A 72,089-nucleotide genomic window follows, 5' to 3' on the forward strand; every position below is an offset into this window, starting at 1 on the left:
ATGAAAAAGATATTTGCTATCTGTTTTTCTTTCTTCTTTTTTCAGGAAAACACAGACGCTTGGGGGTTTGAAAGAAAATTGAACAGGCATATGTTTCCAATACACTTTAAAGTTCTTTAAAATGGACACTTCTTTCCTTTAATTGTATTTCGGTTCAACTTGGAGATTCTCCTCCCTCTAAATGAGGGAAGGACCTCCGGCTTTCCCCAGCACAGGGAGGGGGCGGAGCATCCTCTAGAAGCTTGGAAGAGTGAGCCGGCCCTGGCCAGTCTTGGGGGAGGAGCGGCATTACATACAGACTTCGGAGGCCTCGCAGAAGAGAGAAGAGAAGCTTGGAGGTAATGGCTGTCGTGAAAAGATAGTTATTTTCGGAGATTTCTGGAGACTTGGCAGTAAAGGTGAGAAGAAGGGACTGCTGCTTTGGAGTCGTGGGAAAGGAGCGTTGTTTTGTGAGAGTCGCAGTTCCTTTGAGGGAATTCTGTCTAAATTTTGTATTCCTTCCAGATATTTTAAAACTCCACACTTTAAGAGTGGGGGAGGTGATCAGATTACACCTGCGGAAAAAATACTTCAGGAGGTTGCAAAAGCTGACTTTCGAGTAGGGCATTTTATGTTTCAGTCAAAAAGCAGTAGTAACGGAGATAAATGATGAAACAAAACTTGAAAAATTAATCTTCCTTAGTTTAAAAAAAAGAGAGATTATGTTGTGATAACGCCCAATGAGAAACGAAGTTATTAGTTGGAAGTGTTGGGTTTTTATATTACTTTGGTTGTTGATTGTATTTCCAACAAATCTTGCTGTTTTGGTGGAGTTTGTGTAGTAATAGTCTGAAATAGTGTATAACTGCGAATTTAAGTTCTGAAGACATTAATAAGTTTAGTTTATTGTCAGGGAATACTCAGTGTCTTAAAAGGATCACTTTTTTTTTTTTATGGATGTGTAAAGAACGATCATTGTCTATGTCCCTACCTAGCTATCAAAAGCATGATATATTCCAATTTATACTGTAATGTGAAAAATATCTGTAAGTTCATGAGCTGAAGAATAATAGGCTTATACTGATATAATAAAACACAACAATATATATAGTAATAAATGATGTCTAAGAAAAAAAAAGGAAATTTCCACTACTTTGCCCAGAGTATGCTATGAGAGAGCATGAGTAGCTATGTCAGCATAAAAATATTGAGATGAGAATTTAAAAACATGGGGGGAAAAGCTACCTGCCAAAAAAAAATGAGTAAATAAGGAAACATGGAAAGGTGTTCAAATGTATTAGTGGAGAAATATAATTTAAAGTAGTGTATTCTAATATGTAGAATGAGGAAAGGACATATATATATATGTATATATATATATATATATATACACACACATATGAATACATTATTTAAATTACATTTGTACACAGACAAACACATATGATGAGGGAAAAATCAATGGGATTTTGCTCAAATATAAGCAGTAAACCAATTCAGGGGTTAGAGTAAGAATGATGTGTATTTTCTTCTTTAGACTTTTATGTACCTTTAGTTTAGTTTTGTTTTGTTTTTGGAAGCACATAATGGAGCTTAAAGAGAAAAATCCATTTTGTTACAGACATTTAAATACTCAAACACACTCCATTGTCTTTAGCTAAAGGTGGATTTTTCTCTGGGTCTGAGAAGGCTGGTTATCTGGTTGCTTGTGCTTTGCTTGCAGTTCAAATATTTAGACTATTGTCCAGACTTTGGTTCAAGCAGAAGATATGTATTTGTATTTTTATGTACTTTTGAGAAAGATTTCAAAAAATGTTCAAAGCATATTGTGGAATAGTCATGTAGGATAGTTCACCATAATTTTGAATACTATGCAGCTGTAAAAAAAATAAGCTAATGTAGTGAGCTAAGTGCAAAAATAAGAAAAGATATAGAAGGTATATTCTAAAAATAAGCATGTTGCAGAATGACCTGTAATAATATTGGTACATTATATGCAAGAAAATTTTGGAAATATGCATGTACTTTATTAATTGGAGATATATGAGTGTAATTGGAAACAGAACATTTCGACTCTTTATATATTACATTTCTCCATTTAAAAAATCTTATTCTGAAACTAGCAAGCTTGAATCAGATTCATTATGAGAAAATGAGATAAAATTTGAGAAATGTAGGATTATCATGTGAAAGTTATTCACAAAAAGATGAAGTGGTGGTGGTGGTGGTTTAGTCACTAAGTCATGTCCGACTCTTTGTGACCCCGTGGACTGTAGGCCACCAGGCTCCTCTGTCCATGAGATTCTCCAGGCAAGAATACTGGAGTGGGTTGCCATTTCCTTCTCCAGGGGATCTTCCTGATCCAGGAATCGAACCCAGGTCTCCTGCATTGCAGACATATTCTTTCCCAACTGAGCTATAAGGGAAGCCCAAAAGATGATGTAGAAAATATTTATTGATGTGAGAAGATGTTAAAATATGTTATTAGGAAGGATAAAGTCTGGTTTACAAAAATATACACATTAATATGTTTAAGAAAAATATATAGAGCAAGCCATTATATTTTGACCATTATTGTGAGAATTTGCTTTCTTTCTTGAAAAATCAAAAGATGAAGGAAGATACGCAATATGCATGAAGTATATAATAACAAACATTAAAATGAGGAAATGTAATCCCACTTTTATATGGCACCTACACAACTCTGAAGTTGAGAATGAACAAGTCTAGAAGCAAAAAAACAAAACAAAAAAACCCATCTAGAAGCCTGAGAAGGCTACAGTCTGGTTAATATAGTTCCCACCCTTCCTGACCAAAGACCTGAGTATCTGCAGTAGTTCTGGTTCTAGTCACAAGATGACACTTGCCAGATGTCCTAAATTTTCTTTCAGGCAACCATATTTATGAACTGGACAGATAAAGCAATGAGATATATTTTCTGTTATGAGACAATATGTAGAATGTGATTGCAGTTTGTTGAAAAATTGCACATGTATAAAATAAAAGCACACCAAGACTGATATGAGAATTCAAACAGAAAGCATTAAAAAAAAAATAGTTACACAGATTGGGCCTATACAGATGCACAAGGCAATTGTTATTTCCCTTTTTTCCTGTCCCCAAAGCATACTTTTCATGAGGGAGATGATTTTAGTATCAACCTAATAATATAACTATGTCACAGAGAACATTTCAAATATCAAGAACAAGAAGGAAAATAAATAAGGCCTCTGCATCACAGTTGAGATTTTTATCTCATTCCTGTGTTTCAGAAGAACATGCCTGCTAAAGTTTTGGTAGGGAAACTTTATACCTTTTCCATTTAATTGGTTTGCTTCCCTGTCTCCTTTTGGACAGCTTAGGTTAATGTCTGAGATGCACATTACCTGGGGAATCTGTGTGTGACACCAGTTGAGCCTCAGAAGGGCAGCACGACCACAAAACGGCCAAACAGGGAGAAGGCTCTGCTGGACAAACAGCTGGAGTGAGAGTAAAAACAACCGGATCACAGGAGCACACCCTGAATGATCCATGTGACACTGGGTAAGGTTCTTCCCATCTCATGAAATATCTCACATTAAAAACATGTTGAGAACTTGGGGTATAAGAGGTATAGTTTATTTTGTTTCCTGCTCTGTAACCATAACATTTTAAATTAAAAGACACATTTCATACTAAAATTATGTTAGGTTGGTAATTTGAGATACAATTCTTTTGCCCCTGTTCTGCAGCCCTAATGTTTTGTAATTAAAAGCCATCGCTTCTAGTTTTGGGGAAAATATCTCATGTGTTTAACCACTATGAAGAAATAATTGAATAGGCTATTCAGGTGTCTACCAGAGGTTGCAGCCAGGGACCTGACTACAATCCTTGACAGCTTTGCTCAGTTGTTGTCACCACATACTAGACAACATGTTGTTGTTTAGTTACTACGTTGTGTCTGACTCTTTATGACCCTGTAGACTGTAACCCACCAGGCTCCTCTGTCCATGGGATTTTCCAGGTAAGAATACTGGAGTGGGTTGCCATTTTTTTCTCCAAGGGCTTTTCCTGACCCAGGGATTGGACCCACGTCTCCTGCACTGGCAGACAGATTCTTTTCCACTGAGCCACCAGGGAAGTACTAGATAGCGTAGTTACAAGTATTTATTAAGACCTGCTTATGGTCTCACAGCCTTCCTCAAATAGACTTCTGTACACTCTCTTGAATAAGGCTATTGATGCCAAACCTCATTATCTGTGTCCATGAGATCTTTGCTTTGGACAGGCAAGGCAGCACTAGCAGCTTTGGAAACAGTAAAGCCCAGAATTCTGTTGTGATAACCCTGTGGGATTTAAAAGGCCTGAATTACCCAGGAACACAAATAATGTCCTGCCACTTCCAAAGTCCCTCCCACATGCATTCTTTTCTCACAGTACAACAGAAATAATAAAGAAGTGATATTGGGTTTGTGTTATCATAATTCTTCTTGTTTTTCTTCCCCTTCCCTCCAAAAGATGTCCATGTCTCTGATCTCCTTTCTCTGATATTATCCTTCTGATTTTTATCTTGTCTCCATCATCACTGTCCACGTTCTTTCTGCTTAGCAGGGTAAACTTATCTGATCCTTTTTTTTTTTTTTTTGCCATATTTTAATCTAATCCAGTTGGTGCCCATTGAAAACACTTTATTCCGGCTACTTTGTGGGTTTCAGAGGATAAGAAGAGGCTACAGCAGGTGAGAGCCATTTATTAGCCCTACTGCAGTAGAGTTAAGGGCCCTTCAAAAACTGCTTTTCTAGAAAACTAGGCAGCTAGAACTGGATCGGTGTCCTGAGGAATTTTCCAGGACACTGCATATCTATTGGTTGAGTTCCTATCTATATCCTGGTGCACTGAGTATATTGCAAATTCAGTTTCTCTGTGGTTAAATTAGGATTTCTTTTACCCGTTTCCATATCCTTCCTGTCTCATCTAGCTCTCACTACACACTTAGCTACTAAATTCTTTTTTTTTTAGTTATTGTACCATTAAATGTGGTTTCATATTTAGACAACCTAGGTTATTGTCAGAGACGCTTTTGAGTTATGCATGTTTCTTAACTGTGGGATCTAGTATGGAGACATGACAAGTCAGCATAGTTATCAAGGATTTGAAAATTTTCTCTCCATTCAGCTAGTAAAGGTCTCAAACCCACAACTGCCTGCTTCCCTGTCACAATGCCTCTGTGACAAACTTAAAGGCTAAACATTGGGTTCTGCTGAGAGAAATCTCTATCTCCTCACTAAAGAACCCTTGATGTCCTTTACTCAGATTGCTTAGTGGAATAATTTTGATCTAGCCTGACCCTCCTGTTATATGTCTGTGAAAGAAAGATGGCTTCTCTCTTTAGAGCCCCTGATGCACAGTTTTCTTTCTCTCTGTTTGTTAATCACAGGAAGAGCTGTGTCATACTGCAGCTCTGTTTCTCTAACCTGAATTAGTCAGAGGTGCTAAGAAACAGGGGTCGTGTTTACTTGTTCATTGTGATGATGGATGGGGTTGTGAGGGCTTCACCAACTTTACCTACACTTTATACACACACACACACACACACACACATATTGTTTTTGAATTAGCAAAACATTATCTTAAGAGAACTAACCCTCAGAATGATCCATTTAGCAGCATGTAGGTTTTGTCACTTCCTGGGAAATGACACCCCTAGGTTAAAGGCAATAAAAACCTAAATTTAACTCTTAATTTCTTGAATATTTTGTGAACAAAAATGCTCAATAAAGAGGATATCGAATCGCAAACAACTAAAGCACAAGAACAAGGAGTTGCCAATTGTAAATGAGGATTGGATGAAATGAGCATTTCTCTCCATAACCAATGATTATCAGTTGTTGTACTGCCAGGTCCCTGTGACACAGAAGAGATATGTTGTAACTAGTCTATGGTTGAGTGAAATTATAATGCAGATATGGTCAGTGTAAGAGCATAGTGCAGAAATATATTTTTTAATTTGTGTGAGAATGTGGATGTATGTGAAAGATAGGGAGTTCATAGGTAAGTGTGATAATTATTGAAAATTGTTGTGGTTCACCAGCATGTTCACCAAGAAGGACATATGTTAAGTAACACTTACTGGGGGTTTCAGTCATTAATTTCCCTACAATCAGAAAGTGAATGACATATCCTTTGTTCTACTCTAGAATCCTCAAAGAGGATTCTAAGTGCAGAAAGCGGTGAGTACTGATCAAGAGAACATATCTTTCTATGTGGAACTCAGGTAAAACTGGGTTTTGGGTGTCTTGTTTTGTTTTTTAAATTTACCATCTTAACCATCTTTTTAAAAGTCTCTATTGAATTTGTGACAGTACTCCTTCTGTTTTATGTTTTTGTTTCTTGGCCACGAGAGATGTGGTATTTTAGCTACCCAACCGGGGCTCAAACCTGTGCCTGTGCTTAGTCACTCAGTCGTGTCCAACTCTCTGTGACCCCATGGACTGTAGCCTACCAGATTCCTCTGTCCATGGGATTTCCCAGGCGAGAATACTGGAGTGGGTTGCCATTTCCTTCTCCAGGGTATCTTCCCAACCCAGGGATCGACCCAGGTCTCCTGCGCTGTGGATTCTTTACCGTCTGAGCCACTAGGGAAGCCCTCAAACCTGTATCCCCTGAATTGAAAGGTGACGTCTTAATCACTGACCACCAGGGAAGTCTCTAAGACTTTTGCCTTAATTTTGTTTTGCCCTCTTCCCAGCCTTGTGACCTTGCACATGAGCAAGAGTACCCATTTTCTCACTCTTGTCAACTCTCCATTGAATCATTTTTCCCCACTTCATTATAAGTAAAATCGAAATCTCATTGCTGTTTACATTTGCATTTCTTTATTAGGGAAGGTGAATATCTTTATGGATTGTTTAATTTTAATTTTTACTTTGGATATTTGAGTTTTGAGGAGCCCCATTGAACAGCATATCCCTTTCTCCACTGAACAAATTGAACAAACTGATATAAAACAAATGAAGTTGCAGATGGAAGCCTAAACATCAGGTTTTGTACAAGGTGAAAGTAAACTAAAGGGCATTGATTATTGAGTCAACTGGACTTTAAAACAGCAAATTTAAACAATTTTACCAAACAGCCTGGAGGTTTGCAACTATATGGGAAGGACAGAGGTCCCTGTAGTTGAACTGTGTGAGCTTGCTCACAGGAAAGTTAATATTGGGAGTGGGTAAGAATTTTTCCCTCAGAACATTGTGAATTGTCTATTTATGTCTCTTGCTCATTTTTTTTAACCTCACTCTCTTCCTTATTAATATGTAAGAGCTACTTTAAGGCTATTTTTTGAATAAGAACCAGTTTGTCAAATTTATTCTTGTGTTTTCAACTTGCTTTATAGTGTTTTTAAACCATAAATAGTTTTTTTTCAGTTTTAATATATCAGAGATATATTTCTTATATCTCTCTTCATTAAGGATTTTGGTACATGTTTGTGTTTAAAAAATTACTTGACTTGAAAAAAGCTGAAACTTTCTGAAGGATAAATGAGAGAAACTGAGTAACAGAAACATATCATGTCCCAGGGCCAGAAGAATTAACACTGTACAGTTTTAATTCTCCACAAAACAGTGTATCCATTCACTGTAATCACAAGCAAGGACTTAGCAGGTCTTTTTAGTGGACCATGACCAGTTGAGTCTTAAAATCTTTTGTAAAAATGTTAACAGAAAGGGCAAGAAAATATGTAAGAGATATTTTCAACTGGGTCTTTACTATATGATAAAGAGATTTGCTGTTTCTCTTCAGGAAGTTACCTACCCTTGTGGTATGAATGGAAATGAAAGAGACACAAGTTGCCATTTCTCTTTCAAGTCCTTTAGAAATGAACGTTTTTCTCCTTTAAGTGAATTTCAGTTAACTTGGCAATTCTCCTCCCTCTAATTGAGGGAAAGGCCCCCTCCTTTCCCCATCACAGGGAGGGGGCGGAGCATCCTCTGAGAAGCTTGGATGTGAGCTGTGCCTGGCCACTCTTGGGGGAGGGGCTGCATTTCACGAGGCTGCAGCTGACAAGAAGCTTCAAGGTAATGGCTGTCTTAAAGCTAGTTTTTTTTCTGGGGATTTCTTTGGGCTTCAGTGTTACGGTGGAAAAAAAACAGAGGCTGTTGCCTGGGAGAGGTGGGAATAGAATATATTTTGGGGGAAATTCCCGTTACTGTGACAGAATCAATCCCCTGAAAATTCAGTTTCTCCGATATTTTTTAAAGTCCACAGTGTGGGAATGGGTGATCAGATTACCGCATCTAAATTAAGACTTCAGTGAGGCATGCTGTTCATGTTAATTTTTTACATGGCATTCCATGTTTCTATCTTTGGTACAGATTTTATTGAAGCATTTATTATTCTACAAAAAATAACTGATAGGAAAAATGTAACCATAAAAAGTGCTTGACATGTAAAATATAAATGTACAAGGAACATGGAACGGATTCAGATATGCTGTTGATTGATCAACAATTTGTTTTTAAAAAACGTGTATTGGTAACTAGATTTCCATGTTAATAGCATATCGAGTATTCAGCTTACTGGGGATTTCAAAATATATTTTTAACCAGTTTCAGCATTTTTAGAACTGCTTTATTCCATGATCATTTTTATCATTGATAAATGATTTTTAAAAAAGTAGAGCAAAATGATACTGAAACAAATCTGTACCTTTTGGTTTTAGACACATGATCATTCATAAACACACAGACATGCAGCCATAACTAACCACCCCCCCCATCTTTTGCCGATAGCTGAAATTTTCCTGGACCTGATCAAGTGCGTAGCCTGGTTGCTGTGTTGACTACAGCCCTGTCTGTGTCCTCCTTGCAACTCATTCTTTCAGACAACAGGTATGACCATGGTCAGCAATAACCGTTTTTCTGTATCTCTAAAGTTTAATAGTGAAATAGGAAGAGGATTTGGATTGTTTCTACTAGCCATTTAAAAAATATGTGACATGGTACATCCATACAATTACAATTGAACGTTATATAGCTGACAAACAGAAGTATGAGCATGTAGTGATTTGAAAAGATGTCTAAGAAGTAGTATTAGGTGAAAATGAAAATTGCAGAATGGCAAACACCATATTATGTCATTTAAAGATAGAGGACTGTGTTAATACAATATGTGTAACATCAGGAAAAATAGAAGGGTACCTTCACTACATGGGATTATTTGTATAGTTTGACAGACAGTTACAGTCCTTACTCTCTCTATTAAAAAACATTTTTTAAACAATATCAGAGAAAGAGTTTCAGGTAAAATGTCATAAATTAGGGAGAAATTACATTTGAAGTGATTCAAACAAAATCACATTGAAAATATTTATAAGGAAAATTTTTCAAACTGTGTGCTTGAGCACAGTAAAAAGCTAGTTTTAAAGTAATATGTATTTATATATATATATAAAGATATTGAAAGATAATTAAGAAAACAATAATATTGATTGTTTTTACAGAATTATGCTTTCTTTTAAAAATCATATCTTTTCAGTTTTCAGTAAGCATGCATTTTTTTGTCAGACCATTGCAACTAAAGGCATTAGCATTCCATTTTTTGTGATGCATAACGAAACTCTAAATTTTAGTATGGTATATCCTAGAAGCCTGAGAAAACTGCTGGCTTGCCAGCATGTAAGTTCCCACCCTTTTGCTCTAAGGATCTAGTAGTAACTGGATGCAACTCTGGTAGTGCCCACAAGATGGCGCTTCTAGGATTTTCCAGATTTTCTCCAGGCAACTATTTTTTTGAAGTGAGCAAACAAAGCTGTGAAACGTATTTTATATTAGCAGACTACAAGACAGCTTGTAGAATGTGGTTTTAGTTCCACTGAAAAAATTGTACGTGTCTAGAAGACAAAGCCCCACATGAGGACTGATGTGAGAACTCAAACAAAGCAAAAAAAAAAAAAAAAAAAACAAAGAGATAGCTACACAGATTTGGCTTATAGAAAGGAATAATGCAATTGTTACTTTGCTTCTTTCCTGCCCCCAAAGCATACTTTTCATGAGGGAGATGATTTTAATATCAACCTAATAACATAACTGTGTCACAGAGAACATTTGAAATACCAAGAACAAGAAGGAAAATAAACAAGGGCTCTACATCACAGTTGAGATTTTATATCATCCTTGTGTTTCAGAAGAGCATGCCTGCTAAAGTTTTGGTAAGGAAACTTCTTTATGCCTTTTCCATTTAATTGGTTTGCTTCCCTGTCTCCTTTTGGACAGCTTAGGTTAATGTCTGAGATGCACATGACCTGGGGAATCTTCAGGAATCTGTGACACCAATTGAGCCCCAGAGGGGCAGCACAACCTCAGAAGTGCTGAACAGGGAGAAGGCCCTGCTGCGGACAAGCAGCTGGAGTGAGAATAAAAACAACGGGATCATAGGGGCAACTCTGCACGATCCATGTGACATTGGGTAAGGCTCTGCCCATCTCTTGTTAAAACATGGTTAAATTGAGAATATGGAGTGCAATTTGTTTTGATTCTGTTCAGTGACCATGTTTTAAATGAAAAACCACAAATTATATTCAGTAAAGAATTAGATGTATTAAACTCCTGTAAAGAAATTATACAAATGACACAGCCCCAGTCCAGGTCATACCACCCTTGTTTCCCCCAAGGCCTGTGATGGCCATCTGAGGAGAGCTGCTGGCCGAGATTGATACCAGGTAGGATATTTCTGTGCTTTGAAGTTAAAGTAGAAGTTATGCAAATGAGTATGATGATGTCTACTTACGGAAGACTTGCAGGTTTCATCCAGCTGTCTGACTCTCAATAAATCCTTGAAAACCACCTTATCCAGTAAATAGCCATGACAGTCATTCCAAATATCTGATTCCTAAGCTCATCCTCTTAATGAGATCATTGTGCTGTTGTCTGAATGCCAGAGACACAAACCTCAGGATCTGTGTCTGACTGCCTTGGGTAGATAGGGCAGTACGATATCTTTAAAAAATTAAAAGGTTACCTTAGAATAAACCTCAAGAGTCCCAAAATTTCAAAACACCCCATAAAAGCAATGGTGTCTCTGATGCATTTCATTGTTCAACACTCCCCTTCCTGAAGCTCCTGTCATCACACACTCATTCATTCTTTATATTTAATAGCTATAATATGCCTAAATACAGGGGTCATTATAGAGCTATTTCTCTTTTCTTATATTGTTAAGTATTTCCCAAACCACAGTATGTTTCTTTGGTGTCCGGTATTTATTCATCTTTTTGTCTGCTCTATTTTTATTTTCCACCTTCCTTCTCCTTTGACAGGGGAAACCCCTTTGCTTATTCTCTTCCCTTTTTCTTTAAGTGAATATCGCTCATTCAGAAGTGTTTGTTTAAGCTTCCTTGCAAGTTTTCAGGAGAATATGTATAAGCACAGAAGAAGGAAACTAGTTAGTAGCCCTAAGGCAATGTGTGTGCCTGTGTGTGCTCAGGCACTCAGTCGTGTCCGACTCTTTGTGACATATGGACTGTACCCCACCAGGCTCCTCTGTCCATGGAATTTTCCAGGCAAGAATAGTGGAGCAGGTTGCCTTTTCCTTCTCCAGGGGATCTTCCCCACCCAGGGATCTAACCCCTATCTTCTGCATCTCCTGCATTGGCTGGTGAGTTCTTTAGCACTGAGCCACCTGGGAAGCCCCAGACCTAAGCAATAGATACCTCTAAAATTACTGTTTTTGTGGTTAACCAGGCACACAGACCAATGACCTAAAGATTTTTCTAGATGATTCAGAGTTCACTGATTGATTTCCAGTTTATATCTAGATGTACCAATCAATCACATGCACATTCAGATCATTAGTGGCTCATTTTGAACAGCTTGTCCCCTTCCTCCTTATGTTCATATCTACTTCTTGCTATGCACTTAGACTGTTAACTGATCTTTTACAAATTATTTTAACCTTGTAATCTATTTTGATATATGTTAGTACCACTGGTTTCTTTAGTGAGCTATTAAAGTTAGAACTCAGTCCCAAACCCATGCCTGAATATCTGTTTGAGAACTTTTAACACATAACAACCTTGCCGTAACACTTGTCTGAGAAACTTAAGTTTAGAGAGTATATCTTTAACAGTCTATCATATCTCCTCACTAGAGAACTGATAAGTAACTTTATTCAGAGTGCTGACAGGAATAAATTTGGTCCAGCCTGGATCTTTGTTTTACTATGGGTGCTCAGAGGATGATGGGGGTGGGGATCACAGTAAGAAGGGAATTCCCTTTATCTTTAAATCCGCCAAGGCAGATCCAATGAAGTTCTTTCTCTTTGCTTGATAATCCTGTGAAGAGCACTGCAGCCTAGTTTATCTGCTTAAATACTTAGAGAGTAATAAAGTTTATCTGCTTTGTGCTGTGATTATTACATTGTGGGGTCCTTATCTACCTTTCTTTCATTTTATTTGTTTTAATGTTTTCCATCCCATCATCCTAATTTTTGAATTCCTACCAGCATCATCCATGGGCACTGTGTTAAGTTTTTGCATTACTCAGGAAATGCAAGATTCTCCGAATATGGCAAGTTTATATTCTTGTGATCTCTAGGTCACTGGTTGGTCTTTTTTTTCTTTTTTCCCTAACATGTTTACATACATTTGACCAGAAATTATCATGTCCCTTTGGCCCTGGCAGTGATTTTCTGTCTGGCTTGCCTTTTTCTTACCTGGAATGCTCACCCTTAATGAGTTTTCTTCTGATGTCCTTCCCCTTTAGGTGGACTGGCATTTGACCAGTGAACATTAATAATAATAACTTTGTTTACAAACAGTTTCAACTCTTTGTGCCTGCGCTTTAGCAGTCATTCAATATTTTGAATATCTATTTAGAATCTAAAATTTCTTGCTTTACCTATGCTCATGCCCCCCACCCCCCCATGGTATTTGGTAGTATTCCAAATGTACCATTTCTACTCTTTTACATGGACCTTATAAGCTAAAAAATATTGACATTTGTTTAGTCTATAACCATTCTGTCTCTCATATGTTATTTGGCTTCCACTTTCTCACTGGGGATGTATTCTTAACCAGACCTCTGTCTCCAAATTATAGCACTTTGGCTTCTGCTCCTTCCTTTCCTTCTACTCATATGGTTGAATGGCATGCCAGAATGTCAGTGGAGTTAAAGACTCTGCCAATAAGGATAAATTTCACAAGCTGTAGAGTGCTGATGTCCTCCAGATTCTTGACATTTGTCTTGTGTTAACTAACTTCAATGAAAGAGATCCTTAGTGGAGATTTGAATTTGTGCAGAGTTACAGAACTGCATCAAAAGTCAGGTACCTGCCAACATTTTTAAAGCAAATTCAAAAATAGAAGTTAATAAAAAATTAAGATATCCATTGACAGAGGGATGAATAAAGAAGATGCAGTCCCTATATACAATGGGTTATTGTATATTTCAGCCATTGAAAAGAATGCAATAATGCCATTTGCAACAACATGGATGAACCTAGAGATTATCGTACTAAATGAAGTAATTCAGACAAATATCATATAATATCACTTATATGTAAAATCTTTTAAAATGATACAAGTGAACATATCTACAAATCAGAAACAGACTCACAGACTTTGAATACAAACATATGGTAAACAAAGGGCAAGGGGGGGAGGGGTACCTTAGGAGTTTGGAATTTACATATACACACTACTGTATGTATTAATAAAATAGATAATCAACAAAGGACCTGCTGTATAGAATAGGAATCTCTACTCATTATTCTGCAATAACCTATATGGGAAGAGAATCTGAAAAAGAATGCATATATGTATATGTATAGCTGAATCACTTTGCTGTACCCCTGAAACTAACACAACATTGTAAATCAACTATGTGTGCTCAGTCGTGTCTGAGTCTTTGTGACCCCATGAACTGTAACCCTCCAGGCTCCTTTTTTTGTGGGATTTTCCAAGCAAGAATACTGGAGTAGGTCACCATTTCCTCCTCCAGGGGGTAAATCAGCTATACTTCAGTATAAAAATTAAAAAGATAAAGATGCTAGGCTAAGCATAACAAAAAAATTACTTAAAGAGGTTAAACAAATAGAATATTTAATATGTTCTTTATACACTATAGAGGATATTTTCACACATACCTGTGGTACTCACAACCTCTTTAGGTAATCACTGACCAAAGTACAAACAAAATTCCTATATATATTCCCATTATGCTCACTGTAAAACATCAATTTGTTATATAGGTTATATTCTGATTGGATGCCTTTTTAAGACTCAGATTTATTAAGGTATAGTTTACATAGAGTTAAATTCAGTCTTTTTGGTATGTAATTCGATGAGTTTTGACAAACATATACAGTCATGTAATAACCAGTACAGTCAGGCTATAGAATAGTTCCATAACTTCAAAATGTTCCTTACTGCCTCACTGTAGTGAACACTCTCTCGCTACCCCAGTTCCTAGCAGCTACTTGTCTGATTTCTGTCCCTATAGTTTTCATTTTCCAGAATATCATATAAATGGAATTATACAATATCTACCCTTTTGCATTATTTCTTTCACTTACCATAATGTTTCTGATAATTTACTCATGTTGGTACATGTATCAGAGGTTTATTTCTTAAATTAGCTTACAGGTATTCTGTTATTTTACAACTTATATATTCACTCACCAGTAGATTTATAGTTTTTGCTGATTATGATTAAAGTTGTATACATTCCAGAGGCCTTCCCCAGTGGCTCAGCAATAAGGAATCCGTCTGCGATGCAGGAGACATGGGTTTGATCCTTGGGTCAGGAAGATCCCCTGGAGGAGTGCATGGCAACCCACTCCAGTATTCTTGCCTGGAAAATTCCACCGACCGAGAAGCCTGGTGGGCTACAGTCCATGGGGTCCCAAAAGAATCAAACACAACTTAGCTACTAAACAACAGCAACATACATTCCAGAACAGATCTTTGTACATAAGTTTCATTTCTCTTAGTTGGTTTTGGTAAATGTATGTCTAAATATATTAGAAACTGCCAAACTGTTTTCTGAAGTAGCTGTGATATTTTGTATTTCCACCAGCATTGTATAAGTTCCAGTAGCTCTGCATCATTGCCAGCAATTGATACTGTCAGATATTTTTTTTTTAATATTAGCTATTTTTATAAAGGTGTTAGTGGTATCTCATTGTAGATTTATGTGCATATCCTTAATTGCTAATAGTGTTGAGCATCTTTTAATGTGTTCATTTGGTATTTATATATCTTCTTTGATGAGGATCTATTTAAATTGGGCCATTAATCTTATTGAATGATAAGAGTTTTTAATATATTCTATATACAAGTTTTTTTTTTAAATCTGATACTTGATCTGCAAGTATATTCTCCCACTCTGGATTTTCATTTTGTTTTTTGAAGAGCAGAGAACTTTTCAAGTCAAATTTATCAAAATCTTATGGTCCATGTTTTTTGTGGTCTGATAAATCTTTTGTCTAAATGAAGGTCTCAAAGATTTCATGCTTTGTTTTCTTCCATGAGTTTCTTAGTTTTTGCTTTTACATTAAAGTCAATCTGTCATTTTGAGCTAATTTTTGTGTATGGTCCTATCTAAGGGTTCAGGGTGATCATACTTGCATATAATATCCAATTTTTCCAGCATTATTTGTTGAAAAGACCATCACTTCTCCATTTAATTACCATTGTCATAAACCATATTTGCTGGTCTGTTTCTGTTTTCTTTATCTATATGTCTATCCTGTGCCAATAATATTCAATACACTGTTTTGCTTACTGTAGTCTTTAAATCAGGTAGTATGAGTCTTCCAACTTTGTGTTTTCTTCTGAAAATTACTCCGGTTTTTCTCCTAGTTCCTTTGCTTTTCCATATACATTTTAGCGATACCTTCTCAATTTTTACATAAAGCCTGCTGGGATTTTGATTGAGATTGCAATGATTCTATAGATATGTTTGGGGAGAAATTACAGCCTAGGAATAGTTCATCTTTTAGTCAATGAACTTGATATAGTTCTCCATTTATTCAGCTCTTCCTTAATTTCTCTCACCATTTTTAAAGTCTTCAGTGTGCAAATCATGCGCATATTTGTTAGATTTATTCTAACTTAGTATTTCCTTGGGTTTGATATTACAAATGGTACTTTGTCAAACTTCAACTTCTAATTTTTATTCTATAGAAATAAATTATGTTGGCCTTATAGCTGATGATATTGATAAACAGGTATTAGGTTTAGTAGCTTTTGTTTTCTTTTGTTAAATTCATTGGAATTTTCTGCATGGATCATCATGTTGTCTGCAATTAATAACAGCTTTATGTCTTCCTTTTCATTCTGCATGCCTTTATTTTTCAATTGCTATTTATTGGTTAAGATCTCTAATATAATGTAGAATAGAAGTGTTGAAAGCAGACATTCTTGTTCCTAATTTTAGGGGAACAACATTCCATATTTCACTATTAAGTAGGATTTTAACTTTAGGCTTTTTTATAGATGCCCTTGATCAAGTTGAGTGAGATCCCTTTAATTACTGGTATGCCAAACATATTTTTTATCATGAATGTCTGTGGAATTATGTCAAATGCTTTTCTGCATCAGTTGAGAGGACCTCTATTTTTCTTCTTTATTTAGTCTGTTGATATGGTGAGTTACATTGATTTATTGGCAAATGTATAACCATCCTTACGCTTCCAAGATAAACACCATTTAGTCATAATATTTTATCCTTTTTCTATAATCATTTTCTATGTAATTCTATATCATTTCTGTATCTGTATCATTGGATTTGTGTCTTTGTTTCTGAGGCACAATTGATCTGTAATTTTCTTTCCTTTTATGCTTTTTCTTCTAGTATGAGGTTAATACTGGTATCATAAAATAAGCTGGAGATTGTGTCCTTCTTTTCTCATTTCATTATCATCTGACTTGCATAACAAAGTTTTTGCTTAGAGTGCAGCCTGAGTGCCAGAGGTTTTTTCTCAGTGGTCTTTTTCAATTCTAAATTTTCAATAGTTCCTTTACATCTGCGCCACATGTTGGGGAGGGTGGTGTCTCTCTTCATGCCCTTGCCTGTTTCCCAGCAGTGAGCTGCTGTTATTGTTAGATGCTAGGTTCCTGGTGAGGCAGGGAGTGTCCTTTGTTTTTTTCATCCAGCCTCAGCTTTAGGGAGGCCCTATGTAGCTAGATCTTATGGTTGTACTTTCTCAGCATTCTTTCCTCTCCAAATGGCAGCTAACATCTGATTTATATCTAGTGTTAGTCGCTCAGTCGTGTCCGACTCTTTGTGACCCCATGGGCTATAATCCACCAGGCTTCTCTGTCCATGGAATTCTTCAGACAAGAAGACTGGTGTTGGATTGCCATTCCCTTCTCCAAGGAATCTTCCTGACACAGAGATTGAACCTGGATCTCCTGCATTGCAGGCAGATTCTTTACCATCTGCGCAACCAGGGATCTAAGGTTGATATATTCTTGCCCCTTCCTCAGCAGTAGCTGACCACTGCTTTTTATTCATAGAGAAACTTGAACTCAAAGGTTTCCTGCTCCTCCTCAAGGGCAGAGTTTTTTGCTTTGACTGCTCCCCAGCAGCTATGGATTTCTGCCTTTGTCTTGGGGATAGGCGGGTTTCCTATCTTCCCTTCCCTGGGAAGGTGGCTTTTGCTTTTCCCCTGGTGGCTTAAGACTTTTGCTTCCCATCATAGAAGGGTTTGTATAAGTGTGTGGGGCTTCATGTCTGTCTGCCAGCAACAGTTGATTGCCTCCTGCATACCTGAACCACTGACATGGGCTCTTTTGGTCTTCTGCATTGTCCACAGTCATGTTTGTGTGCTTCTGGTTAAGGACTGAAAAATAACTTGGCAGTGAGTGTATATTCCAAACTACTGGGACACTAGCCCATTAAGAGTTTAAGATTTTAAAAATTCATTAAACGTTCAGCTGATTTTTTTTTAACTTGCTTGCATGACAGCTACTTCTGTCTCCATGCTTTGCCAAAGAGGCTGGTTACCCTTTGGAATTCATTTTACCTCAGTTCTGTGATGAGCTCAAGGGATATTATGGTTTCGTGAATTACTTACATTTTTTATCATTAAATTATGGGTGACATTCTCCTATGGCTTATTGTATCTTAAGTCAAAATGGAACTGATGCTTTCTAATAATATGTGTATGGGTGTTATTTTTCTTTTGTTATTAAATATGCTTCAGGAAGAAGCATACTTCTAAAGCATTTTTATAAATAGTTGATTTTTATACAGTAATTATTAAATTTTTCCATTTAAATTTTTATTTTTTATTATATATGTTAAAATCATACTTAAAGCATCATACACAATACATGATTTTTTGTATACACTTCTTTGGATTTTACACATGTGTAAATTCATAAACTCACTGTCACAGCCAGGATGTGGAAGATTCTATCACCCTGACAACTTTCTGTGCCAACCATGTGTAGTCATACCCTCCATCTACCTGTAATCCCTGAAAGCCACTGATCATGTCACTGTATTTTTCGCTTTCTGAAAATGTCACATGAGTGGAATCATACAGTATTGTGGTGGGCACACCCTAAGGACCCACCCCCTTATGTAATTCCTTCCCTTTAAGTATGGCCAGAACCTATGACTTGCTTCCAATCAGTAGAATTTGGCAAAAGTGATGGGATGTCACTCATTCTTATAATTATGTTATAAAAGACTAATTTATGTTAAATTAGATACAGGATTCTCTTTTAAGTTTCCATGATTTCTAGGACATAGCTATTTCAAATTCACTAGTTAATTCACCATTCATCCAGTCCACATTTATAGAGCATTTTTCATTTGGATGAGGTAGGTTCAGTGTGTTTTAATGATTAAAAGCATGGACTCTGAGAGTCAGAGTACCTGGATTCAAATCCCATGTGCCCAATAGTCTCTAGGTATCCTTGTAAAGTTAGTTAATCTCTCTAATGCCTCATCTATAAAGTGGTAATACTCAGCATATCCATCTAACAAGATTTTGTGAAAATAGAGGGAGATGTTGTAAACAGAGAACTTGGCAGAGTGCCTGGCACATGGTAAGAAAACACTTTTGGTTTCTGTCATTCTTTGTCATTATTATTAGTAATATTACTACTCTTGTTATGCAGAATGAATCGGGCATGGGACTCTCCTACCTGAAATAGCCATCTAATAATTAAATAAAATAATATGTCAAGTGCTGGGAACAATACCTGGCACATGGAAAACTCTATAGATGTTAAGATATTATTATATCTGTAATTATTCTATATCTTCATTAATAGTAGTAGTAGTAGTATTAGCATTAATTATTATTGGTTATCCTTCTTCTCCCACTCTTTCTATAGAACAATGAAATAAAAAATATTGTCCAAGGAATTAACCTTTTCCTTTGTATTTTGTTTGGAAAATGGTGAGGTGTAGTATTTTCTGATTTAACCCAAGTGTCTCAGTGGTAAAGAATCTGCCCCTGCCATTGCAGGTGACACAGGAAATGTGGGTTCGATCTCTGGGTTAAAAAGATCCACTGGAGAAGATATGGCAACCCAGTATAGTATTCTTGCCTGGAAAATTCCATGGACAGAGGAGCCTGGTGGGATACAGTCCGTGGGGTTGCCAAGAGTCAGACATGACTTAGTGACTAAGCATGCAATATAGAAAATAGACAAAATAAACACAGAAAAGTTTAATTTTAATGTAATGACCATATTTTGTGTGCACTTGACTTTTCTAAAACATGTGAAATGAGAAGATGGAATGAGAAATATTACTTGTAAAATATATAACTGAATATATCTCTTCATTTAAATAAATTCATATTTATACTAACCTGATAATCCTCTTTAAATTATGTAATAATAATTTGAAAGCTTTGAAAAGATTGATTCTATAATAATAATATTATTTTTGTTGGTAATCATATATAAGATCAACTTTTTTTCCTATTACTAGAGAGACTAGAAAACACAGTGTCCTAGGTAAGATAGAAGCTTATTGTTCCACTGGGTTAAAGTGATTGGAATGGTGTGGATCCATTATTCAGGGGTTCAGGATCTTTCATCCCTAATGAGTTGCACCCTTTTTCTAAATCACTTCTTGGTCCAGAACGGCTGTCTGAATCCTGTTGTGGTCAAATTCTAAGGGGGAGTAAGAGAAGGAGGGAAAGTGAGGGAAAAAGAAAAAGCCCAAGAAGACAGGTTTCCTCTTTGGAGGTACCCTCTCTAGAATCTTTACAACTATTTCTGTTTACATTATTTGGCAAGAAATTCCATCTTGTGGCCAGGGCTTATTTGGAGGATTGTGGGAAAAAATATTTTAAGAGTTTACACTGCCACCTTGAATGCAACTGGAGTTCTTTTAATGACGAAGAACGCAAAAAGTGAATGTAGGGTGGGCAAATAGAAATGTCTGCCCTGGTCTTTATAGATATGATACACAGGCGAAAAAGAAAAGAAAAAAAAAAAAACATTAAACAAACAACAAAAGTCCATAAAAGATGGAAAGGGAAAACTTCCTTTGGCAGAGAGAATGCTACGTGTTCACCAAATTGTGTTTCATTTTCCTCCTGGGTCATAAGGAGACTACTTTCCCCAGCCTGTTTAACAGTTTTATCTAGTTCACTGTGACCAATAGTGACGTTTGCCAGTCCTGGCCTCTGAAACCTTTCCTGGGATTCTCCAATGACCATCTTCATAAGATCCTTTGTAGTTGTTGTTTAGTCACTTAAGTCATGTCTGAATCTTTTGTGATCCTCGTTAGTCAGGTGCAAAGACTATGGAGGACTTCAAGGCCAAAGAAGATGGTAGTCATAGAATGGAGGAAGTTTGAGTCTTTTAATGACTGCTTAGAACGGAGACTCCTCTCCCTCTCTGGCCACTTGATGACCTCTGTTGAACTTTGACATCAGCATTAGAAACTCTTTTGGGGCTGAGCCTCTGAGATTTAGGGCTGGTTTATAGTACAAAAGATTACATACTGCAATTATTAGAGCTGTCAATACAATACTAGCCTGGGGATTATCCTCATTATTATTATATATTTTCTAATATTAATGCTTACATAGAGGTGGTTTTACATACAAACACATTTATATATCAAATAAAGTATATAAAATAAAATTTATATATAAATATATATATTTATATACATTACATATTATATAATACAGAGGCCAAATAAAACACTGCATCCCCCAAATTATCACAATGAGATACCACCTCACACCTATCAGAATCGCTATTATCAAAGAAGAACACAACAAATTTTGGTGAGGATGTGGAGAAAAGAAAACCCTTGTGTACTGTTGGTGGGAATGTAAACTGGTGCAGTCGCTGTGGAAAACAGTATGGCAGTTTCTCAAAATAACTAAAAATAGAAGTACCACATGACCCAGCAGTTCCACTCCTGTGTATATATCCAAAAACCAAAACAAAACCACTAATTTGAAAAGATACATTCACTTCAATGTTTGTAGCAGCAGCATTATTTACTGTTGCCAAGATATGAGTGCAACCTAACTGTACATAACAGATAAATGGATAAAGAAGATGTGGTATATATACAATGAAATACCACTCAGCCATAAAAAAAGAGTAAAATTTTCCCATTTGCAGTAACATGGATGGACTTGGACGGTATTATGCTAAATGAAAGACAAATACTGCATGATATCACTTACATGCAGAATCTAAAAAATACCACAAACTAGTAAATATAACAAAAATGAAGCAGACTCACAAGATACAGAGAACAAATTAATCATTACTAGTGGAAATAGAGAAGTGGGAAGGGACAATATAGGAGTAGGGGATTATGAGGTATAAACTACTATGTATAAAATAAGCTGCAAGGACTATTGTACAACAAAAGGAATATAGCCAGTATTTTATAATAATTGTAGATGGAATATAATCTTTAAAATTGTGAACCACTATGTGTGAAAGTTGCTTGGTCATGTCCAACTCTTTGAGATCCCGTGGACTATACAGTCCATGGAATTCTCCAGGCCAGAATACTGGAGTGGGTAGCCTTTCCCTTCTCCAGGGGATCTTCCCAACCCAGGGATTGAACCCAGGTCTTCCACATTGCAGGCCGATTCTTTACCAGCTGAGCCACCAGGGAAGCCCGTGAACCACTTAATATTGTACACTTAACAACAAAAAATGATTATGTATTTTGAGTGCTAATATAGAGTTGTTTCCATAGATACCTAGTCAAGACTAATAAAAGTGTTTGCTAGACCTCTCTAAAAAATGAATAAAGTAGAACTTACTGTAGATACTCACCAGCCACAGAAAACTAAGGCCTTGGATGCTTTGTCAGAGAGATACCTAACATCATCCAGTTTGGGAGAACCCTAGAACTGAGATCTTCACAACCCATCATATCTTGTGTCCCTTTACATCTCACATTCTGGATTTGAAAGTGGCTTACACATTAAACGCTGTCAGACATTTGTTAAGTATGTGTATTTCTAGATGTTTAATTGGGTTCTAAATTAATCAGGAGCATGTAGTCATTCTCTTTGGCCAATGTATTAGTTTACCTTTTCTACTGTAATAAAAGATTACATATATGTGTTTATTTAGTTTATATAAATTTTATATAAAATAAAATATATAACAATAAATTTATAAATATGTATTAGATAATACAGAGGTCAAATAAAACACTTCATTCCCAAATATTTTCACTTCTAAAATTATCCCTAGCAATACTTTAAATTAGCTTTCTAAGTTAAATCAGCTGAATTTTAATCTAACACAGGAGAATTTTAATGAACAAAGTGTGCAAGATATATTTCAGACATACAGAAAAACAAATACATGTAAATTTTTAAAAATTAATTTTCCCCACATTGATTTGTGTGAGTGAAAATTACTAATAAAATATAAGAAGGAGGATTTGCCAGTTATTGATGAGGGTATATGAAATGGGCATATGCCTGCAAACCAGTGATTTCCAGCCTCTGGTCAGAAATATCCATGTTCCTTGAAGATATATCTGGAAATTTCTGAAGCATTTAAGAAAAGAACTCAATAAAAGGAGAGACATATCATGTCCTGAAAACAGATTTAAAGATTATAAGTCATGTTCCCTAAAACAGTGTACAGTTTTAGTGTGATCCCAACCAACATCCTTAGTGAACTATTTTAATGAAGCATGACCAGCTGGGTTTTAAATTTATCTACCAAGGTAAGATGCAGAGAAGGCAAGAAAAAAAAAAAAAACATGGTGAAATAGTTTAAATCAGACTTTTTTTTTTAAGTAAAGTGATTTACAACCTTTTTTTTTTTTTCAAGAAATCGCCACCCTAAGGGAAATTAACAGACACTTGTTGCTAATTCACTTTCAAGTTATTTAAAAAGGAACATTTCTACCCTTTTATACTTCAGCAATTTAATCTGGCAATTCTCCCTCCCCTAATTCAGAGAAGGACCGTCTGTCTTCATCACAGGGAGGGGGCACAGCGTTCTCTGAGAAGCTTCGGAGTGAGCTGTGCCTGGCCAGTCTTGGGGGAGGAGCAGCATTTCACTGAGCTGCAGCTGACAAGAAGCTTCAAGGTAATGGCTGTCTTAAATCTAGTTATTTTATAGGGATTTCTCAGGACCCTAGGATGAAGATGAGAGAAACAGGAACAGTGGTCTTAAAGTGGTGGGAAAGGTGTGTGGGTTTGAGATAATTGTTGGCATTTTGAAAGAATTAATCCTTTGGAATTTGTGTATCTCCCAATCCTTTAAAAGTCTACAAGTGGAAGAAGGAGTGATCAGATTACAGCCTCTATATTAAGACTGCAGCGCAGCATGGGCATTCATGCTAATTTATTGACTTGGCATTCCATGTTTATATTGCTAGACATTCTGTTACTGTTTGAATGTTTAAGCATTTATTAATTTACACAGAAAATAATGGATAAAAATGTACGGCAGCATGAGGGGAAATACTTCTCTAATTTGATTGGCACATAGACTATGTGTGTGTCACCTCTACATGAGCATGGAAAGGGGAACAAGTATGTATTTGAGTGAAGACACTTATACATATATATGCATGTGTATTTGCATAATTTAAAAAATCCGGGAGAAAATAAGCTCCCATGTTATTCAGCAGTTCTGGATAGTCAAGTTACTATTTTAATATTAATTCTTAGCCAATATCAGCATCTGCCCATGATTACTTTTATAATCATGAAAGAAAAATGAAGCTGACAGCATATCCAGTTTGCTCCAAACACGTAAGCATTCATAGACACACACAGACATACAGATATGCACACCCCCTCCCATCTTTTGCCAATAGTGGAAATTTTCCTGGACCTAATCAAGCCTAGTTGCTGTGTTGGCTACAGCCCTGTCTGTATCTTCTTGGCAACTCATTCTTTCAGATCACAGGTATAACTTGTGGTCAGCAATAACCATTTTCTGTATCTTTAAAGTTTTTTAAGAGTAAGACAGAGGGTTTGGTTTATTTCTATTAGCAGTTTTTAGAAATATTATAGGGTATGGTGCATCTGTACAGTGGAATACTATGTGTCTGGAAAATAAAAATGTAAATCTCTACATGTACAGATTTGAAATGTCTGAGAAATAAAGTGAAAAAAGTAAATTGTAGCATACAATTGTCACATTATCTCACAAAATTAAATATGTGTGTTAACAGAACATATATATGCTACTATATAATTCATGTAGCCAATTCTGGGAAAACATACCTGCCATACTATTAACATGACTGTTTATTTGTGTAGTTGGAGAGACAGGACTAGCTTTACTGCTGCCTAATTTTAGAGTATTAATATATTCTTACTCATTTACTTGTTTACATCATCAGGAAAAATACTGAGATAAAATGTTACAAATGTGAGAAAAAACTCATTTAAAGTAATTAATAAATCATGTGAAAAACACTTAGGTAGAATAATGTTCAGACTGCTCTTATTGAGATCTGATGTTGTTTTGAAATGATATGCATTTATCTATAAATGTAAAAAAGTCTGGAAAATTGAAAATATTCAGACTATTTATATAGAGGCTTGTACTTAGTTTTACCTACATCTTTTTGCATCTTTTCGATTTTTAATAAGCTTATGCATGTTTTATACGGAGAAGGTAATGGCACCCCACTCCAGTACTCTTGCCTGGAAAATCCCATGGACGTAGGAGCCTAGTAGGCTGCAGTCCATGGGGTCGCACAGAGTCGGACACGACTGAAGCGACTTAGCAGCAGCAGCAGCATATTTTATAACCAGAAACATTATAGTTGAAGACATTATGATCCTCTTATCCTACACAGCAAACCCCTTGAACTTAGAAAGTTCTATAAGCCTGGAAAGGCTCCTGGTTGGCTAAATGTAGTTCCGATCCTTCTCTCATGAGAAAAATCTGAGCAACTGAAGCTCTGCATATAGCGCTTGCAAAATCTGCAGTTCTGCTTCTGGTCACAAGATGGCGGTGGCCAAATTTCCTAAATTTTCTCCAGGCAACCATTTTTATGAAGTGGACAATAAAGCAATGAAACCTATTTTGTGAGTGAACTGTGAGACAGCATGTAGAGTGTGAATAAAATTCTGTTGAAAAAAATTATATGTGTAAAAGAGGAAAAATTCTCATAGTGGTTGATTTGATGATTCAAACAAAACCTGTAGTCTTGTTCTTAGTAGTGTGTATGTGTTTAGTCGCTCAGTCATGTCTGAGTCTTTGCGACCATGTTCCTCTGTCCATAGGATTTTTCAGGAAAGACTAGTAGAATGGGTTGCCATTTCCTTCTCCAGGGTATTTTCCCCTGGGATCGAATCCTTGTGTCCCGTGTCACCATTGCAGGCAGATTCTTTATCCTCTGAGCCATCAGGGAAGGGCACAGTAGACACAAGGCAATTGTTACTTCCCTTTCTTGTCTTTGACTCACAATTTTCCTGAGAAATATGATTTAAACATGAACCAGATATCATAACTGTATCACTCAGATAGAAGTTAAAATAATATAAACAAGGAGGACAATAAACATCTACATCATAGATAAGATTTCATTTCATTCCTGTGTTTCCGAATGACATGTGTACTAAAGTTTTGGTAGAAAAGTTTCTTTATGCCTTGGCCACTTAGTTTAATTCCCTGTCTCCTTTTAGACAGCCTGTCTCTTTTTGCAGTAAGAATCAAGACAACCAGATCACAGAGCCAGACCCTTCCTGATCCACGTGACTTTGGGTAAGGCTCTTTTCATTTTGCAAAATACTTCACATTAAAAACATGTTGAGAACTCAGGTTATAATTTATTTTGCTTCTTTCTCTAAAGCTTTAGCAATTATAAAAACTACATTTTATATTAAAATCATGTTAGGTTGAGAATTTAAGGTGTAATTCATTTTGCTTCCTGTTCTGTAGCCATAATGTTTTGTAATTAAAAGTAATATCTTCTACTTTGGGGGAGGAATCTCATGTGTCAAACTGCTATGAAGAATTCATGCTGGAGACTAATCAGATTTCTACCTGAAGTCCTAGCCAGCCACCTGACTCTCAAAAAATCCTTGATAATTACCCCATCCAATATGTGAACCTGGCAGCCATTCTGAATCTCTGCCTTCTAAGCTCATGCTATTAACAAGGTCATTGTGTTGTGGTCTAGGTTCAAGAGATACAGACCTTATTATGTTTGTCTGCCTGCTTTGAGTAGATAGGGAAACATTTACAGCTTAAAAATTATAAAGCTGTGTGTTTAGCTAGAACAGTGCTTCCAAAGAGTTCTTAGACAAGTAGCGTCAGCATCACTTGATAACTTATTAGAAGTACAGAACTTTGGATCCTATCCAGAGCATCTGAATACAATTCTCAGGATAAGGCCTAGAAATCTAGTTTTAAGAATTCTCCAGATGAGTTTGATGCACACCAAGTTCAGAGTCCTGCTTCTCTAGGTATAATATTAGGGGCACCAGTCCCAAAATGTCTAATACATAGAGTTCCTGACACACCACTTCTGTCATCATGCACATAGAGTCACACTTTAATAATCATGTGCAATAACGAAAGTAAGTTATTTGAGATGTTATAAAAACACTTTTCCAGTTCTTATCCTCCACCTTATATTATTCTGCATTTTCCTCCTCCATCTGATGCCCCACTGAGCATTGTCCTTTCGTCTGTCTCTTCTCTATTTGCAATTGCTCACCTACTTTGGCAAAATAATTTTATTTGCTGATACTCTTCTTTTCCTTTTTGCTATTTCAGTATCTTCCATATTGTCCATTCAAACAACGTGTTCAAGCATCCTTGGGAAGTTCAGCTGGAGGAGAACAGGCCACACAAGCTATAAACACTTTGTAACTCTTTGTAGTCTTAAAAGGGGCATTGGTCAAAGTATTGTTTGTGGTAGGGACTTCCTTCACAGTGACAAGAATAGCCAGACACATAAGTCTCTGATATTAACCTCTTGGCACATAAATATAAGTCATAATGGATGCTGAGTATGTCTTATGCAATTGGCAAGACCAGTTGTGGCCAGCAAAAGTTTTGTCCAGATCTGAGGCTTCGTCAAATAGTAAGAGGAAAAAGGTATTTTCCCTGGAAGTTCAAATACTCTCACTGGATGAAAAAATTCAAATGGAAAGCACAGAAACAAAGATCCTAACTAAATCTCAAGTTGAAGCTATTGCCTCCTCACTAGCCGCACAGTCAGAGGTCAGTGACCCACCTGGAGAGGAAACAGCCTATGCCAGGTCATTAAAAATGGCACTGGATATTCTGAATGAGAGAACAAATTTGATTCAAGTAAGCAGTTCAGATGACGAGGAGACCACTATACTGTCTCAAAACATACCACAAAAGCCATCTGATTCACCCCCTCGTAAAAAGTATCGGAAGCACGAAGGAGAAGGAGACTTACCAAAGTGTCTGGAGGAAAATGAAAATTCAACAACCCTGTTAGTATCATCAGAGAGTGATGATTCTCTGTATGATGATAAATCACAGGTGCATACAATGATTGCTAGTATTCCAAATGAAATGGAAACAAAATCATCACAAAACCTCAGCTGGTGCCAGACTTTCCCTTCACTTTCAGAAGATGAGGATGAAAAAGAGAGCAAGAAAAAGATTGACCTCTCAATTTTGCCTTTACTTTCCACAATTAAAGAGGAAGATGTATATGTTAAAGAGGAAAAATTCAGTCCAACTTTACCATCAGATGGCTTCATTGTGCCCAAAGCTTTAAAAGAGGAGCCAGAAGACATCTACCCAGAGGCCCTGGCCGCATCCTCTGAATGCTCTGCCTTCTCAGAGAATATTGAAGATCCTGGAGAGGGTCCCTCTGATCCATGCTCAGTTACCAGCCAGAATCAACCTACTGTGGAATCAGAGACGGATGCTGAGGCGTTCCCTCAGCCTTCTTCATGGGAACATCAGATTTCATTTAGTGCCTCTAGCCATTCTGGGGATTATTCACTCCTCGGGAGTAATGAAAGAAATCTTCAGAGACTGGATTTTGAGGAATTTGAGGAAGAATTGCAAGCTTCTGACAAGTCAGCACGTGTAAGTTCGATTGCTGCATCCATATTAGATGATGATGAAGAAGATGAAGAACTTCCACGTTTCCTTTTTCATTATGAGCAACGTTCATTTGAAACAGGGATGATTGTCTGGTTTAAGTATCAAAAATATCCATTTTGGCCATCAGTGATAAAAAGCATCAGGCGAAAAGAGAGAAAAGCAAGTGTGATTTTTGTTGAGGCAAATATGAATCCTGAAAAGAGAGGCGTTAGAGTGCCTTTTAGAAGATTAAAGAAATTTGACTGTAAAGAGAAGCAGGCACTAGTGGAGAAAGCCAGGGAGGAATACAGTGAAAGTATTGACTGGTGCATCTCGCTTATTTGTGACTACAGAGTTAGATTAGGTTGTGGTTCTTTTGCAGGCTCATTTTTTGAGTATTACGCTGCTGACATTAGTTATCCAGTTAGGAAAATAATCAAACAGGATACCTTCAGGAATTTATTTCCAAAGCTGCAAAATGAAAATACTGGAGGATCAATGTCTGTGACTTCCCAGACCAAGAAAATGTCCTTCCAGAAAATTCTTCCAGACCGAATGAAGTCTGCTCGGGACCGAGCCAACAAGAACCTAGTGGACTTCATCGTGAATGCAAAGGGAACAGAGAGCCATCTCTTAGCCATTTTAAATGGCACAAAAGGGTCCAGGTGGCTGAAATCATTCTTGAATGCAAATAGATTCACACCCTGTATTGAAACATACTTTGAAGATGAAGATCAGTTGGATGAGGTGGTGAAATATTTACAAGAAGTCTACAAACAAATAGATGAAAAAATGCTGACTCGGATAAGAGATGATAAAATTAAATTTATCCTGGAAGTTCTTCTGCCAGAAGCAATCATCTGTTCAATTTCTGCTGTTGATGGATTAGATTACAAGGCAGCAGAAGCAAAGTATCTGAAGGGGCCATCTCTAGGATACAGGGAAAGAGAATTATTTGATTCAAAGATCTTGTTTGAAAAGAGGCGGAAACCGTTAACAAAGGAAGATCATTAAATCTTCTGAGGGTCCAGTGACAGGGAGCTTCCATAGATTCTAGTTTAAAAGAAAAATCTCTGAATGATTTTAACGTTTTTTTTCCAGAAATGGGAGACTTTGGGTGATATGTTCACTTCTTTTTGCAATATCTAGGATCTATGACCTGTTGCTGCATCTTCATTTCCTTTTCTTTCACTTCTTCAACACCAAATTATTTACATATTTCAGCAGTTCTACTTTCCTGTGCATTTTTAGAAAGCATAATTCCAATATGATTAATAAAGGAAAGTACTATTTTGTTTTTTTGACATTTTTGTGTCTATGCTGTATAGTTAAATATAGTGTGCACAATTGTTTTAATATTAAAGTTGCACTGGTATGAGATATTAAGCAAGATAATTAGGAAAAAAAGCTTCAATTATATATTTTTGCTTAATTTTTATAAAATATTAGACTTTCTCTTAAGATAGCTGAATTATTTTTCCTGCCATGCTTATTTATTTTTGGAAAAATATCTCTGAGATACAGAACCAAAGATAGAGATGCTTTGCTATATGTTACAACTGAACGCAATTGCTTTTGCAAGAAAACAATCTGGACTTCAAAAATAAAGTAAATGGATTATCTGCATGCAGTCAATGTGTGTGTGAATAACATCTCAGCATGCAGAAAATAATTTTGGCAGCCTTGAACAGGATTATTCATTCTACAGTTCCATGAAATTCCATGTGTGGGAGTGTCTATTGTTCAATAGCCAGAACAGTTTCTTAAAACAGACAGGCTTTCTGCTGCCTTCATAACTAACATTGACTGTATCTTAATATAGCCTTCTGACCACTTATAGAAGGCAGCTAGAATCATTGTATTCATGGTCTGGCTACTCTAGATGTATGAGTCCAGACTGACTGCTTAAGAGCCCACCTAGTTGATATAAATATTGGTAGAAAATGCAAGCACTTTGTTCTGAATCTTGTATCTCCAAATACAGAGTTGCTTGCTTCAAATCAAGCATTTTTTATCATCTGGCTTATTTGTACAGTAGTTCCAGTTGCTTTCAATAATATAAATTCCAACTGGTAAATCATTCCACATTACTAAAAAGAATAGATGGACCAGAATCTGTGAATTTGGAAATGGGTCACAGAAAAAGTCTCTGTTTGGACAAATATGACAATTATCCCAACATGTTTAAAAATACACTATTGAAAGTTAAAGTCTGAAGTCAACAAACTGTTTATTCTAACTTGAAACAAGACTTTTAGTGAGAATAAATATTGAGAGCTATTTTATTTTAAAAACTTGATGTAAAACTAAATCCTAAAGGCTTAATGTGAACCTGTCTGCATTTTTCAAAGTGAGACAAATGTCATTCCTGGGGTTTTGTTATGTGTTCACATGGCCTTGTGTTTATGTAAAAATTGCAGAAATTTGATGTTTTGCTTTTCAATAAAACTATTATATGTTTCACCTTGGATGTTCACTTCACCATACTTCAGATTGTGCAGCTACATAAGTGGTGTTTCTGCACACACACACACACACACACATACATGATTTGTTTGGAATTTTTGCTTATTGCAGTTGTCATAATTGTAATGCTTGTTATACATTATCTTATCATTCTAAATAAATACTCACTGTTGTGATAGATTTTGTGTTATTTTAAAAGAAAACCTTCAAAAGTATATCAGCTTCAGATTCCACAGAACGTTCTCTAGACCCTGTTTCCTGCCTGACAATGACCAAGACTCCTCGGCCGTACAACCTGAACCAATCCACATACTTTCCTCATGATCCTGAAGATCATTTGACAACAGACCAACACCACAGTATATGTGGGCCTTATACCCTGGGAAAACACATTGTATTTACTCTATAATATTGTGTTCCTTTGAGTATAATATATTGAGTGAGTGATTGAGTGAAGTCGCTCAGTTGTGTCCGACTCTTTGTGACCCCGTGGACTATAGCCCACCAGGCTCCTCCGTCCATGGGATTCTCCAGGCAAGAATACTGGAGTGGGTTGCCATTTCCTTCTCCAGGGGATCTTCCCAACCCAGGGATTGAACCCAGGTCTCCTGCATTGCAGGCAAACGCTTTAACCTATGAGCCACCAGGGAAGCCCTACAGTACCCACCTTCTATTTTCTCAGTGGAGCTAACTCTATCTCCTTGGTTCTCATATTTTCTTTACTACCTAGTTCATTTATTCATTCAATTAGTCATACAATTGTGAGTCAAGAAAAATAGTGATGTGTGGTTTAAAGCTCTGCTCTGAGGATTTATGATGCCAGATTTAAAGTGAACCAGATGACTTTAGTCATCTTAGATGACTTCTTCATCATAATAGCGATACACTTCATCATAATAGTGGGAAATATTTCTTAATGTCATAGACTGTATTTGAAAAACAGAGCCCCAGGATTCCCTGTATTTGTGAGTTCCTGGGTGTCTAATTTGGGGTAAAGGAAGGGCACCTAAATTGCTCCTAGGATGTTTTTCATATTGTGGCATACATTGAAATAAGGGAGATGTGCCTCAAATGTACATTTATTTTCCTCTTAAAGGCTACCCATTCCAGTATTCTGCACTGGAAAATTTCATGGACTGTATAGACCCTAGGGTCGCGAAGAGTCAGACACGACTGAGCGACTTTCACTTTCACTTTTGAGTGAGTTGGCATTTGGGATGTAGAAATAGATGAGTTTGGCTTCCAACTCAGCATGAATTCAGAAATCCATTTCAGCCTCAAGTGGTTTTTAGGGCAGGCTCTAAGGGTGCCCTAAACTGGATCTGTAATCTAGGTTTGCGTGTCTAATGGGAATATACAGCCTGTCATTCACCCTAATGCATTGGATTAAGAAGACCCTCATCGCCAGTCATAAAACAGAATGCTGAACAGCAGACCCTGATTCTAATTGCAAGGTTGCAGACCTGCATGGAAATTGCATTCATAACACTTCACTTTAGTTCAGTTGCTCAGTCGTGTCTGACTCTTTGCGACCCCATGGGCTGCAGCACACCAAGCCTCCCTGTCCATCACCAACTCCCGGAGTTTACCCAAACTCATGTCCATTGATTAGGTGATGCCGTCCAACCATCTCATCCTCTGTCGTCCCCTTCTTCTGCCTTCAATTTTCCCTAGCATCATGGTCTTTTCAAATGAGTCAGCTCTTCGCATCAGGTGGCCAAAGTATTGGAGTTTCAGCTTCAGCATCAGCCTTTCCAATGAACACTCAGGACTGATCTCCTATAGGATGGACTGGTTGGATCTCCCTGCAGTCCAAGGGACTCTCAAGAGTCTTCTCCAACACCACAGTTCAAAAGCATCAATTCTTTGGCGCTCAGCTTTCTTTATAGTCCAACTCTCACATCCATGCATGACTACTGGAAAAACCATAGCCTTGACCAGACAGACCTTTATTGGCAAAGTAATGCTTTTTAATATGCTGTCTAGATTGGTCATAACTTTCCTTCCAAGGAGCAAGCACCTTTTAATTTCATGGCTGCAGTCACCACCTGCAGTGATTCTGGAGCCCCCAAAAATAAAGTCAGCCACTGTTTCCACTGTTTCCCCATCTATTTGCCATGAAATGATGGGGCCGGATACCATGATCTTAGTATTCTGAATGTTGAGTTTTAAGCCAACTTTGTCACTCTCTTTCACTTTCATCAAGAGGCTCTTTAGTTCTTCTTCACTTTCTGCCATAAGGGTGGTGTCATCTGCATATCTGAGGTTACTGATATTTCTCCCAGCAATCTTGATTCCAGCTTGTGCTTCCTCCAGCCCATCGTTTCTCATGATGTACTCTGCATATAAGTTATATAAGCAGGGTGACAATATAGACCCTTGACGTACTCCTTTCCCGATTTGGAGCCAGTCTGTTGTTCCATGTCCAGTTCTAACTGTTGCTTCTTGACCTGCATACAGATTTCTCAAGAGGCAGGTCAGGTGGTCTGGTGTTTCCATCTCTTTCAGAATTTTCCACATAACACTTAGGTCTCTATATCAATATATGTATCCTAATGAGGAAAGAGTAGACCTCTGAGACCTGGAATGGTAATGAGTGCAAAAATCTTGAATCCCTATCATCCCCTGTACACTCAGTCTGGCAAAAGTAGCCCCCTAACCCTTACTATTGGAGAGCAACCTCCCTGTCCCTGGAAAACAGGGCAATAGCCTCATCTAAGGCAGCTGCCTTGAAAAGACTGCTTGTCTTACTCAACAGCCAACACTGATGTTTTTAATTGTTTCCAACTCATGGCAAGGGTAAGGTGTTATCACAGCACAAGACCAAAATACAGTCTCTGTTCAGGTGGAATATCCAGAACACGCTCTAGGAACTGGCTAATAGGTACTTGTGTGAACTGGGATAATACATGTTAGAATGGATTTTGAGGACTCACTGACATGGGAGTACATTTTTATGACTCAGAGGTCGATGACCTAGAGCTGCCTTCCCATATGCTGTTTGGGTGACATCTTGAAGCTTGGGCAACAGGCTGTGTATGGTAAATGAGATAGGAGATATTAGAACTTGCTTGCCAGAGTACTGAGGAATTGGTGAGAAGGTCAAAAGGAATGAAGGTATTAGAAATAATTACCTTCATAACATGAATGATATGAGACAGGAGGACCTATCTCTAAAGTATATTTCCCTCAGAGGGCAGAGAAGACACTACTATGATAAAGTCGTGAGGAGGAACACTTGACATTGGTGAGGGGGGACACTTGACATTGGTGAAGGGGAACATTTGACGTTTTTATAAAAGTCAATGTATGCTGTCCTCTGCAAGTCATCATTAGAAGTAAACTATGTTCTAATGGAGATAATAAGATTTCAGAGCCCAGGTTGCTACACAAAATCAGGGACAAGTATAATTACCATAATGGGAAGCACAGTCAGAGTGGAATCAAACTAGTTTGACTGACAGAAGTCTGTGGTAATGCTTTATTGATAATATTCCAGGGCTAGATATATGAACAGTTCTTTTGTATGGAAAGAAAAACATGAGACTTGACAAGTCAAAAAGCCTGATGTTAACAAACTTGGTCCCCTACCACGTTTTCAGATCTGCAGTGCAAGTTCTTCTGTTACTTAGGTCATATGCCTCAGTATATCTTATAATGCTTACAGTATCTATGATGGATAAGGAAGCATTATCTAAGTCATTCTAAGCCATAATATGGGAGTTGCAACACAGAATCCTGAGGTTCTGAGCAAAATTCACATCTCCTATGTCAGTAAACTACTTGCCAATTAAAACATAGTTCCTTACATGCTATTGAGTTCAGTAGAATTATATATGGAGTGCCTTACCAAGAGATAGCAAGTAAGGTGCTATATGACAGGAGCTGCCCACCACAAGCTGTACGTTATGATATTCACCAATTGATAAGCTCTGGCAAGCTCAATAACAGTCCATAGTACCATGGACATGCTCCAGGATCCAGCCTGAGAAAGCACAAATAAATTGGCTGACTGCACAAGCCCTCATGCCTTTGACTGCTGTTACAATGATGCCCCTCATGAGGCAGGGGGTGGTCTATGAACAACTACTGGAAGAGGAAATTATTAATCTCAAACTTAGTACACAGATATGTGAGCATTAAATATCGATGATAGCTGTGAATGGACTGCCACCACACTTCAGTTTCAGTTAAGGTAGAATAATGTTGAAGCAGGAAACTTCCAGTTGGCAGAACTGTGAGCATTACATCAGGTTCTTCACTCTGTAATTAATGGTCTTCCAAGGAACTGACTGTAGAGAAGGCATTTAAAAACCAAGTGTATCTGATGACTCATGTGAATATCAAACAGCTTCTCTCCTCAGTCATCGTGGTTCTGGCACAATGAGCCCATAAACTATCCTGGTGGTAGGGTTGGAACCTAAGCTTGAGTTTAACAACACTAGCTCTCTCCATGGGTGACTAAGCTACTCCCACTTCTAAATGTATAACTCCCCAAGAGCAACATCTGATGCCGGGCACTCAATTCCATCCCTTCCTTCAAGGATATCATCCAGCTACCTCATTCTACACCGAATACACTGCACCCACTCTATCTTAGAGGTGGTAGTTATTCATCATCACAAAAATGGATGCCAACTTTAGACCCATAGGGTCAAGCACCACTTGCCTGTGGTGATGTGCAATTTCATAACATACCATTGTTTGACTTTTCCTCCTTCCTTGCTTAACTATGTTGTTGTTGTTCAGTCACTCAGTCATGTCTGACTCTTTGTGACCCCATGGACTGCAGCACACCAGGCTTTGCTGTCCTTCACCATCTCTTGGAGTTTGCTCAAACTCATGTCCATTGAGTTGGTAATGCCATCGAAACATCTCATCCTCTATTGTCCCCTCCTCCTCCTGCCTTCTATCTTCTATCATGAGGGTCTTTTCCAATGAGTCAGCTCTTCACATCAGGTGGCCAAAGTATTGGAGATTCAGCTTCAGCATCAGTACTTCCAATGAATATTCAGGGTTGATTTCCTTTAGGATTGATTGGTTTGATTTCCTTGTTGTCCAAGGGACTTTCAAGAGTCTTTTCCAACACCACAGTTAAAAGACATCAATTCTTTGGCACGCAGTCTTTTTTATTGTCCAGCTCTCACATATGTTTTCCTTGCTCTGACTTACTAGAACCACTTTCCAAATGAGCTACTGGAAACTTTTGTGTCACACTCTCTTTTGTGGACATTCAGACTAAAATAACCTGCAATAATTAAATATTTTATAAAATATAAGTAGGCAACTTTGGATCAAAATGTTTATTAAAGATTTAAAACTTATTCATATATGAAAACTATTAAAAATGAGTAATTTTCCAGTTCTGGCATCAATGGAGTCCAACATTTCCCCCACCCCCCTTACCAGAATCAATAACTTAACTTTTCACATTAGAAAACCAGAAAAAGAAGAGCACATTAGATCCAAAACAAGTAGAAGAAATCAAATAAATATTAGAGCAGAAATCAACAAAATTGAAAACAAGGAAACAATAGAGTAAATCGATGAAACCTAAATCTGCTTCTTTGATAAGGTTTTGATAAGATTTTAGCTTGAATAACCAAGAAAAACAGAGAAGACACAAATGACCAGTATTAGGAATGAAAGAGGGGACATCACTATTGATTCCTTGGATGTTAAAAGAATGATAAAATTCTATCAATAACACTATAAGCACAAGTTTTAAAACCTAGATGAAATGACTCAATTCCTCAAATTTAAAGGAAAATATGTATTTCATTTATGTATACTTAATGTTTTAAAATAAAATTCACATTCTCTTTTTTAACATAAAGACTCATTGGTGTCAGATACTAAGTAACAGTAATTGTTTAAATTTAATGTATATTTTCCCATAACTATTCTTCTTTTTTTTTTTTTTTTTGCTTAACTGATATCAGTTCAGTTCAGTCACGCAGTCATGTCCGACTATTTGCAACTGCATAGACTGCAGCACGCCAGGCTTCCCTGTCCATCACCAACTCCTGGAGCTTGCTCAAACTCATATCCATCAAAACGGTGATGCCATCTAATCATCTAGTCAACTGCTGTCCCCTTCTCCTCCTGCCTTCAGTCTTTCCCAGCTTCCAGGTCTTTTCCAATGAGTCAGTTCTTTGCATCAAGTGGCCAAAGTATTGGAGCTTCAGCTTCAGCATCAGTCCTGCCGATGAATATTCAAGACATTTATTTTAGGATTGACTAGTTGATCTCCTTGCAGTCCAAAGAATTCTCAAGAATCTTTTCCAACACCACAGTTCAAAAACATCAATTCTTTGGGGCTCAATTTTCTTTATGGTCCAACTGTCACATCCATACATGACTACTGGAAAAACCATAGCTTTGACTAGACAGACCTTTGTTGACAAAGTAATGTCTCAGCTTTTTAATACATTGTCTAGGTTTGTCATAGCTTTTCTTTCAAGGAGCAAGCGTCTTTTACTTTCATGGCTGAAGTCACCATCTGCAGTGATTTTGGAGCCCAAGAAAATTGTCTGTCTCTGTTTCTATTGTTTCCCCATCTATTTGCCATGAACTGACGGGACCACGTGCCATGATCTTCGTTTTTTGAATGCTGAGTTCTGAGCTAGGTTTTTCACTCTCCTCTTTCACTTTCATCAGGAGGCTCTTTAGTTACTCTTTGCTTTCTACAGTAAGGATACCATCATCTGCATATCTGAGGCTAGTTATTGATATATCTCTCAACAATCTTGATTCCAGCTTGTGCTTCATCCAGCCTGTGCTTCATCCAGCCTGGCATTTCACATGATGTAGTCTGCATGTAAGTTAAATAAGCGGGTGACAATATACAGCCTTCACGTACTCCTTTCCCAATGTGGGACTAGTCCATTGTTCCGTGTCTGGTTCTAACAGTTGCTTCTTGACCTGCATACAGGTTTCTCAGGAGGCAGGTAGGGTAGCCTGGTATTCCCATCTCTTTAAGAATTTTCCAGTTTGTTGTGATCCATACAGCCAAAGGCTTTGGCATAGTCTATAAAGCAGAAGTAGATGTGTTTCTGGAACTCTGTTACTGTTTCTATGATCCAATGGATGTTGGCAATTTGATCTCTGGTTCCACTGCCTTTTCTAAATCCAGCTTGAACATCTGAAAGTTCTCAGTTCACATACTGCAGAAGCCTAGATTGGAGAATTTTGAGCATTCCTAGTGTGTGAGATGAGTGCAATTGTGCAGTAGTTTGAGCATTCTTTGTCATTACCTTTCTTTGGGTGAAAACTGACCTTTTCCAGTCCTGTAGCCACTGCTGAGTTTTCCAAATTTGCTGACATATTGAGTGCAGCACTTTCACAGCATCATCTTTTAGGATTTGAAATAGCTCAGCTGGAATTCCATCACCTCCACTAGTTTTGTTCATAGCAATGCTTCCTAAGGCCCACTTGACTTCACACTCCAGGATGTCTGGCTTTAGGTGAGTGATCACACCATCATGGTTATCTGGGCCGTGAAGATCTTTTTTGTACAGTTCTTCTGTTTATTCTTGCCACCTCTTCTTAATATCTTCTGCTTCTGTTAGGTCCATACCATTTCTGTCCTTTAATTTGCCCATCTTTGCATGAAATATTCCCTTGGTATCTCTAATTTTCTTGAAGAGATCTCTAGTCTTTCCCATTCTATTGTTTTCCTCTATTCCTTTGCACTGATCACTTAGGAAGGCTTTCTTATCTCTCCTTGCTCTTCTTTGGAACTCTGCATTCAGATGGGTATATCTTTCCTTTTCTCCTTTGCCTTTCACTTCTCTTCTTTCCTCAGCTATTTGTAAGGACTCCTCAGACAACTCATTTGCATTTTTGCAATTCTTTTTCTCAGGGATGGTGTTGATCACATCCTCCTGTGCAATCTTATGAAACTCCGTCCATAGATCTTCAGGCACTCAGTCTATCAGATCTAATCCCTTGAATCTATCTGTCACTTCCACTGTATAGTCATAAGGGATTTGATTTAGGTCATACCTGAATGGTCTAGTGGTTTTCCCTACTTTCTTCAATTTCAGTCTGAATTTGGCAATAAAGAGTTCATGATCTTTATTGTGCCACAGTCAGTTCCTTGTCTTGTTTTTGCTGACTGTATAGATCTTCTCCGTCTTTGGTTGCAAAGAATACAATCAATCTGATTTCGGTATTGATCATCTGGTGATAGTCATGTGTAGCGTCTTCTCTTGTGTTGTTGGAAGAGGGTGTATGCTATGATCAGTGCTGTCTCTTGGCAAAACTCTGTTAGCCTTTACCCTGCTTCATTTTGTACTCCAAGGCCAAACTTGCCTGTTACTCCATGTATGTCTTGACTTCCTACTTTTTCATTCCAGTCACCTATGATGAAAAGAACATCTTTTTTGTTGTTTTTAGTTCTAGAAAGTCTTGTAGGTCTTCATAGATCTGTTTGCCTTCAGCTTCTTCAGCATTAGTGGTTGGAGTATAGACTTGAATTACTGTGATATTGAATGGTTTGCCTTGGAAACAAACAGAGATCATTCTGTAGTTTTTGAGATTGCATCCAAGTACTGCATTTGGACTCTTGTTGACTAAGAAGGATACTCCATTTCTTCTAAGGGATTCTTGCCCACAGTAGTAGGCATAATTGATATAAACTATTGGATTTCTTTTTAACATAATTCTTAAATTTCCCATTATGACTATTTATTTTTGAAAAACTACCTTTTAGATATCAAACCAATGACAGAGATAATGTATATTATCACTAACTTCAGTTGGTTTAGCAAGAAAACAACTTGTGTTTAAAAAATGTTAATGCAGTCTATGTGAGTGTATGAAATCTCAGCATGCAATAAATCATTTTGGCAGCCTTGAGAAAGATTGTTCACTATATACTTCTCTGAAATTTCATTTATAGGATTATCACTTCTTCAGTGACTGGATGACTTCTTAAAACAGACAGATTTTTGTCTGTCTTCCTAAATGAAAGTGACTGGGTTTCTTAATTCTGACAACATGTAAAAAGCAGCTAGAATCATTATATTCACGATTAGGCTACTCTATGAGTAGGAGGCCAGGCTGACTGCTTAAGAGCCCATCTAGTTTGATATAATCTGTAGGAAATTTAAGCACTTTGTTCTGACTTCTGTATCTCCAAAAACATAGTTATAAGCCAGGCAAGCTTTGTCATCTGGTCTATTCATAGAGTAGCTCCAATAAGTTTCAGTAATATAAATGCTGACTGATAAGTCATTCCAAGTTCCTAGAAGGAGTAAATGAACCAGGATTTAAGAATTTAGAAATGTGTTACATAAAAAAGACTCCAGCTAGGTAAATATGACAATTACCCAAATATGGTTAAATACAGGCATATCTCAGAGGTATTGTCCGCTCAGTGCCAGACCACCTCAATAAAATAAATATTATACCAAAGCTAGTCACACAAATTTTTCTGTTCCCCAGGGCATATTAAAGACATATTTACTCTATAATGTAGTATTAAGTGTGCAATAGTTTTCTGTCTAAAAAATGTACATGCCTTAATTTTAAAATATTTTACTGCTAAAAAATGCAAACCATCATCTGAGCCTTCAACAAGCCATAATCTTCTTGCTAATGGAGGGTCTTGCCTCGATGTTGACTGCTGATTGATCAGGGTGGTGGTTGCTGAAGGTTGTGGTGATTGTTGCAATTCCTTAGACTAAGAACAATGAAATTTGCCACATTGATTGACTTTCTTTCAAGAACAGTTTCTCATTGCACATCTCCATCAGAGATCTTGGATGACCAGGTGCATTGTCAATAGCCATAATATTTTGAAGGGAATCTTTTTTTTTTTTTTCTGAGCAGTAGGTCTCAACAGAGGGCTTAAAATATTCACTAAACCATGCAAACAGTTGTGCTGTCTTCCAGACTTTGTTGTTCCATTTATAGAGCACAGGCAGGTTAGATTTAGCATAATTCTTAAGGGCCCTAGGATTTTCATAATAGTAAGTGAGCACTAGTTTCAACTTAAAGTCACCAGTTGTGTAAGCCCATAATAAGAGAGTTAGCCTGTCCTTTGAAGCTTTGAAGCCAGGTATTGACTTTTCTCTAGCTATGAAAATCCTAGATGGCATCTTCTTTCAACATAAGGCTGTTTCCTCTACATTGAAAATCTGTTGTTTCATGTACCTGCCTTCATTAATTTTCTTAGCTAGATGGTCTGGATAACTTGCTGCAACTTCTACATCAGGACTTGCTGCTTCACCTTGCACTTTGATGTTACTAAGATGGTTTCTTTCCTTAAACTTCATGAACCAACTTCTAGTTTCAAACTCTTCTACAGTTTCCTCACCTCTCTCAGCCTTCACAAAATTCAAGATAAGATCTTGTTCTGAATTAGGCTTTAGCTTAAGGAAATGTGACTGGTTTGATCTTCCATCCAGACCACTGAAACTTTTTCCATATCAGTAATAAGGCTGTTTCACTTGCTTATCATTCATGTGTTCACTGGAGCAGTACTCTTAATTTCCTTCAAAAATGTTTCCTTTGCCCTCACAACTTGGCTGATGTTTGGCACAAGAGGCCTAGCTTTCAGCCTATCTCAACTTTCAAAACACACCTTCCTTACTAAGTTTAATCATTTCTAGCTTTTGATTTAAAGTGAGAGAAAAATCACACCTTTCTCAATAAGCTTAATTACTTCTACCTTTTGATTTAAAGTGAGGAACAAGTGACTTTTCTTTTCACTTGAACAGTTAGACACCATTGTAGAATTATTGATTAACCTAATTTTAAATGTTGTGTTTCGGAGAAAAGGGAGGCCTAAGAAAAGGAATAGAGACAGAAGAATGACCAGTTGGTCAAGCGATGAGAATACACACATTTATTAAGATTGCCATCTTAATGAGTTCATGGAATCTCAAAACAATTACATTAGTAATATCAGAGATCAGTGATCACAGATCACCATAGCAAATATAATAATAATTAAAATGTTTGAAATACTGTGAGAATTAACCAGAATGTGACAGAGACACAAAGTGAGCAAATGCTGCTGGAAAAATAGTGCTGATAGATTTGCTTGACTCAGGGTTGCCACAAACCTTCAATTTGTAAAAGATACAATATAATATTTCATTTTCTTACATATTCAAGTATGTAAGAAAATACATATCCAAGTATGTTTATAAGGAAAATGGGGCTTCCCAGGTGGCACTAGTGGTAAAGAACCTGTCTGCCAATGTAGGAGACCTAAGAGACATGGGTTCGATCCCTGAGTTGGGAAGATTCTCTGGAAAGGGGCATGGCAACCCACTCCAGTATTCTTACCTGGAGAATATGGTGGACAGAGGAGCCTGGTGAGTTACAGTCCTTTGGGTCACAAAGAGTTGGATGACTGAAGCGACTTAGCACAATATTTCATTTACAGCAACATGAATGGACCTAGAGAATATTATGCTTAATAAAATAAGCCAGTCAAAGACAAATATTATATGGTATCACTTACATGTGGAAGCTAAAAAGTAATGCAAATGAATGTGTATGTAAGAAACCTGTGAGTCTGTTTCTGTCATGGAACACAAACTAGTGGTTACCAAAGGGGAGAGGGAAGGGCAAATGAGGAATTCAGGATTAGAAAATACAAACTACTACACATAAAATAAATAAGCAAAAAGGATTTACTGTGTAGCACAGATATGGAATTATATTCCATATCTTGTAATAACTTTTTTTTCATATCTTGTAATAACTTATAATGGTATATAACCTGCAGAAATATCCAAATCACTATGTGTGCACCTGAAACTAAAAATATTTTAAATCAACTATGCTTCAGTTAAAAACACAATATCTGTGAAGCACAATAAAGTGAAATACAATAAAATGACATATGCCTGCATACATAATTAAAAGTTTAAATCTGAAGCCAATTAACTGTTTATCTTAGCTTGAAACAAGATTTTAAAAAAGAAGTTAGAAGAACTATTTTTTAAAAAAACTTGATGTGAAAATAAATACTAAGATCTTAACCTAGGTCTAACTGAATTTTTAAGATTTATGGTACATGAACTGCCCTCACATATGATGTCATTTACACATTTTTTCCACAGTAATGACTAAAGTTGGATCTCCTTGCAGTCCAAGGTACTCTCAAGCATCTTCTCCACTTCCACTATGTATTTAAAATAATCAAATTCATAGAAATATAAGTCGAATGGGAGTTACCAGTAGCTACAGGACAAGGCAAAGGGGAATCGTTACGTAAGAGATACAAAGTTTCAGTTTGGCAAGATAATAAAGTTCTGGAAATCTGTTTCTCAAGAATATGAATATATGTAGCCCTGCTGAACTGCACAATTACTGATAGTTCTGATGTTAAACTTTATGTTATGTGGCTTTTTTAACCACAATTTTAAAAACATGACACCTGGAGAGTCCTTAAAGAAGAAAGAAGTTGTTAATTGCTGGTAAGAGCGTGTTGAAACATTTTTATTTACCTGATTATCGTCTGCCATTTGTCAGCTTGGAGATGTCCATAAGGATGATAGTCCACATGCCTGATATGGCTTGCTAGTGCCAGAGCAGCAACATGAATCATGTGTTCAGAGAAATGTGGCTGTGTATTGTGAACCTGTCTGGCAGCTCCCTGAGAGCTGTTCTGAGGCTTCCTAAAACTTTGTTTTGCATCCCTCAGAACCTCCTCAAGGTTTTGAGTAGCCTCTCTGGTGGTATATGTCAAAAACATGCAAAGGGACAAAAGCTTCTCTGGTAGCTCAGACAGTAAAGAATCCGCCTACAATGTGGGAAACCCGGGTTCAATCCCTGGTTTGGGAAGATCCCCTGGAGAAGGGAATGGCAACCTGCTCCAGTACTCTTGCCTAGAAAATTCCATGGGCAGAGGAGCCTGGTGGGCTACAGTCCATGGGGTCACAAACAGTTGGACATGACTGAGCAACCAAGCACACATGTAAAGGTATACAAGTCACCATCTGGGGCAAGGAACAACAGACATGGCAAGAAGCAGACAAACTGAAAAGTCTTGCAAGGAAGAAGCTGGGGAAGGAGATATATCGAGGAATAAGGGTTTTGAAATGCTTTTGTTTATATTGAGAACTCTCGAAGGACACATGCATACCCAAGAATAGATGCATAGTTACAAAAGACCTAAGAAGGCCCGAGCTTTAACCTCTGCTCAGTCTTAAGCCTCAGTATAAGCAGGAAGTAAAACCTAAGGCTGACTTCTTAATGGCCTGGCTAAGCACTGAAAGCATGCCCCCACTCAGAGTCAGTGCACGAAGAACAGGAGAGGTTTTCTTGCTTATTTGTTTGTGCTTTGTTCCTTTCCTCCTCCTCTACCTCTTCCTTCTCTTCCTCCTCCTTCTCCTCATCTCCTTCTTCCTCTTCTTCCTTCCTCCTCCCCCTCTCCTCCTCCTCTTTCTTCTACTTGTATTTTCTCTTTTTCTATTGACTCCAGGCCTTTAAGGAAATCTCTGTCAAAATACTAGCTGGCCACTAGGCTAATTGAACAGAGACTTCAGTGACCACACACAGCAAACAATACACTCTTTGCAAAGACAGAAAGATTAGAAAAGTCACTAAGCAGAAAACTACAATATACAACAGCAGAAAAAAATAAAATAAACCTGAGTAGAATAACCAAAAGAGAGTTAGTTGTTCATATTAATATTAGATTTTAAAAATTAAGATACAAAGAAGGACATTATATTTATAAAGGAGTCAGGTAAGAAAGAATATTTGACAGTTAAAAACATATACACAGGTAAAAATAAAACCCCAAAATATATGAAACAAAAATTGATAGAATTTAAGGGGAAAATAGAGTCTACAATAATATAGTCTTCTATGTCCTACTTACAATAATGGATAGAATTACAAAAATGATCAGTAAAAAAGTAGAAGATTTGAACAACACTATAAACCCAGGTGGCTAAGATGGTAAAGTGCCTGCCTGCAGTGCGGGAGACCAGGGTTCAATCCCTGGGTTGGGAATATCCCCTGGAGAAGGAAATGGCAACCCACTCCAGTACTCTTGCATGGAAAATTCCATGGACAGAGGAGCCTGGTAGGCTACAGTCCATGGGGTTGCAAAGAGTCGGACACAACTGAGCGACTTCACTCACTATAAACCAACAAAACATAAAATATATATATATATATATATAACACTTTACCATACAACAGTGGAGCACACATTCATCTCAAGTGCACATGAATCCAGGATAAATCATATATTAAACAACAAAACAAGCCTCAATAAATGTAAAAAGATCGAAATCATACAAAGTATATTTTCTGAACATGAAAGAATATAACTAGAAATCAGTAACAGAAATAAAACTTGAAAATTCACAAAGGTGTGAAAATTATGAAACAGACACTTAAACAACCACTGGCTCAAAAAGAAAACACAAGAGAAATTTAAAAGTGAAGTTGAGATGAGTGAAAAAGTGAAAAAGAACAATATATAAAAATTATGAGGTGCAAAACATGCAAGGCTCAAAGAGAAGATTATTACCATAATTGTCTATAATAAAAAGAAAGGTATCAAATCAATAATTTAACTTCATGTATTAAAGAACTATAAATAGAAGAGCAAACTAAATGCAAGACTAACAAAAGAAAGAAAATAATTAAACTTACAGCAGAGATATAAAAATAAAGAATAGAAAAACAAGGCAAAGAATCAACAAAGCCAAAACTGGTTCTTTGAAAAGATCAACAGAATTGAGAAACTTTTATGTAGACTGACTAATCAAAAAAGAAGATGAAAATTGCTAAAACCAGAAATAAAAGGGAGTACATTACTACTGAACTTATAGAAATCAGAAGGGTAATAAGAATACTATGAATAACTGGATGTCAACAAATTGTATGTTACCTGCAATGGACAAATTCTTAGAAATAAACTATCAAAAGTGATTCAGTCTGTATAATAGGTGCTAAGTTCATCCACCTCACTAGAGCTTACTCAAATGCATTACTTTTGATAGCTGAGTAATATTCTATTGTGTAGTATATTTATCACAACTTCCTTATCCATTCATCTGCCAATGGAAATCTAGGTTGCTTTCATGTCCTAGAATGGAGGGGACACACATATACCTATGGCTGATTCGTATTGATATATGACAAGAAACATCACAATGTTGTAATTATCCTCCAAATAAAATAGATATTTTTGAGTGATTCAGGAAGAAGTAGAAAATATGCATAGCTCTGTAATAAATAAGGTTATTAAAATAAGTAATAAAATTTTTCTCAAGTAAGAAAAGCCCATGACCAGTCTTCACTGGTGAAATAGACCAAATTTTTAAAGAATAATAGATATTTATCCTTCTCAGAATCTTTGAAAAAAGAGGAAATTCTTCCTTCTTCATTTTGTGAAGCCAGCATGACCCTGTACCTAAAGCCAGACAAAAACATCACATGAAAACTACAGACTAATATCCCTATGAATATAAATGCAAACATCTTCCAAAAAAGACTAGCAAACTGAATTTTTGTTCAGTCACTGAGTCATGTCTGACTCTTTGCAACCCCATAAACTGCAGCATACCAGCCTTCCCTGCCCATCACTATCTCCTGGAGTTTGCTCAAACTCATGTCCATTGAGTCAGTGATGCCATCCAACCATCTTATCCTCTGTCGCCCCCTTCTCCTCCTGCCCTCAATCTTTCCCAGCATCAGAGGTTTTTCCAGTGAGTCCCCACTTCATTTCAGGTGGCAAAAATATTGGAGCTCCAGCTTCAGCTTCAGTCCTTACAATGAATATTCAGGCAAACTAAATACAACAGCAAATTAAGGAGATTAGACACTATGACCAAATGGAATTTGTCTCAGGAATTCAAGGGCAGTTCATCATACAAAAATCAAGCACTGTAATACATCATCTTAATAGAATAAAGGGAAAAAACCCCAAATGATCATTTCTACTAATGTAGAAAAAAATATCAACAATTTTCAACACCCTATCATGATAAAAACACTCAACAATCTCAGAATAGTAAAGAACTTCCTCAACCTGATGAAAGTTTTCTAAGAAAAATACACACCTAATATACATCTGATGGAAAGACTGAACTCTTTTCCCCTGAGATCAGAAGCCAGATGATAATGCCTGCTTTCACCAGTTCTTTGAAATAATATATTGGAAGTTATAGCCTTTCTTATTAAGTACATAGCAATATTGTGGATTTCACTTGCATTTTTCCGATGTTTAAATATATTGAATACCTTTTCATGTGCTTGTTTTGTACCTGTATACTCTGTTTGGTAAAATGTCTATTCATATCTTTGGCCTACTTTCTAGCTTCTATTTACTGTTGAGTTTTCAGAGTTCTCTAATATAATCTAAACACTAGCTCTTCATTGGATGTGTACTGTGCAAATATTTGTCATGTTTGTAGCTTTTCTTTTCATCCTCTTCACATGGACTTTCAAGAGCAAAAGCTTTCAATTTAAATGACATCTAATTGATCCATTTTTTTTCCTTTTTTTCACTGTGATATTAGTGTAAGAACTAAGAACACTGCTTAGCCTTATTTCCCAAAGATTTTTCCTTATGCATTATCTTTTTCCAGAGACTTTATAGTTTTAGGTTTTACATTTAAAGCTGTGCTCCATTTTGGGTAAAGCTTTTTAATAAGGTATGATGTTTAGGTGACAGTTTACTTATTTTGCTCCATGCTACTTGTTGAAAAGTGGTTTGTTTTGCAACTTTGTAAAAAATCAGTTGGACATAGTTGTATGAGTCTATTTCTGGGTTGTCAATTCTATTCCCTTGAACTTTGTATCTATGTCCCCACCAGTACAACAGTATCTTCATTATGGTATAGATATAGACACACACCCATTGGATAGAGTGGTGTTATTCTTCTTTACAAAATTGTTTTGGCTCTACTAAATCCTGTGCCTTTATGTATACAATTTTGAATAAGGTTGTCTTCGTCTACAAAAGACTAGTGAGATTTTTATAGGAATTGCAAAAAGTCTATAGATAAATTCACATCTTTACTACGTTGACTCATGCAATCCATGGATACCATATTTCTCTCCATTTATGTAGCTTGTATTTCTTTCACGAGCATTTTGTAATTATCAGCATACAGATCCTGTACATGTTTTGAAAAGTGTATATCTAAGTATTTCACTTTACTTGCAATTATAGTAAATTATATATAAATTTTCAATTTTGGTTTCTGCATGTCCATGGTCATCATCTAAAAATACAATTGATTTCTGTATGTTAGTCCTTTATCCTGTGACCTCATTGAACTAATATTTGTTCTGATCAGATTTCATATGGCTCTACAATTCCTTTGTATAAATATGTGGTAACAACTATTATCAGTTCAGTTCAGTTCAGTAACTCACCTGCGTCTGACTCTTTGCAACCCCATGGACTGCAGCATGCCAGGCCTCCTTGTCCATCACGAACTCCCAGAGTTTACTCAGACTCATGTCCATTGAGTTGGTGATGCCATGCAACCATCTCATTCTCTGTCATCCCTTTCTCCTCCTGCCTTCAATCTTTCCCAGCATCAGGGTCTTTTCAAATGAGTCAGTTCTTCACATCAGGTGGCCAAAGTATGGGAGTTTCAGCTTCAGCATCAGTCCTTCCAGTGAATATTCAGGACTGATTTCCTTTAAGATGGACTGGTTGGATCTCCTTGCAGTCCAAGGGACTCTCAAGAGTCTTCTCCAACACCACAGTTCAAAAGCATCAATTCTTTGGCACTCAGCTTTCTTTATAGTCCAACTCTCACATCCATACATGACTACTGGAAAAACTATTGCTTTAACTAGACCGACCTTTGTTGGCAAAGTAATGTCTCTGCTTTTTAATATGCTGTCTAGTTTGGTCATAACTTTTCCTCTAAGGAGAAAGCGTCTTTTAATTTCATGGCTGCAATCACCATCGGCAGTGATTTTGGAGCCCAAAAAATAAAGTTTGTCACTGTTTCCACTGTTCCCCCATCTATTTGCCATGAAGTGATGGGACCAGATGCCATGATCTTAGTTTTCTGAATGTTGAGCTTTAAGCCAACTTTTTCACTCTCTTCTTTAATTTTCATTGAGAGGCTCTTTAGTTCTTCTTCAATTTCTGCCATAAGGGTGGTGTCATCTGCATATCTGAGGTTATTGATATTCCTCCAGGCAATCTTGATTCCAGCTTGTGCTTCATCTATCCCAGCGTTTCTCATGATGTACTCTGCATGTAAGTTAAATAAGCAGGGTGATAATATACAGCCTTTGTGTACTCCTTTCCTGATTTGGAACCAGTCTGTTGTTCCATGTCCAGTTCTAATTGTTGTTTCCCAACCTGCATACAGATTTCTCAAGGGGCAGGTCAGGTGATCTGGTATTCCCATCTCTTTCAGAATTTTCCAAAGTCTGTTGTGATCCACACAGTCAAAGGCTTTGGCATAGTCAGTAAAGCAGAAGTAGATGTTTTTCTGGAACTTTCTTGCTTTTTCGATGATCCAGCGGATATTGGCAATTTGATCTCTGTTTCCTCTACTTTTTCTAAATCCAGCTTGACCATCTGGAAGTTCATGGTTCACGTAATGTTGAAGCCTCTCTTGGAGAATTTTGAGCATTACTTTGCTAGCATGTAAGATGAATGCAATTGTGCAGTAGTTTGAGCATTCTTTGGCATTGCCTTTCTTTGGGATTGGAATGAAAACTGATCTTTTCAAGTCCTGTGGCCACTGCTGGGTTTTCTAAATTTGCTGGCATATTGAGTGTAGCACTTTCACAGCATTGTCTTTTAATATTTGAAATAACTCAACTGGAATTCCATCACCTCCACTAGCTTTGTTCGAAGTGATGCTTCTTAAGGCCCACTTGACTTCACATTCCAGGATGTCTGGCTCTAGGTGAGTGATCACACCATCGTGGTTATCTGGGTCATGAAGATCTTTTTTGTATACTTCTTCTGTGTATTCTTGCCACCTCTTCTTAATATCTTCTGCCTCTGTTAGGTCCATACCATTTCTGTCTTTTATTGTGCCCAACTTTCCATGAAATGTTCCCTTGGTATCTCTAATTTTCTTGAAGAGATCTCTAGTCTTTCCCATTCTATTGTTTTCTTCTATTTCTTTGCACTGCTCACTGAGGAAGGCTTTCTTATCTCTCCTTGCTCTTCTTTGGAACTCAGCATTCAAATGGGTGTATCTTTCCTTTTCTCCTTTGTTTTTCATTTCTCTTCTTTTCACAGCTATTTGTAAGACCTCCTCTGACAACCATTTTTCTTTTTTGCCTTTCTTTTTCTTGGGGATGGTCTTGATCCCTGTCTCCTGTACAATGTCATGAAGCTCCATCCGTAGTTATTCAGGCACTCTTTCTATCAGATCTAATCCCTTGAATCTATTTGTCACTGCCACTGTATAATCATAAGGGATTTGATTTAGGTCATACCTGGATGGTCTAGTGGTTTTTCCCTACTTTCTTCAATTTATGTCTGAATTAGGCAATAAGGAGTTCATACTCTATTTTGGCATATAATAAAAATGTACACTCATAGAAGAGCCTAGAAAGTACTTCACTAAACAAAACCCACATGTACTATGTATCATCATATGAGAAACATGGAGTAGAAATTGAAATTAAGAAGATGTAAATATACTTAATAACCAAGTGCCCTTCATGTAAGAACTTGTCATTGAGGCTGCCAGTAATTCCAAATTTCTAATCTTAGAAGATAACAGTGTCTCAAATGACACCTCTGATAGAGGAGTCAGAGTTCAGTATTCATGAGTAGATCTTTCCTAACCAACCACAGATGTTTAAATAATATGATTCCATATTGACTTTTTTTTTCATATTGCCTTCTTTAAAGGAGATTTCTTTCATTGAATTTACAATTCAGCTTTATCATCTAAACAGGCTACATAAATGACTGGAAGTACTGAAGCTAAGATTGTGTCCATGTCCCCTCTTTTCATCAAGTACCATTCAGTTGTTGCTATGGTCTTTGGCAACAACATGTACTGTGCTACATGGAACATAATTTTCCATGGCATTATTCCCTTAAAAATCTGGAATTTGCTTGTTTTCTACTTGTACTTACTATGAGCTGGAATGTCAGCTTCAGGACCAGCTTCAATGAAATTTTTGCTCTTTTATTTCTGCTTAATACCTAATGCTCTGAGCAGTGCCTGGCACATAAGAGGTACCCTCAATATATTTGTTAAATGAAGGAAATGGAAATCAAATCTCTTGAGATCTGCTCTTTATTTGTACTTTTTAAAAAAGTGAAGCTCCTGAGAAACCTGTCATTCAACTCCTGTGATTTCTGAGGCTTAAAAATGCTTTATCAACAGAAAGGCATGAATCAAAGGGTACAAACAGTTATGCAAGATGAATAAGTCCTGTAGGTCTACCATAGAGCATAGTTCCTAGAGCTAATAATACATTTAATACTGAAAAATTTGCTAAGAGGCTAGATCATATGTTAAGTGTTTTTATCACAAAAATGATAGTAATAAAGAAGACAGGAAAAAACTGTTGGAGGTGATGGACATATTTATAACAGATAGTGGCCATGTTTTCATGGCTGTATACTTACCTCCAAACTCAAAGTTGTATGGGTGGAAAATGTACAGCTTTTTATGTCAATCATATCTCAATAGAGTGATTTTTTTTTAAAGCACTATACTCATTCCAATGAGATACATCGGAGGATGGAGCTTTTGACATAAGCTCAGCATTATCCAAGCATCAGCAACACCTTTGGCGAAAATTAAATAGAAAGTAAAATATTATGGAAGAGCTTAAGATCTTAGTGCATGCATACTAAGTCACTTCAGCTGTGTACAACTCTTTGTGACCCTATGGACTATAGCCCACCAGGCTCCTCTGTCCATGGGATTCTCCAGGCAAGAATCCTGGAGTGAGTTGCCATGCCCTCCTCCAGGAGATCTTCCTGATTCAGGGCTCGAACCTGTGTCTCTTCCATCTCCTGTGTTGGCAGGTGTGTTCTTTACCACTAGCACCATCTGGGAAGCCCCTAAGATCCTTGGATTTTAATTTAATTTGACGCAAGAGCAAATTAATTTTTATTAACTTCTTTGGAGTTTATTTGTTTATGGGAAATTCATAAAGAGAAAGGACAGGTTTTTTTGTTTGTTTGTTTTCAAATTCAGAGCATCTCTATATTCTGGTCATTTTATTGTTGGTCTATCTAAATGTGGTCTAATATTAGAACTTCTGATGAACTTTATTACAACATAGGTGGATGTAAGGGAGGATGAGAAATAGGAGAGAGAGACTAGAACTACAAAGACTATCTTTGTAAATGAATAATTTACTGCTATAGGTGTGGGAAATCTTGCTAATGAGAGCATTGTGGCCAGGTGGCTAGACAAAATCCAGAATGAATCCATGGTACTACTAACTATAGCACCAGGAGCACAGGGCTCAATTGGAAATTATTAATAAAAGTTTTCATATGTTGAGTGAAAAGACAACTCTAATAAAATATGGTGATGGGGTATGTGGCTACACACTTGACTTACCAAAAGTTTAATTAATGATTAAGATATGTGAGTTAAAAGAGCAAAGACCTTATGAAACATTGGAATGCAGGTGGATTAAAGGTCCTCCATTTCCCTGGCTACTTTTTTCCACATTGAAGGATTTCACAGTTACACTCCTGATCTCTCTCCCTAAGCTTCCTTCCCTTGGAGAGGATGATTGGTGAGTTTTGGAGAAGAAATTGAGTATTCCTAGATCAGTCTTGTCTTCTGCCTTTGGATCTTACTGTCTACAATGAGGATTCATTCTGGCTTTCTTTATGCTGTAAGTTAAAATGGACTTGTTCTATGGTGCTAGGAGACGAGGAAGGCAGAAATTTTCTAGCAGTAACAGAGATTGGATAACTAAGTTTGTCTAGCTCAAGGGGGAATTGTTTGCAAGCACTTTGGTTAAGTATCAGGAATAAAGCTAACATTTTGATGTTCTCACTGTGTGGACTTCCCTTGTGGCTCAACTGGTAAAGAATTTCTCTGCAATGTGGGAGACCTGGGTTCTATCCCTGGGTTGGGGAGATCCCCTGGAGAAGGGAAAGGCTACCCACTCCAGTATTCTGGCCTGGAGAATTCCAAAGGGTTACAAAGAGTCAGACACAAATGAGCAACTTTCTTTTTCACCATTTTCTGTCACCCAAGTCTTATTTTTTTATTGATTCTAACCTAAAAAACATTTAAAAAGTGCTTAACACATCTGCTGTATTAACCTCAAAAAGAAAAATAAAGCAGTTCAAATCTCATGAGTTTTCGAGGATGACTTAATATAAATATAAATAATCAGGATGACTTAATATAAATAATTATCAGGAAGAGAAAAGTAGAAATATTTTCTGTGGACTCTTCCATTTCAGGAACTTTGGAAGATATTTCAAGTTTCAAATTTAAAAATCATTGTACTATACACTAAGAATATATTTATTTTTCTGTGAGATTTCTCTTAAAAGGCCTTTGTCACTTCTGTTCTTTGGTGAGCAATATAGAACTTGGGCTACAGTCTGAGATACTTCTAATCCCAGAGTATTTTTCAAAAGTAATTTTCTTCAGATGTATTTATATATCATCTTTATATAAACCTGTCTTTGTGTTAAAAGAGAAAATTCAATTATATTTGGAATTTTAGGATAAAAGGAAATATTATACTAAATGAGAAGTTTAAAAAAATCTTTCCTTAAAATTGAGAAGTTTGGGGTAAGTTATTGGCACAGATGGTATGCAATGAGAAAACATTCTGTTTATCCAGATTGAGAGTCCAGCAGATACGTATGCAATTGAACTACTTAGCAGAGTAAAATGTACATTAAAAAAAAAAAACAAGCGACAGTTTTGTGTGCACACTTGTGAGAAACAGAATTCTCTCATTGCATTATTGGGGCTTCCCTGGTGGCTCAGAAAGTAAAGAATCTGACTGCAATGCAGGAAACACAAGAGACCCAGATTCAGTCCCTGGGTCAGGAGTAAATGGAAATGGCAACCCACTCCAGTATTCTTGCCTGAAAAATCCCATGGACAGAGGAGCCTGGTGGGCTATAGTCCATGGAATCATAAAGAGTTAGACACGACTGAGCAACTAACACTTTCATTTTTCTTTCATATATACAGGGCTTATTCATTGAACAATAGAGTATATTTTATGCTTCTTTACTTTTTGGTGCTTCTGGCATCCAAAGAAAGACTTGGCTATTGGCTTCTGGACTGATCAATATTTATATTTAGCCCACTGAAGAATAGGGAGTTGTTTTGTAAGCTATGTGTGTGCTTGTGAGGTGAACACAGTGATAGAAACATACGGAAATGGGAATGTTGATTCTGATTTCAGGTAATACAAAATGAAAACATGCCACCCATCTCTGCCACTGAATACAACTACAGCTGGGAAAGAATGAGTGGAGAAGCTGAGGACTTTGAAATATAAATAGCAGTGGGCAAATTGAGAAAGGACAACCAAATTCAAAATTCCAGGGAACTCACAGTGGGTTTAACATATTTTTTACTTCTTGTACTCTCTGTCTTGGGTTTAATACACTCTGAAAGTGAGTACTGCGGTGTAGAAAGTGAGAGTTTAGAGAGCTTAAAATAGTTGGATAAGAAATGCCTAACATTCATAGAGATCACCAATATAGCCCTTTTCTTCCTGTCTTTGAAATACACCTCTCATTGTTAGCACCTCTCATTGCTAAGTTGTGTCAGACTTTCTTGCAACCACATGGACTGTGGGCTCCTCTGTCCGTGGGATTTCCCAGGCAAGAATACTGGAGTGGGTTGCCATGCCTTCCTCCAGAGGATCTTCCCAACCTGTGTCTCCTGCATTGCAGTCAGATCCTTTACCATCCGAGCCACCTGGGAAGCCCACATCTCACATTACATACATTTTTTTTTCAAAATGCATCATTAAATTAAATACAAAATTTAAAACTATAAAATATCTGAAATAAAATATAGGGAAAATTTTATGACCTTCAAGGAGGCAAAGACTTCTTATATATGACACCAAAAACATAGTTCATAACAACTGGACATTATCAAAATTAAAGCTATTCTCCTTGAAAAACACTGTTAAGAGAATAATAAAAATAAGCTACAGAGAGAAAATATTTTCATATCACACCTGATAAAGGACATGTATCCAGAATACACACACACACACACACACACACACAAACTCAGGAAGCAAATAAACAAACCAACATAAAATAAAATCACAAAACTCAATAATGCAATAATAAACATTAAACATCAAATAGGAAAAGAATTTTTTTTTGGACTAGTATCTACTATTTATCGGATAATTTGCAAAGCACTGTGCTACACATCACACACATTATTTCAGCTGTTTCTCATGGAAGCCCTCTGAGGTAGGTACAGAGAGTACAACAGTTTCAGAAAAATAAGCTGCTTGCCCCTGATCACACTTCAAGGGAGAAGCCAGTCCATAATATGATCTAATCTGTCTCACACACCAGTACAACTCGACAAGGACAAAACTCATCTCCATGTATGAAAGATCCATGTTTTTCAAGAGAAGTAGAATCACTTCATTTTATCATCACAGGCAGTGGCATCACTGTCTGAAAAAAAGGTCTCTAAGCCATTCTTTCAGGTTACTGATTCTGCTAAAATGTCTTCAGAAATGGCATTATCAGCAAAGCTGCCCAACAAGCTCTCTAAAACAAAATGCCCAATGAGATGGGACTTTATTTATATTTAGTGCAAATTACCCTTCTAGCACTTCAGGATGGAGCTATCCCTCTGCATTGACAAGCATAATAACATCAAGTTTTACGTTACCACTGTAGTAGCAAGACAGGAAAAAAACCTAAGCGTTCCTCAGGAGCAGATTAAATGCATTTTATAGTATATTAATTCAGTACAACCTTATGCAGCCAAAGAATGAAAACAGTTCTTTATTCCTTCCATACTGCTATGTGATGATCCCCACCGGGGAAGACTCTGTATACAGTTTGTTATCATTTGTATAAAAACCCCCATGTATGTGTGTGTATTTAGGCACAAAATCTCTCTCAAATGGATACAGGAAACTAGCAACAATGTCTGACTCCAGTGAGAGGAACTAGGAGCTGGAGGATAATACAAATCACTTTTGTACTGACCCAGAGGAAAGTTGTGTATTTAAACTTCTTTTTTTTTACATCTAAAAAATTTTATGGACTGAGTATGCATTTGAAAAATTACAAGAGTAATTTCTGATTGCAGGAGAAAAGCACAAAGTCTTATGAGAATCACTCTAAAGTTATAATGTACATACTTTTTTAATGCAAAAATGCAGAAAATTTCCTTTATAAACAATTTCTCATGGATCTACCATGTAATGTCAAAGGTACCTGTAATCCCATTAACTATGATTCTCATAACTGAAAAGAGCCAGGTCAAATACATCTAGAAAAAACAGGCACACTAGATTATTAATTCTACTGAAGACAAAGACCATTATTTTAAATATTTTTAAATGCCCCCAATTCCTGATAGGGTTCTCAGAACACAGTTTCTTGGTTAATGAATAGTAAATCGATTTATTGGTGAAATTAGCAACTATGGAGCTTCCTGATGATAAAAAATCAGTAGATAATTCACAGAAATTAGCTTCCAGATTTTCATTTTAATTACTACTGTGAAACAACATAATTTAGTACCAAATGTTTAAAAACCCATTATAATTACCAGACTCTGAAACACGCATTATTTGGATCTCATCAACTACACAAAACTCATCCATTTTTCTTTTGAAAAAGGTAGTAGAAATCTCAAAGAATAAGGGAGAGACTACTAACTAAAGGTACGATAACTAATCGAGCACCATGATTCCATTCTCAGGACCTTCCAAGAGGCTGGAAGGAGGAAGGGAAGAAGTGAGGATGTTGGAGAAATAAGGGTCGTTCTTAACTTCTGGTCCCTTTTGTGCTGTAAGCCAATGCAAGGTCTAGCGAAAACGAAAACTGCTGAGGCTGGAGATTAAAACAAAAGACAAGTGCTCGAGCCTGGTGCACTGGGAAGACCCAGAGGAATCGGGTGGAGAGGGAGGTGGGCGGGGGGATCGGAATGGGGAATACATGTAAATCCATGGCTGATTCATATCAATGTATGACAAAACCCACTGAAATGTTGTGAAGTAATTAGCCTCCAACAAAAAGAAAAAGAAAAAAAAATAAAACAAATAAAACAAAAGCTTTTGGTTCAGACGGTAAAGGAGGCCCTGGAGAACAGTAGACAGTTTATCCAGAAGGCAGTGGTGGAGTTGGCTTCGGCAACTAGGGGGTTTCTTCTTAGCGTCCACGTCTTTTTTTAATTTCTTCAAGTTTTTTAGTCAGGTTTGGTATGTCATAGTTTTGAGCCAGATACATTCCCACCACGTTGCCAAGAGTAAATCCAAGCAAGAACTGGAGCATAGCGTCGGCAAGGAGGGCGTGAAAGGCGGCTGCAGCTCCTAGGGCCATCGGGACCTACCTCCCCCGGCGCGATGGGTGGCGCTCGCGGGCAGGAAAAGAATTTTAACAGACATTTTGTATATTATCTATAGGGAAACAGATCACCAGCCCAGGTGGGATGCATGAGACAAGTGCTCGAGCCTGGTGCACTGGGAAGACCCAGAGGAATCGGGTGGAGAGGGAGGTGGGAGGGGGAATCGGGATGGGGAATACATGTAACTCCATGGCTGATTCATGTCAATGTATGACAAAACCCACTGCAATGTTGTGAAGTAATTAGCCTCCAACTAATAAAAATAAATGAAAAAAATTAAAAAATTAAAAAGTCAAAAAAAAAGATATAGGAATCACAAATTAGTACATCAAAAGATGTTTAACACTATTAATTATCAGGAAAATTCAAATTAAAACCACAATGTGTTAACATCACACACATTTTAGAATGAGTAAAATTAAAAATATTAACCACACTAAGTATTGGATGGGATGTACAGAAGTATTGAATGGGATGTAGAGAGACTGGAACTGTCATACACTACTGGTGGGAATATAACATGTCACAGACACATTAAAAAACAGTTTGGTAGACCACAAGTAACAAATGTCTCTGAGAACGTAGAGAAAAGAGAGCACTGACTCACCGTTGATAAGAATGTAAATTGGTATAGCCACTGTGGAGAACAATATGGAGGTTCCTTAAAAAACTAAACATAGAATCACCAAATGACCCAGCAATTCTACTCCTCTGTATATATCTGAAGAAAAAAAAACACATTAATTCAAAAAGATACATGCATCCCCAATGTTCATAGCAGCATCTTTACTATTGCCAAGATACGGAAACAAAAATCTAAGTGTCCATCATAAGATGAATGGATAAAGAAAATTATATATATATATATATATATATATATATATATATATATATACACACATATATGAGTATATATATATAATTGAATACTACTCAGCCATAAAAGAATGAAATTTTGCCATTTGCAACAACATGGATGGACTTGGAGGGTTTTATGCTAAGTGTAATAATTCAGACACACAGAGAGAAATACCATGTAATATCATGTGTGGAATCTAAAAAATAAAACAAGTTAGCAAATATAACAAAAAGCAAATTGATATCTGTTCACAGATGTAGTGAACAAATCAGTGGTTATCAGTGGGGAAGGAAAGGGGAAGGGACAAGATAGGGGCAGAGGATTAAGAGGTACAAACTGTTATATATAAAATAAATAAACTACAAGGATGTATTATACATCACAGATAATATAGCAAATATTTAATAGTAAATATAAATGCAGTATAATCTATGAAAATATTGAATCACTATGCTGTACACCTGTAATTTACATAATGTATATCAACTATATCTTGATAAAAATAAAGAGAAAGAAAGAATTCTAAGGGATTGATGCTATGGAAAATGTTTGTCAGCTGGCTTTATGGTCTTCTGCGCCAGCTGAGTGGTGGATGGGGTATTTGCTTCCTACCTCCCATTTTTTGTTATTCCTCTATTGTGCTGTTGTGGTCAGTCATGTCTAATTCATTGTGAACCCATGGACTATAGCCCACCAGGCTCCTCTGTCCATGGAATTTTCCAGGCAAGAATGCTGGAGCGGGTTGCCATGCCCTCCCCCAGGGGATCTTCCTGACCCAGGGATCAAACCCGCGTCTCTTGCATCTCCTTCATTAGTGAGCAGGCAGGTCCTTTATCACTAGTGTCACCAAAGACATCTATATGAAATGAATGGTTATGTATAAATACAAATGTTATGTTTTCGTAGTAGGTATTTTTTCTATTTTTTAATACATTCCTTTTCCTTTGATTTCAACCTCTCTCAAAGGCTTCTAATTGGCCTCTTTCTGATCACAGGGTTATAAATAAACATGATTGCTTGGGAAAAAAAAAACAGGTTGGCTGTTTCTTTAAAAATTAAACACATGCCTATCATATTATCTAGACATTTCACTCTTAGATATTTCCCAAGAGAAAAGAAACAATACATCCATAGAAAGATATGTGCATGAATGTTCATAGCAATTTAATTTGAATTAGTAAAAAAAAAAAAACTGTAAATAGGAAAACTCCAAATGTCCACTGAGAAGTAAATAAATATAGCACCACTATTCACAATAACCAAGACAAGGAAACAACCTAATTGTCCATCAACAGATGAATAGATAAAGAAGATGTGGTACATATAAACAATGGAATACTACTCGGCCATAAAAAATAATGCCATTTACAGAAACATGGATGCAACTAGAGACTATCACACTAAGTGAAGTAAGTCAGAAAGAGAAAAACAAATACCATAGACATCACTTATATGTGTATTCTAAAATATGACACACATGAACAAATGAACTTATCTATGAAACAGAATTGGGAAATAGAGAACAGACTGGTGTTGCCAAGGAGGAGGGTGGTGGAAGAGGGATGGAATGAAAGGTTGGGATTTTCAGATGCAAACTATTATATCTAGAATGGATAAAGAACAAAATCCTACTGTATATCACAGGGAACTATATTCAATATCCTGTGATAGACCATAATGGAAAAGAATATTTTTAAAAAATAATGTATATAGGTATATAACTGAACCACTTTGCTGCACAGTAGTAGTTAACACACCACTGTAAATCAACTATACTTCAATTTTTTTTTATTGTAGTGGGTTTTGTCATACATTGACATGAATCAGCCATTGATTTACATGTATTCCCCATCCCGATCCCCCCTCCCACCTCCCTCTCTACCCAATCCCTCTGAGTCTTCCCAGTGCACCAGGCCCGAGCACTTGTCTCATGCATCCAACCTGGGCTGGTGATCTGTTTCACTATAGATAATATACATGCTTTGATGCTGTTCTCTCGAAACATCCCACCCTCGCCTTCTCCCACAGAGTCCAAAAGTCTGTTCTGTACATCTGTGTCTCTTTTTCTGTTTTGCATATAGGGTTATCATTACCATCTTTCTAAATTCCATATATATGTGTTAGTATGCTGTAATGTTCTTTATCTTTCTGGCTTACTTCACTCTGTATAATAGGCTCCAGTTTCATCCATCTCATTAGAACTGATTCAATTTTAAAAAGGAAATAAATTAATAAGCTATAAACTGTAATATATCTATACCTATACCTGGGCTTCTCCAGTGGCTCAGCAGTAAAGATTCCAACTGCAACACAGGAGATGCACCTAGACTCAGGTTAGATCCCTGGGTCAAGAAGATCCCTTGGGGGAGCACATGGCAACCCACTCCAGTATTCTTGCTTGGAGACTCCCATGGAGAGAGGAGTCTGGTGGGCCATAGTCCACAGGGTCACAAAGAGTCAGACCCGACTGAAACAACTGAGCATGCACACACATACCTCTACCTACATCTATACCTACAGCTACGTCTCTATACCTATCTATCCAGATATCTATAGAAATATATCAGTAATGGAAATGAGTTAGTAATATATGCTACAATATACATGAATCTCAAAACAATTATCATAGTGAAACAAGACCAGCAAAATATAAGCACACACTGCATTATTGCATTAGTATGAAATCATACAGAATTCAAGCCCTATGAGTAACCATGGAATAGGAAGGAGGGTGCAAAGAGTGAGAACGAGAAAGGATTATCAGAGGAATGAAGAAGCTTCTAGGAATCAATGAAATGTCATCATCTTGAGAGTGGAGATAGCTTTATGAGCTCATATATATGTCAAAAGGCTTCCTGGGTGGCTCAGCAGTAAAGAATGCACCTGCAGCAGGAAACATGGGTTAGACCCCTGGGTCTGGAAGATCCCCTGGAGGAGGGCATGGCAACCCACTCCAGTATTCTTGCTTGAAAATTCCATGGTCAGAAGAAGCTAGTGGGCTACAGTCCATGGGGTCGCAGAGAGCCAAACAAAACTAACTGACTGAGCGCACACACATATATATGTTGAAAACTGTACTGCATAGTTTAAATGTGTAACAGCGTGTTTTATGTCAAACATACCCTCATACATCCATTTAATAAAGTAAAATAATGGAAAAAGACAAAACATGCAAACATTAAACATAATGCTGGAGTGGGTATATTACTATAGTAAAAATTATATTTCAAAACAAGGGTCATTTAAGGGATGAAGAAGGGCATAACAATGCTAAAGGATTCAGTTGAAGGATTGAAAATCCCAAATGAGTATGTGCCTTGCGTGTGTGCTCAGTCTGACTCTGCAGCCCCAGGCTCCTCTGTCCCTGGAATTTTCCGGGCAAGAATACTGGAGTGGGTAGCCATTTCCTACTCCAGGGATGGAACATGCATCTTTTTCATCTTCCGCCTTGGCGGGCAGATCTTTTACCACTAGTGTCACCTGGGAAGCTCAGATATGTGCTTAACTATGCTTCAGAATAACTGAAACAAAAAAGAAGGAAATTAAAGAAGAAATAGAAAGTTAGGCATTTGGAGTTAGATGTTCTAACACTATTTTCTGAAAAACTCATAAATAGTAAGTTTGAAAAAGATTTAGACAAGACTATCAAATAACTGATCTAATTGATAGTTATGAAGCACTCCACACAGCACCTGGCATAATAAATATTATTTTCAAATGCATATGCATCATTTACCAAAATAAACCATATTTTGGACCACTAAAAATCTTCAATAAAATTAAAATGTTAAAATTATACAATATATCTTCTCTGACCATAATGGAATTAAATTAGAAATAAATTATAGAAAAATATTTTTTAAATTCCATTGTTCTAAAATTAATCACTCATAAATAATATGTCAAATGGGAAGATGTTTATAGATCTTTTTATCTTTCTTATAGAAAAGATTGGAACTATTTTGAAAGGAATAAAAATAAAACACAAGATATCCAAATTTTTGTGATGCTTTTTAAAGCAATATTTAGAGAGAAATTTATAGCATGAGATGTTTGGAAGAGGAAATAAAGATCACTAATCAATTATCTAAACTACCACATTAAGAAATTAGCAAAAGAAGAGCAAATTATACCCATAGCAAGCAAGAAGAATGAAATCAGAAAATAAGAGTAGAAATCAATGAACTTGAAAGAAGAAAATCAATAAGGAAAATGAATGAAAATATAAGCTGATTCTTTCACTATAAGAAAATTGATAGCACCCTAACCTGACTGACCAGAAAAAAATAATCGATCAAAAAAGAAGAAAAAATTACCAATTGCCAGAAGTTAAAGGTCCGATATCACTACAAACACTATAAACATTAAAAATATAATAAGGAAATATTATGTTTTTGTGCATAAATTCAACAACATACCTTATATCAACTACTGTCTGAAATAAACTATCAGCAGTCATTCAAGAAGAAATCTACAGCATTCAGTTCAGTTCAGTTCAGTCGCTTAGTCGTGTCCGACTCTTTGCAACCCCAAGGACTGCAGCACGCTGTCCATCACCTGTCCTCCCTGCCCATCACCTGTCCTCCTTGCCCATCACCAACTCCAATAGTTTACTCAAACTCATGTCCATTGAGTCGGTGCTGCCATCCAACCATCTCATCCTCTGTCATCCCCTTCTCCTCCCGCCTTCAATCTTTCCCAGCTTCAGGGTCTTTTCAAATGAGTCAGTTCTTCGCATCAGGTGGCCAAAGTATTGGAGTTTCAGCTTCAACATCAGTCCTTCCAATGAACACCCAGGACTAATCTCCTTTAGGATGGACTGGTTGGATCTCTTTGCAGTCCAAGGGACTCTCAAGAGTCTTCTCCAACACCACAGTTCAAAAGCACCAATTGGTGCAATTCTTCAGTGCTCAGCCCTCTTTATAGTCCAGCTCTCACATCCATACATGACTACTGGAAAAATCATAGCTTTGACTAGACGGACCTTTGTTGGCAAAGTAATGTCTCTGCTTTTTAATATGCTGTCTAGGTTGGTCATAACTTTCCTTCCAAGGAGTAAGCATCTTTTAATTTCATGGCTACAATCACCATCTGCCGTGATTTTGGAGCCCAGAAAAATAAAGTCTGCCACTGTTTCCACTGTTTCTCTATCTATTTGCAATGAATTGATGGAACTGGGTGCCATGATCTTAAGTTTTTTGGATGTTGAGCTTTAAATCAACTTTTTCACTCTCTTCTTTCACTTTCATCAAGAGGCTGTTTACATGTACACCCGTGGCTGATTCATGTCAATGTATGGCAAAACCAATACAATATTGTAAAGTAATTAGCCTCCAATATAAATAAATAAATATATTTTTTTTTTAAAAAAGAGGCTCTTTAGTTCCTCTTCACTTTCTTCCATAAGGGTGGTGTCATCTGCATATCTGAGATTATTGATATTTCTCCTGGCAATCTTGACGCCAGCTTGTGCTTCATTCAGTCCAGCGTTTATCATGATGTAGTCTGCATATAAGTTAAATAAGCAGGGTGACACTATACAGCCTTGATGTACTCCTTTTCCTATTTGGAAACAGTCTGTTGTTCCATGTCCAGTTCTAACTGTTGCTTCCTGACCTGCATACAGATTTCTCAAGACACAGGTCAGGTGGTCTGGTATTCCCATCTCTTTCAGAATTTTCCAAAGTTTGTTGTGATCTACACAGTCAAAGGCTTTGGCATAGTCAATAAAGCAGAAATAGATGTTTTTCTGGAACTCTCTTGCTTTTGCGATGATCCAGCAGATGTTGGCAATTTGATCTCTGGTTCCTCTGAATTAATAGTTCTACATCTTTTCCAGAGATTATATTAATAGTGAAAATCATTCCAACAATGAAAACTTCAGAGCCAAATTTCTTTGGGGAGAATTCTACAAAATGCTTAATATTACCAATTCTACACAAATTTTTCTATAAAATAGAAAATAAAGGATTTACTTCACACTCATTTCATGAGAACAGAATTTTACTGAAGGCATAAAAAGATAAAAACATGTTAAACAATTGAAACTACTGACTAATGACTCATTAATATAGAGGCAAGCATCCTTAACAAAATACTAGCAAATTGAATCTAACAGTACATGGAAAAATGATAATATATCATCAACAAATGGGAAATACTCACGAATTTCAAGTTGGCCTAAACTGAATCTGCCTGCAATGCAGGAGACCAGGGTTCTATTCCTGGGTCAGGAAGATCCCCTGGAGAAGGAAATGGCAAACCACTTCAGTATTCTTGCCTGGGAAATCCCATGGACAGAGGAGGGCTACGGTTTATGGGGTTGCAAAGAGTCAGACACAACTTAGTGACTAAACAACAACAAAAAAAAATTCAAAAATCGATTCATGCAATTCACCATATGAAGACAAAAGAAAAGAAAGTATTCTCAATCAATACAGAAACATTTAACAACATTCAATATGAATTTGTCCAAATCAAATTGACAAAAATCATGTAAGAACATGTAATAAGTAGAAACTTCCTCAAACTCAAGTATGGTACAAATAAAAAGTTTTTACACTCAACATCGTATTTAATGGTGAATGACAATGCTTTTCCTCCTAAGTTTGGGAACTAGACAAAGAAGTGTGCTCTCAACACTCGTCTTTAACATATTGGTGTCCTTTGGTATTAAAATTAAACAAGGAAAAGAGATTTTATAAAACATAAAAAATAAAACTGTCTTTATTTTCAGATGTCATAATTCCTGACATAAAGAATCCCAAAGAATTTACTAAAAAGCCATTCTAACAATTGAGTTTAACAAGGTTGCACATTTTTAGTATACAAAAATCCATCATATTTCTATGTGTAATCAACAAAAAATGTAAACTGAAATGAACAAAGAGTATTTTTATGGGTGCACCAAAAATTGAAATACATGCAAACCTCATCATAACTCAACCAAGGTTAAAATGGTTAAAACGGAAGGGAGAAAGGGGGAGCGAAAAAAAGGGTTCCCTCTCTGCTTCCCATTCTTTATAGTGTCATATTAGTAAAGGACCTTCAGCAATGTCCATTCTTCTGTTTATCCTCCAACTCCAAGGCACTCATGATTGCACCACTCAGAAAGACCAACAGCAAGTTTTCTGGAATCCCCTTTGCTGACAGGTCTGGGTCCCAACTAGTGTGTGGAGTGGGATCCTCCTCTGAGATTCTGAGGCTCAGCACCAGCCTGGAAGCTCCCTCTTCTCAAAGATAGCATTCCCTGGTGTGTGGTTTTCCTTTGCTGAACCATTTTAGGAACCAACACTAGCTATGCAGTCTCTTTTCCTCAGAGGTCCGAGTTCTAGCACTGAGGGAACCATCCTCCCCTCTTACAGTTTTCAGAACACCCAGATCTTCCTTTGGCTTGCCCAGCTTCAGGAATGGCATTCCTTTTTTCTCTATATAAATTTAGTCTTCCTTTTGTGTTTATTTAGATGCTCCCAGCCTATTTAGCCGATTCCTTCTATTCAGTCTTCACTCTTGGCAACTTGTGTGGTTTCTGTTTTCTGACTACAGTCTAACTGATATGCTTTTTTTTTCTGATTGGACCCTGAGAAATGTTAAGGGTCTTTTTTCCTGTGATGGTTTTTCAAGTTTCCTCTTAGCCTGTGCTTTTCAGGATCACCTCTTGAATCTGGTACTTGATTTTTCTCAATATTTTTTGGAGAACTTTTGTCCATCTTCTCTTCAAATATTGCTTATTCTTCAGTCTCTCTCACTCTTCTTTGCACTGTGACTTACAAATTTATGTCATTTTCTACACTTTCATTTTTTTGCCTCTGCTTTATCACTAAAAGTTCTTTTTACTTTTTATCCATTTTTTTCTCTTTTCACTCTGACTAATCTGTTTAAAAATTCTTGATTTCTATATTTGAGTAAATTTTATTTATTGTTGAATTTGTCACTACCTCCAATTCTATTAATTTTTAATGTTTTTGTTTAGCTTTTTTTCTTAGTTGTACACAATTTCTTACTAAGTATAAAATGTCTTCTATGTGTTTTCAAAGTGATTCCCCTTGAATTCTCTTTTATGTTGTATTAATATTGTCCCATTCTTCAATTCTTTAAGTATATTCTTGACATAAACTTTATATCTTTTCATTGTTTTATTGTTTTTCAGAAACTATTATTTAGGTGCATAAATTAAATAGAAGTACATTCTCCTAGTTAAATCTTACAATATGACTGTAATATTAGTATCTAATTAGATACTCATTACTTGAGTATATTCTTCTTCTTCCACTTCTTGAAAGAAGTGGATCAAATCTATTTTATCAGTTTTGTATATGCCATTAAAGATCTTTTCTCATAAATATGGATGCCTTTATGTTAAAATAAAATAATATAAAGAATATTGCTTTCCATCTGTATGGAATTTTAAATTAATGACATGTTATCTTTTGGTATGTAATATGATTCTCTTTCTATATTAATATATTTAAATCCATCTCATTCTTTTGTTGGATGCATAGGGTGGTGCGGTGATAAAGAATCCACCTACCAATGCCGGAGATGCAATAGATGCAGGTTCAGTCCTGGGGTTAAAAGATCCCCTGGAGAAGGAAATGGCAACCCACTCCAGTATTTTTGCCTGGGAAATTCCATGGACAGAGGAGCCTGGTTGGTTAAAGTCCATGGGGTCTCAAAGAGTCGGACATGTCTGAGCACTTACACACACACAGAGACCTTATATTGATTATTCTATCCCTTCTAGTGCTACTTTGTTATCAGCTGTTTTGTTTTATTATAAAAACAATGCAATGAATAGTCATGGCAATAGTCACTTCTCTCCTGAAGCACAGCAAAGAGATATCAATAAATGCTGAAAGACTCACACACCCAATTCACATACCTCTCACTTCCAAAAAAAGGAAATAACTGGTTTTTAAATCCCCAAACTGATGCCTGGGTAATTTACAATTATACGAGCTTTAGGAAATCTCCTGTCTTTGAGGTTATAGAGAAAGGAAGAAATGAAATGTATTATTTAAAGAAAGTTGGCCCAATGAAACTTGGACTAATTGTGAGTTTTATATAGAAAACTATTGAGAGTGTTAAATTAAGAGGAATTCTCTGTAGTGTTAAAAAATACTCCCTGCAAATAAAACTAGGAAGATAAAACTAGGAAACAGAAACATTATACTGAAAGTAACAGAGGTAGTGAGTGGCAGAGCTAGAATTCAAGCCCACAAATGTCTCTGTGGATCTCTCTGATTAGGAAGTAGAGTTGTGAATGATTTCAGTGCAGAAGTTGCCAGATAAAATACAGAACACTCAATTAATCTCAACGTCATATGAAGAATTTTTTTAGTGTAAGCATGATAAATGAAATATTTATTGTGTAACTGAAATTCAGCTTTAACTGGACTTTCTGTTATTTTATTTGTTAAATCTGGCAATCCTACCAATATTTATCTTATTTATCTTCTGTGTATAAAGGCTATGTGTCTTGGTTTCCTTTTTCATTTTTTTCCTTACACAAAAAAGGTTGAAAGTCTTCTTTTGGTTTATATACAGGTATATTTCTGGACTTGTCTGAGACATACACTATGGGTCCTAGGAGGTTTGAGACAGGTTCTTCTTGCTTTCGAGTCCCTTGGCTGGCCACTCAGGGGATGCCCCTATGCTTGCTAATAGGAAGTAAAACTGTGGTAATCTCAGTCTCTCTAACCTGAATAAACATATATTACAGAAACTGTGTGTGTGTGCTTATGTATCCTGTTGATAAGTTAGTGTGGTATTCATCAAATGTACCTAAATTTTTTTTTAAATTAATTTTACAATAGCATAAATGTAAAACATCTATGAACATATTATCAATGATAGTCTGTAGGTTTTATAGTTGCCTAGGGATGAGCATAATCCCTAATGTAGCAGCCTCATATTTATCTTCCGTCCTGTGTTCCTGAGCACTATGGAGCAGTGTATCCATCTCAAGTTGTTCTTCATGGTTCTTGGTATGATGAGTGACTTTCCAACAAATCCTGGACACTTTACTGTGTTGTAATATACTTGATTTTATGTAAATATTCTATTTCAACAAAGAGGCACTCATCCTTTTTTAGGTCTAGCTTATAGATCCTGGTCAACTTTTGTGACCTTTAGTTCAAATGGTAATTTAATTTTCAAGCCCTAATCAGTATTACTCTGGTTGGCTTCGTTCTGGTTCTACTAGTCTCCCTCTCAATCTCTGCAGGTTTCACCTGTGTGCCCATAGTCACTGTATGGGAGCAGATGAAATACTGGTCTTGGTTGCTGATACTGTGGTGGTCTAACCCACCACTGCTCCATGCATGGCCTCTGGAACAGGTCCCTGGCTTGGCCTTCATGACCACACCCCCGCTGTTGATTGAGTCACCACTGCTTCTATTGTTGGATACGGTGGCTCTTCTGGACAGATGTTTAACTGGTTGGCTTTTTTCAACTCCTTTGGACAGAAAGAATTTGTTTTCTTATGTGTTTGTTTTATGCCTGTGGGAACTTCCAGGTTGTGGGTTTCTTTGGAACTTAGGAATATATAAGAGATATGGAGAAAGTCCAAGAGATTCACAGTGGTGTCTTTCCTCAAGTCTTAAGTTCTATGGCCTGCCAGCTCTTTCTTCTATCTTCAGAGTCCTTTTATGATTGCTGAATTTTTGTTTTGTTTTGTTCAGTCATTCAGTCTTGTCCAGTTCTTTGTTACCCCATGGACTATAGCACACCAGGCTTCCCTGTCCTTTACTATCTCCCAGAGTTTGCTCAAATTCATGTCCATTGATTCGATGATGCCATCCAACCATCTCATTCTCTGTCACCCCCTTCTCCTCTAGCCCTCAATTTTTCCCAGCATCAGGTTCTTTTACAATGAATCAGTTCTTTGCATCAAGTGGCCAAAGTATTGAAACTTTAACTTCAGCATCAATCCTTCCAATGAATATTCATGGTTGATTTCCTATAGGATTACTGGTTTGATCTTCTTGCTGTCCAAGGGACTCTCAAGAGTCTTCTCCAACACCACAATTCAAAAGTATCAGTTCTTCTGTGCTCAGCCTTCTTTATGGTACAACTCTCACATCCATACATGACTACTGGATAAACCATAGCTTTGACTAGACAGACCCTTGTTGGCAAAGTGATGTCTCTGTTTTTTAATACACTGTCTAGGTTTGTCATAGCTTTTCTTCCAGGGAGCAAACATCTTTTAATTTCATGGCTACAGTGACCATCCACAGTGATTTTGAAGACCAAGAAAATAAAGGCATTCACTGTTTCCATTGTGTACATGCCTGTTTACCGTGAAGTGATGGGATCAGATGTCATGATCTTAGTTCTTTGAGTGTTGACTTTTAAGCCAGCTTTTTTGCTCTCCTCTTTCACCTTCATCAAGAAGTTCTTTAGTTCCTCTTTTTTTCCCTGTCAATAGGGTGGTGTTATCTGCATATCCAAGGTTATTTATCCTGGCAATCTTGATTCCAGCTTGTGCTTTATCCAGCCTGGCATTTTGCATGATGCCCTCTGCATATAAGTTAAATAAGCAGGGTGACAATATGTAGCCTTGACCTACTCTTTTCCCATTTTCAAACCAGTCCATTATTCCGTGTTCAGTTCTAACTGTTGCTTCTTGACTTGCATGCATATTTTTCAGGAGACAGGTAAGGTGGTCTGGTATTCCCATCTCTTTAAGAATTTTTGTTTGTTTTTTGTGGTCTCTTTAAGAATTTTCCACAGTTACCTATGATCCACACAGTCAAACTGAACATGGAATAATGGACTGGTTCAAAATAGGGAAAGGAGTGAGTCAAGGCTGTATATTGTCACCCTGCTTATTTAACTTATATGCAGAGTACATTATATGAAATAAGTCAACATTCAGAAAATGAAGATCATGGCTTCTGGTCCTATTACTTCATGGCAAATTGTTGGGGAAAATGTGGAAGCAGTGTCAGATTTCATATTTTTAGACTTCAAAATCAATTCAGATGGTGACTGCAGCCACGAAATTAAAAGACACTTGCTCCTTGGAAGAAAATTTATAACAAACCAAGTCAGTGTATTAAAAAGCAGAGACATCACTTTGCCGACAAAGATCTGTCTAGTCAAAGCTATGGCTTTTCCAGTAGTCATGTATGGATGTAAGAGTTGTGCCATAAAGAAGTCTGAGTGCCAAAGAATTGATGCTTTTGAATTGTGAGTCTTGAGAGTCACTTGGACAGCAAGGGGATCAAACCAGTCAATCCTAGAGGAAATCAACCCTGAATATTCTGTTTGTTGGAAGGACTGATGCTGAAGCTGAAACTTCAATACTTTGGCCACCTGGTGTGAAGAGCTGACTCATTGGAAAAGACCCTGATGCTGGGAAAGATTGAGGGCTAGAGGAGAAGGGGACGACAGAGGATGAGATGGCTGGATGGCATCATTGACTCAATGGACATGAATTTGAGCAAACTCGGGAAGAAACTGAAAGACAGGAAAGCCTGGCATGCTGCAGTTTATGGGATTGCAAAGCATCAGACACGACTTAGCAATTGAACAACAACACAGTCAAAGGCTTTAGGGTAGTCAACAAAGCAGAAGTAGATGTTTTTTTCTGATATATCCTTGCTTTTTCTAGGATCCAGTGGATGTTGGCATTTTGATCTCTGGTTCCTCTGCCTTTTCTAAATCCAGCTTGTATGTCTGAAAGTTCTCAGTTCATGTACTGTTGAAGCCTAGCTTGAAGGATTTTGAGCATTACCTTGTTAGCATGTGAAATGAGTGCAATTGTGAGGTAGTTAAAACATTCTTTAGCATTGACCTTCTTTGGGATTGGAATGAAAACTGACCTTTTCCAGTTCTATGACCACTGCTGAATTTTCCAAATTTGCTGGTATGTTGAGTGCATCACTTTAACAGCATCATCTTTTAGGATTTGAAATAGCTCACCTGGAATTTCATCACCTCTGCTAGCTTCCTCCATTGTTCATAATAATGCTTCCTAAGGCCCACTTGCCTTCATACTTCAGGATATCTGGCTCTAGGTGAGTGCCCACACCATTGTGGTTATCCGGGCCATTAAGATCTGTTTTGTATAGTTCTTCTGTGTATTCTTGCCACCTTTTCTTAATCTCTTCTGCTTCTGTTAGGTCCATATCATTTCTGTCCTTTATTGTGCCCACCTTTGCATGATATGTTCTTTTGGTATCTCTAATTTTCTTGAAGAGATCTCTAGTCTTTCCCATTCTATTGTTTTCCTTGTTATTTGCATTGTTCACTTAAGAAGGCTTTCTTACCTTTCCTTGCTCTTCTATGGAACTGTGCATTCAGATGGGTATATCTTTCCAAACCCTTTGCCTTTTGCTCCCATGGTATTTAGAGAAGAGAAAAATGGAAAGTTATTCAGTGTCAATTTTTTTGGAACTAGAAGTCAGTTTATCTTTTCTGTAATCATTTTCTTCATCCTACCATTTTCATAAGCATTTCTCCAAAAATTTGCCAGTTTCCTTAGCCCAGGCAGCTCTTCCATGCCTGGTTTTCCTAGTATTATATCTGAGAGTACTATATCTGAACAGTCACTAAATTTTCTCCTCACCAAATTGTTCCAAAAGTACCAAAAATTCTTGGACATGACCTCAGTACATTCTTGGGGACTGCTTTAATCAACTATCTCCATTACCAACAAGAATTTTGGTGGAGGGAAAAATCTCCTGCTCACATTTTACTCAGCTTCTGCTTCCTGCTTAGGGTCATCTAGATGTTCAAATTTTAACATTCTTTGTTCTACTTCATTCATTGATTCAGTCAGTCAGTC

The 72,089-nt window shown here is 37.0% G+C and overlaps 1 protein-coding gene across 14 annotated transcripts; it reads left to right on the forward strand.

Moving 5' to 3' along the window:
• The first annotated feature begins 254 nt into the window (after positions 1-254).
• On the forward strand, positions 255-31,115 carry PWWP3B (PWWP domain containing 3B). 14 transcript variants are annotated; one of them, XM_043896727.1, is made up of 9 exons: positions 288-398; positions 3,342-3,522; positions 4,626-4,696; positions 7,854-8,030; positions 8,745-8,843; positions 10,227-10,419; positions 23,387-23,518; positions 26,080-26,158; positions 27,176-31,115. In XM_043896727.1, the coding sequence occupies exon 9, from the start codon at positions 27,401-27,403 to the stop codon at positions 29,483-29,485; it is 2,085 nt and encodes a 694-aa protein (XP_043752662.1). In that variant the 5' UTR covers positions 288-398; positions 3,342-3,522; positions 4,626-4,696; positions 7,854-8,030; positions 8,745-8,843; positions 10,227-10,419; positions 23,387-23,518; positions 26,080-26,158; positions 27,176-27,400; the 3' UTR covers positions 29,486-31,115. The 14 variants fall into 14 exon arrangements, with proteins under 14 accessions (XP_043752659.1, XP_043752656.1, XP_043752657.1 ...); XM_043896728.1 differs by having other exon boundaries at positions 7,896-8,030; XM_043896732.1 differs by having other exon boundaries at positions 7,925-8,030.
• Positions 31,116-72,089: the final 40,974 nt, after the last annotated feature.

The sequence above is a fragment of the Cervus elaphus genome, chromosome X (assembly GCF_910594005.1).
Source record: "Cervus elaphus chromosome X, mCerEla1.1, whole genome shotgun sequence".
Classification (NCBI taxonomy): domain Eukaryota; kingdom Metazoa; phylum Chordata; class Mammalia; order Artiodactyla; family Cervidae; genus Cervus; species Cervus elaphus.

Excerpts from the sequence above, each read along its gene's own strand:
- PWWP3B (XM_043896724.1), top strand. The coding sequence starts at position 27,401 with ATGGATGCTGAGTATGTCTTATGCAATTGGCAAGACCAGTTGTGGCCA.